Genomic DNA, 68,456 nt, shown 5'->3' on the forward strand with positions numbered 1-68,456 from the left:
GGCCAGCAGGAAAGGAGCTCAGTTATGCGCAGAGCGGTATAGTGGCCGTGTCATAACCGCTGAGGGGTGATTATAAATCACAGCTAAGAGCTCATTCCCAGCGGGGGCTCTACCCTGTGACGTGGCTTCTCAGTGAACCCCGAAGTTAGGAGATGCCCGGCCTCCCTCTGTGGTCTCCTCCTTCCACACCCAGTCCACTGTTCTGGGTCTTTTGCCTCTTCCTCTAACTTTAGAATTGGTTTGTCAATACCCACAAAATGACTTGCTGAGATGGCGATCGGGACTGCGTCGAATTTCTAAATGGAGTTGGCAAGAACTGGGGTCTTCCAGTCTTCCCATCCTCGAACATGGGCTAGCTCTCCGTCCATTTAGGTCTTTGATTTCATTCCTCAGAGCTGTGTAGCTTTTGTTAGAGCGGGTTTGTACTTATTTTGTTAGATTTATGCCTAAGTATTTTGTAGTTGAGGGTGCTAATGTAAATGGTATTGTGTTTAATATCAAACCTCACAGGTTCCTTGCTGGTAGAAGAAAAGGGGCTGAGTTTTGTCTATCGACTCTGTATTCTACAACTTTGCTCTATGTCCTGGCCTTTTAATCCCTCAACCCAGAAGTTTCACTCATCACTTCCACTCACAGCCCATTGGCTGGGACCAGTCCCACAGCCACACCTAGTTGCAAAGGAAGCTGGGAAATGCAGTCTTTAGCTGAGTAGGAAGTGCCAGTTAAAAAGTCTATTTCCATGGAAGGAAGAGAATGGATATCAGAGACACTGGGTGATAGCTGCCACCCAACCTCCTCCCCATGTGCCTCAGTTTATACAGTGCCCCTGCCAGGAGTCCCGGAGGGGGCACTCTTAGGTGTAGCCTCCTCCAGGTGACCTCACTTGCCCTGGTAGACAGCTCTAACCCCTGAAGCCAGCACGCTCCCATGTCTCCCAAAGCCCAGAGGAATTCTCAGCGCTAATGTCGCTGTCAAAGTCCAGACTGAGGGAAAGGCAGCCATCCCCTGCTTCTCACCAAGCCCCACCAGCCCCACAGGCCATGGAGGAGGGAGCAGCTCACACCTCAGGTTGCACCTGTCGGCTGCCCTGTGCCTGTCTTCCAGCCTCCCACCCACGCGCAGCACCTCGGGAGGCAGAGTCTGGGCTCCCTCTGCCCTGACTGGGCACCAGGTGATGTGAAGGCCTGGCTTTGCCTTTGTCAGCAGCACCCACCCTGGGACCGGCCACTCCCACCTCCACACCAGCCTCTTACCCCTGTGTCTGCTGGGAGGGAGGTCACGTGAGAATCCGGGGTCCTCCTGAACTGGCGACCGCGGTCGGGACTAGGCTGCTGCTCCGCACGATGGAGACCACCCCACGTGGCTGCTGCCTGAGGAACCGCCCGGGGTCCAGCTCGGGGTCCCAAGCAGAGCCGGCCGGCCTGGGGTTCTGGGAAATGCCTGGGTAGGTTTGGACTTACCTACCCAGGCATTTTTTGCTGGGAAGAGCAAAAAATTGAAAATGTATTTGATAAAATAATGAAAGAAAACTTCCCTGACCTGGTGAAGGAAATAGACATACACGTGCAGGAAGCACAGAGGGTCCCAAGCTAGATGGACCCAAAGAGGGCCACACCAAGGCACGTCATAATTAAAACGCCAAAGGTTAAAGATAAAGAGAGAATCTTAAAAGCAGCAAGAGGAAAGCAGAGAGTTACCTACAAAGGAGCTCCCATAAGACTGTCAGCTGATTTCTCAAAAGAGACCTTACAGGCAAGAAGGGGCTGGAAAGAAGTATTCGAAGTCATGAAAGGCAAGGACCTACAGCCAAGATGACTCTATCCAGCAAGGCTCTCATTTAGAATGGAAGGGCAGATAAAGTGCTTCCCACAGAAGGTCAAGTTAAAGGAGTTCATCATCACCAAGCCATTATTATGTGAAATGTTACAAGGACTTACATTTAAAAAAAGAAGCCCTGGCTGGTGTGGCTCAGTGGATTGAATACCGACCTGTGAATCAAAGGGTCGCTGGTTCGATTCCCAGTCAGGGCACATGCCTGGGTTGCAGGCCAGGTCCCCAGTAGGGGGCGTGTGAGAGGCAACCACATATTGATGTTTCTCTCCCTGTCTTTCTACTTCCCTACCTCTTTCTCTAAAAATAAATAAACAAAATCTTTTAAAAAAGAAGAAGACCAAAACTGTGGATATTAAAATAGCAATTAATTCACAGCTATCAACAACTGAATCTAAAAAACAAACTAAGCCAACAAGCAGAACAGGAACAGAATCCCAGAAACGGAGATCATTCAAGGGGTTACCAGCTGGGAAGGGGGAGGGGGAGAATGCAGGAAAAGGCGCAGGGATAAAGGAGCATACCTGGTGATACGAAATAGACAGGGGAGGTTCAGAACAGTATAGGAAGTGGAGTAGCCACAGAACTGATATGCACAACCCATGGACATGAATGAAGGGTGGGGGGTGGGGAACTGTGGGAGGGAAGGTGGGCACCAGGTGGAGCGGGGCAAACTGGGACGATTTGAGACAATTGAATAGCATGACCGATAAAATGCAATTTTAAAAAATTTGCTAGAAGAAGAACGAAGCCCTAGGTACCCTGTATCAATAGTCAGGTAAGCGCTGTAATCTTCAAGGCACTAACAGGGACAGGACTGAAACTTGGCCTTGGGACGGGACAGTGAGCATACGCACAGGCCCCACCGGCACAGCCGCCGAGCACCCGGCACCACTGCTGCCCTGGGGGTGAGGAGAAGCCTTCCCGCCCGCGGTGCTGGCTAGATGGGCTGTCCACGTGGGGAAGACGAGCCCCAGACCAGACACGACTCAAGCTCAGGGGGAAGGGGAACCTGGACGTGAAATGTAACGGTGGACCCTGCTCTGGGTCCAGGATGAGCCCCAGGGACCTGGCCTGTCCCGGTCGCCCTCGTCCTTGCACGCCCCCATGCCTCGGGCTGCGATGGGTCAATGTGACCAACAGCATGTGGCAGAGTGATGGCATGTCACACATCACGTTCACAACGAGGTTATGGGAGACCCCTTCGGAACCTGCCTTTGCCCCCTGGGCTCTAGAGTAAGCCGGAGCCAGAAGGCATCCCAGTCGGGGGGAGACCCCATGGGCCTCAACTTCCCCATCTGTGGAATGGGGACAGGTGGCTGCCCTGGGGGCAGCAGGGGGAATGAGGTAGGTGCAGCCTCTGAAGATGCCGTGCAGGCCCAGGGTCTCAGTCAGCTGGATCACGTGACCGCCCCCATCAGCACCTTGCTGCTCTCAGTCCTGGACCAGGCCTGGGGAACCAGAAGGGGCTGCCATCCAGGCTGGGCTCTTGGCTTCCCTTTCTCCTCCTGCCTTGCTCGCCTGCCCACCCTCCTGGCCGTGGGACTCCCCCCTTTGTCCCCCTCTGCCACTGCACCCACCCCTCCTTCACTTGCATCCTTATATTTCCTCTCCTCTTTCCAAACAGCCTCTGTTACCCTGAACTTGCCTGGGAATTCACGGGCGGGTGGATTCTGAACTTGGCCTCACCAGCGGGAACCAGGGCCTGTCCGGAGAGGGTCTCCCTCTGGGAAAACCCAGGTTCTTCTTCCCAAGTGCCACTCTGGGCCCCTCCCTGCTGTGACCCTCCACCCAACCCGGGAGGCAACGAAAGGGATTCCGAGACCTCGAATTGTTCTGGGAGCACAGAGGAGACAGTCCACCCTGCCAGGACGAGGTTCGAAAGGAAACCTCAGAGACTGTCTGCTCAGGTTGGACGTGAAGAACCGGCGCCACAGCCCTGCTGGGCCTCGCTGATCTCGTGGGCAGCGGTAGAAGCCCTTGACTTCTTTTCTTAAATTGGTTGGGACTTAATGAAGCCACAGTGACAGAGAGTAGGGCCAATGACGGGTCTCTGCGAACGAGGGCAGAACGGCTTCTGCGTCCAGACCTGCCTCCGCCAACCCGGCTACCCTCCCCGAAGACCGGTGTGGCCCACGCTGTCCTCGACCCCTTCTGACAGGCAAGGGGGCGGAGGCCCGAGAGGTGAAGTCACGCCGACAGGAGGTGGCAGAGCTGGGGGTCAAGTCTGCTAGTTCCAGAGTCCAGTCTCCGCCAGCACTGGAGAGAAACCTGGAAACGGTCCAGCATGTCCGCCACCCAGCCGCCTCCCTCGTGGCCTGGCCAGTTTCTGCCAGGGCTCGTCCCGGGGCGAAACCCTTCTCTTTCCGCCTCCCCAGAATTCTGCCTCGACTGGGCTGTTCAGGACTCCATTCTGCAAAGGGGTGGGCCACGCAGGGGGGACTGGCCCCCTGCAGAAAGCACCTGCCCATTTGGCCAGGGACTGTCATTTAAAAACACTTTTTTTTGCCACGCACAGTTCCTCGGGCCTCCAGTGGGAAGCCCATAGAAGACAGGCCCACCGCCGTCAGGTCCGGACCCTGCCCCACTGCCCCTGAACATCTCACAGACCACTCAAACCAAGTCCTGGAGGATCTGAGGTCTGATTGCCCATTAGCTGTCTTCCGCCGCCCCCGCCTCCAGGGCAGCGCCTTCCACCTGCGAGTTTCTGAAACACGCAGCACCTGACTATTTAGTCAGGGGCACTGACCTCTTTCCCCTCAGATCGTCAAATAAAACAGTGGCAACAGACAACAAAATGAGAGCCATCCAGTGGGAAGCATCGAAATTATACCTATTTTTTTTTTTTTGGTCAGATTAACAAAAAATATGTTCTGGGTGTGTGTGTGCTGCGGAATTTTAGTAATTGGTTGATGTGTGCCCAGCAATAACAAAGGCTGAAAATTGCTGCTCTAGAGGGCTGAATGGTCCCCTAAAAATACACGCCCCCCACAACCACTGGAGCCTGTGAGTATGATGGCATCTGGAAGCGGTGAAGTTGAGGACCCCGAGACCACTCAGGACTATCCAAGTGGTCCGAGTTCGAAGGGACAGAAGAGGAGCCGACCCACGGAGGAGAAGTCGGACGGAGGGAAGGTGGAGGCACAGGTTGGGCACTGTGGCCCCAGGCCAGGGCTGTCTAGAGCCCCAGAAGCTGGAGGAGGAGAGGAAGGGCCCCCTCCAGAGCCTCGGGGGGAGTCGGCCCTGCCGGCACCCTGATTTGGGGCCCCGGCCTCTAGACGTGGGGGAGTCAGTGTCTGTCCTTTTAAGCCCCCAGTTTGCTATGGCCCTTTGTCATAAGGGCCATAGGACTCCCCGGGGCCCACAGGGGACCCGTGCCCCTGCTGGCGGGACGACCACGGAGCCCAGCCACCCACCCTACTGAGCTAGACTGCTCCCAGGCGGCCCCGCTGGCCTGGCTGCTGCTTCCTGCTTTGCCTTTGGGTTAGAAGGTGACCAGACAGCTCGGTCCGAAGGGGCCCAGGACAATGGGGCCCAGAGGAAGCCCCCGGGCTGGCTGGTGCAGGGATCCTCTCTGCACCAGAGGCTCCCACGGGACCTAATGTTTAAACCGGGCTCTGTCCCCTCTCCACCCCTCGCTGGCACGGGCCCCCACAGGCAGGCTGTGTCCCAGCCATAGGCTCAAGGTGGCTCTTCTCGGCTCCCGGCCTTGCCACCGGCCTATACCTTCAGCCGATTTCACCTGCGGTGGCCTCCCTTCTTTCGCCTGAGCGGAGTGGCTGCTTTCACACGACCGGGCGGCCGGCACCGGGTCCGGTCCCCCAAGACCTGGGCAGGGCCTTGGGCTTCTGGAGCTCTGGGCTGTGGCACCACACCACACGGGCTGCGGCAGAAGTCCCACTGGGGGCTCCCAGTGTGGGGAAGCCCGCTGTTCTTTATCCGGAGCTGCCCTACAGGGTTTTCTTCATCATCACAGCCAGCCACCAAGCGTTCTCCTGTGCGCTAAGCACCTCCTGGAGTCTGCAGCTTGACTGATTCACAAAGAAGAGAGAAGAAAACTGTCCCATAGCTGCGGCCCCTCTTCTACGCTGTCACTGTTGGGAAGTCATAATGGTCACCGGTCTGGTTCCATCACGTCCCTCAGATGGACAGCCAGTCACCCTATTGGCGGACGGCAGTGGGGCCTGAGCACCCCTCCAGCCTTTTACGAAGAAATACGTCATTGCATCATCAGTGCTACCCTCCTTAGTACGTAAAAAAAGCCACCCCTATCTATACTTTGGGAAAGGGCCGGCAGGCCACAGTGGATGGACCCTGCGTGGGAGTTCCGCATCCTGGGAGGTTCCTACCCGCTCCAGAGCCGGAGCCGGAGTGCGCGCCTTCTCCAAGCCTTACGGTAAGCACCCGCGCGCAGAGCAACCACGTGGCGGCAGAGCCGAGGCCGGCGGGAATGCGCGGAATGCGCGGCGGCGGCTCTGCTCCTGAGCCAAGGCCTAGGTTCCCGCAGCGCGCCTCCCACCGAGCCTCCCTTCCCAGACCGGTTGCTACCCAGCCCCAGGCCCCGTGGCCGAGAACCTCAGAGGCAGGTCGAGCCCCTGCACGAGTACCCCCGCGAGGCTTGGGTAGTTTTCACCCCTCACCCCCCACGCACCAGGAACTCCCCAGGGGGTCCAAACTCGTGTCCTGCCAGCAGGCCCAGCTGAGTGAGGCCCAGAGGCCTATGGGGAAAAGTGCAGGGCGTTAGGCAGTGGCACCCCTCTCGAGTCACCTGAAAAAAAGTTCCTCCCCCACACCTCCCGGCAAGTGTCCAGAGCCCCAGAACACGGAGGGTCCCCATAACCGAGACATCACCACCCAGCCCCGAGTGTCCCTCCACCCATCCACCCCCAGGACCGTGGCAAAAGATGGAAACTTCCGCGTTTTGAGGGCAGAACAAAGCTGACTAGAGGGCAGGAGGATGCCGGGTCCTCCCCGCAGTCTCCGAGAAGGGGAGAGGATGGGCGCCGGGTGACAAGTCCTAGAGGCAAGGGTAGGGACCTCAAGTCCCCGGCCGGGGTAGCGACGCCACAGGAGGGTCTCCAACGGGTCCTCCTGCAGGCAGGCCCCATTCCCGCAAGTCGCTGCCCACCGCAGGTTTTGGAGGCCCCGAAAGTCTATGCAGCAGCACCCTGCGCCCTAGCCAGGGGCTGGAGTCTGCTTCTCTGCGGCGGCGGGTCTCGGCCCTGGTCGCTTTGTTGGCCACGGGAGACTGGAAGACATGGCCTCCTAGGTCATTCCCTCACCTCCCGAGGGGTTTACCTTAGTTGCAGTCGCTTATCAACTCAATCTGGGTGCCCACTTCGAGCCCCTTGGTCAGCGCCCTGTCCAGGGCCCGCCCGCGAGGTCAGGGAGTTCCTAGGAGACCGGGTTTCCCGCTGCTCAGAGCACCAGGCGATACATTTGGAGGGGCAACGTTCAGGGAAGGACACCTTCTCCGGAAGGGCACCTTCTCCCTCGGGATCCTAGAGGCAGGGGGAGCCAGCCCCCTCCCACACCTGTTGGAGTTTGCTTTTTAATTCTCACGCACACCTCGCCCGAGATGTTCAAAGGTGGGGAAGGCGTGAACCGACCCCGCATTCCACCATATTGAGGACTGGGGTTCCGAGCGGGGTCTGCGTGTGGCTGAAATGAACAGAGGAGAGGTAGAAACGCACGTCCCGGGCTTGGAAGGTGCGGCCGTCCCTGTGTCCAGCTTGTGACTGTCCCAGGTGCCTGGGCCAGAGGCCGCAGCTTTGGGACACCGGAGAACCGCATTGGCCTAGCCCGGGCGCAGCTACCGCCACGAGCACCCCCAAAGCGAGCGGTCTTGGGGGAAGGGGAGCCCGAGCGCTCCCGGAACCCTGCGGCCTACATTCGGAAGCGTTTTTTCAGGACAATTTAAGGGCTTAACAAAGGAAAACTCGTGGAGCTGGAGCCAAGTCCTTTCAAGTCGCCGCCAGGTATGCGGCTGCAGGTGACCCCACCTGGGTGCCCCCGCCCTCTCGGGAGAAGGCGGGTGCCCAGAGATCGACACCCGTGTAAGATCTGCATTGGGCCCCGTACCCCCTCTCCAGAGCGTCCGTCCGGCAGGGCGGCGCGCAGCCGCGTTGCGTTCCAGGGTCGGCGCCGCGGCCCGCGGGTTCCTGAATGAACGCGCGCCCTTCCCCCGCCTTGAATGAAGGTTCCCACAGCCAGGGATGGTGGCAAACGCGCTTGCCGCGGAATTCTCCCTCTCCGGGCCGACAATCCGCCGGAGCCACCGTCACCACGGTGGGGGGCCAGGGGCCGAGGAAAGAGGGAAGGTGTTTTAAGTTACTTTTGGATTTCCTTTCGAACCAACGTGGTTCCCCTACCGATTGGGCCGCCAGCCTTTTGTCTCCAAATGGTTACCAAGAACCTAGTGCAGAGTACTTTAAATGAGCCCAGAATTCGCAGTTCCTGCTTCGTGGTGGGTTTTTTTTTTTAACGCAGTGTAAAATTAAAACTGCAACAGAGAAGTTTTTTTAAGTTGCTTTTCTCTTAGAAAAAAAATTAAAATCAAAACGTACTCTCTGTCTCCTAGAAGGAGCAGCCCTCAAGGGCTAGGGGCTGTTGGCCCCCTTGGGGGCTCCGGGGAATGCAGATCTGGGCTCCCTGGTGGGGGCTGGGCGGCAGCAGTCCCCCCCCCCACCCGGGGCCCCAAATTCCAGCGCCTCCCCCGCGGGTTCCTGGACGGCTCTTCACGCTCACTGGCCGGGCTTGCACTTTTGCGCCCGTCCCTGAGCGGGGCAATCAACGAAGTTCCTCGTAGAGATCTGCCCGGTCCGCCTAGTAACAGCGCCTCTCCCCCATTGGCTCATGCTAATTCCAGTTTCCTCTGCCTTTCTCCCGGGTTGGGGGGACGGGGAGGTCCCTCTTGGACCCGGAGCCCGTTTTGCCCGAGCGTGCGATCCTCTGTCTGCCCCTCCACCCCTCGCTATCGCTGGCCTGCCTCTGGCCGGGCAGGGGCTCACGAGGGGCTCCGGCCCCCTAGACCCCCGAGACGGGAGCCGCCGGGTGATAGCACACAGCCCCATAAATCATCCGGGCGGCCGCCGGGTTGGGATTTTATGAATGAAAAAGCAGCCCGGCCGCCCTCGTGCGCGGGCTGATGCTGCAAGGCTTCAGCCAGCCCCGGGCCAACCGGAGCGTGGGTGCCAGGGGAGGGGGACACGCAGTGGGCGCTCTCTGCTTGGGCCACCCACGGCTTCTGAGGCGTGAGCCGAGGGTAATTACCCTCTGGACCCGGAATACCTGTAACCCTAACACCCGAAAGGGAGGGGGCACGGGAAGAATCAGCCCTGGAAGTGGGGGCGCCTTGCCGTGGTGCGGGCGACCTTGGGAAGAGGGTGGGCTTTTTATCCGCGTCCTTTGAGCCTTTACTGGCAGCGGGTACGGTGGTTCGACAACACTGAGATGTATTCGAAGGGAAGTAAATGAACAGTTTTCCTAATTTGGGGGAGGTATTGTAAAACTTATTAAAATGTTAAGATTGGGTAAAATACCTTTATTTTTTGTAAAGCACAGAAAAGACGGAATCTAATAAAACATTTTAAAAATTATTTTATACATCTCTTAAATTTGCTACAATATTGGGGGCCCTCATATAGTCAGGAACATATATAGATTTTTGTTTAAAAATCATCTGGTCAGTACACCCATTTCTTTAACTCACAATTGCTCTATTTTTTGCCAGCCCCTGCCATCCCTACCAGGCTCACGAGTGCAGCCCCACGGCAGATTATGACAATGAAAAGGTGTCCAAACCCCCAACAGAATCAATTAAGAAGCTTCCGGTGGTCTTGTCCCAGGCAGAGAGGTGACAAATATTGCCAGCGATTTATTTTAATTTTTAATTTAAAAATGAGCCAGGACAGAGACCACTGTTTGGCTGCCTACTAAACAGGGTGTTTTTCTAGCAGTTAAATTGCTGGGAGGGGTGGGTTGGGATTTAGGGACCCCCGCCAGGATGGACTCGGCTAAGGTAGGAAGACAGCCCGCAGATCCCCCAGGCAAGGGAGTTCAGATCTCAGGAAATGCTGGCCACCATCTTGGGCTGCTGCTGGGTTTTTCGGGCATTTATTTTGTTTTATTTTATTTTTCTGAGCTAGCGCATGCATGCTAGGCTGAAGTCTCTTAAAGGTTCGGGGTCACCCCCCAGGGCATTTGCAACGACCCCCCTGTGCACAGGAACGAAGCCTCCAGCAGGGCTGTGGGCTCCACTGGGTGTCCCTGAATACTAAATGGTTCCTGAAATTTACACGTGTTAATGAAAATGAAAGAAGACGTAGACGTTGAGATTCCTTGGCTGCCTCACCGCCCGTGGGTGCCCTCGTGGCGTTCTCGGAAATGCGCCCATTCTCCCGGCTCGGATATAGGGTGACGCCAAGCCCCACAGTCCCCCCTCCATGCGGTCTCCCACCCCCCACCCCCGATTGCGTGTGGCCTGCCCGCCCTCCTAGTTGCCCCCCTCTGCAAAGCCACCTCCACCCCACCCCCAAATCCCAAGGGACCCACTCCGGGAGAACAGTACCCCCCTGCACCCCTGTTCCCTGGCGGGGAGAAAGGCTGCCTCGGGGCAATTTGCATTTCTATGAAAACCGGGCTTCGGGGGCAACTCCGCCGCGGGACTCTGCCCCTCGACGCTCCCTTGCGCTGCGCTGCGCGCCCCCTCCCCCTGAGCCCGCCCCCGCCCCCTCCCATTCTCTGCCTGGCTTTGATCTCCGCTGAACAACAGTAACGTCACAGGGACTACAGGGAAGTTTTGTTGGAAGTTGCAAAGTCCTGGAGCCTCCAGAGGGCTGTCGGCGCAGTAGCAGCTAGCAGCAGCGTCCGCGCGCTCCGGCAAGGGGCAGAAGAGCTCGGGGGAGCGCGGAGCGCAGGAGGTAGAGACGAGCACTGACCGATCCCCCCGAGCCACCGCCCGCCCCAGGCTGACCAGCAGAGCCCCAGTCATGGCGCACCAGCTCCTGTGCTGCGAGGTGGAGACCATCCGCCGGGCGTACCCGGATGCCAACCTTCTCAACGACCGGGTGCTGCGGGCCATGCTCAAGGCAGAGGAGACCTGCACGCCCTCCGTGTCCTACTTCAAGTGTGTGCAAAAGGAGATCCTGCCGTCCATGCGCAAGATCGTGGCCACCTGGATGCTGGAGGTGCGGGGCTTCGGGCGGCTCTCTTAGGACTTTCCTGCAACTTGTTGCCCAAACTCACGTTCCTCTGCCTCACCTTCCCTTTTTCCCACCCTAACTGAAGTTTTCTGGGGTTGTTGCTAGGAATCGTATTTTCAAAAAATATAGATGTTGTGGGTATTTTTTGAACGAGGAGGGGGTGGGAGCATTAGAAATTCCCTTTTTTCTGGGGGGAGGGGAGAGGCCGGGGAGGGGTCCCCTTGGGAAAAACGAGTGCCAGACGCACCCCAACTGGCTCGAGGGTGTGGGCTGGAAATTCGGGTGCCCTCTGTGGCCCCCGCCTGTGCCCCAGCCCCGCCGCGCCGCCTCTGTCGGCCACCAAGCCACTAGTTCCAGGGGGAGGGGGCATATATTTGACTTTAAAATTAATATCCATGGACACGTATGCAAGGGCCGCTCGTGCCAGTATTATGCGCCATCTTTGTTCTTTTATTGCAAAGCAAAAGTGTTTATTAATAATTGGGGGCAGGGTGGGGGCGGGGAGCGGCTAGCGAGGCGTTGGGGCCGCAGCGAGGGGCCGCGCGGATGCCGGGAACTGGCGGGAGGGGCGCACGGACCGAGCTCTAGCATTTTGGGGGGACACTCCTCTCCGGAATGGGGGCCCTTTGTTCAAGCAGCGAGTCCCGGGGCGCCCTGCATGGCCAGTCAGGGCCGGAGAGCACGCCAGGCTGCAAGGTCGCGTGGCCCCCAAGACACTGGGGGTTGACCCTTATCGGCAGGGGTCTCAGCTTGGGGGACTTGTTTGGAGAGAGGTGGAGGCTCGGGTCACATTTAAGGTTTTCAGTGGGAGCCTAGGGTACCCGCAAATATTTTAAAATAATTTTTCAAAGTGCGGCGTGGTGCCCTTGCCAGAGGGAAACGGCGCCCGCGCCCAGAGGGCAGGGGGGGCCCTGAGTTTGAATTCCTGGGGATCTCCCTGGAGCCCGCAACGAGCTCTCGACCCCCGGGTCGGGTAAAGGGCCGCCCGACGGTCATTTTCAGGGGTTTTTTATGTACCTAATTATTTTTTAAATATTTTTAAATATTTTTTGAAAAGATGACGTCTGGGGAAATGTGGCGCGGCGGCCTGGGACGCCACCTTTGTGTCTCACAGGCTCTGTGAGCGCGGCGCCCAGCCCCGTGGCCTGCACCCCTTTCGGTGCGACCCTGATCCAGGCGGGCCTCCAGCACCCGCCCGGGCCGGGGTCCCCGGGCGGGCAGCCAGCTCAGAGCGCACCGCCCAATCGTGCCCGCTCCCGCCGGGCCAGCCGCCTGGGGACTTTCCCTTTCAGTTTCGGGGTGGGTGGGTATTGGGGACACTCGGGAGAGTGGGACCATCACTGGAAGCGTCTGCAGCCCCCTGCCCCACCCTCCGCGCGCTTGGAGACTCCGGCCAGGGCACGAGCGGGGGGCCCGGGAAGGGGTCCGGGCAGCGTCGGTCACGGCCCCGGTGCCCCAGCAGGTCTGCGAGGAGCAGAAGTGTGAGGAGGAGGTCTTCCCGCTGGCCATGAACTACCTGGACCGCTTCCTGTCGCTGGAGCCCATGAAGAAGAGCCGCCTGCAGCTGCTGGGGGCCACCTGCATGTTCGTGGCCTCCAAGATGAAGGAGACCATCCCCCTGACCGCCGAGAAGTTGTGCATCTACACCGACAACTCCATCCAGCCCGACGAGCTGCTGGTAACACTGCTGCCCATCGACATCCCTCTAGCCAAAGGCCGCCCCCCCCCCCCCCCCCGGTTGCGGGGAGCGGGGGGGGGGGGCCCAGTGGCCCGGGCCCCTCCCGGGGAGCCTGCGGGCCCCGGGTCGCCGCGATCGCGTCTGCGCCCCTAGCGCCCCTAGCGTGGCCCAAAAGTGGGCGGCGCGCGCCCTCTAGCGGCGTCGGCGCGCGTCGTGCCCCAGGCCTTGCGTGCGTGCGTTCCAGGCACTGGAGGGCTTTCTTCTCTGCTTGGGAAGATCGGGTCCGCTGTGGAACGCGCTGCACGTACGCTCTTTTGGTCTGGAATTGCACATCCCCCACTTCCTGGATCCTCAGCGTCGCCATCCCCTCTCTCCAGGCCCGGGTCCCACTCGGCCCCCAAGAGCTTTCTGTCCCCCCCTCTTCATGCTTCTTCACCCATTTGTTTCCACAGCAAATGGAGCTGCTGCTGGTGAACAAACTCAAGTGGAACCTGGCTGCCACGACCCCGCACGATTTCATTGAGCACTTCCTCTCCAAGATGCCTGTGACCGAGGAGAACAGACAGATCATCCGCAAACACGCGCAGACCTTCGTCGCCCTCTGTGCCACAGGTAGGGCCACTCAGCTGGCTGGCCTGGCGTCCCTGCTGGACGTGCCTGGGGAGCTTCCTGCACTCAGCCTCAGTTTCCCCATGCGAACAGCCCCTTCCTGTTCTCAGACGCGCTCCTCTGCCTCTGTTCTGTTGAGCATGGTGGAGGGGTGTCGCCCTCCTGGGGCTGCCTGGCATGTCTGCCTGTGTCCAGCCCCTGTGGCCTCTGCCCCCCACTCCAGGCAGGGGCCACTCCATGCTAGAAGGGGTTTACGCTGGCCGCCAGGCCGGCCTCTCCCTGCCCCTCCCTCTCTAGCCGTTCCCTGTGTCCTCCAGGAGCCTGGGCTTTGGGGCCCCCTTCTGGCCTCTCCCTGCTGGGCCACCTGCCAGAGGCACCTCCAGGGGTGGGGAGCCCTGGCCTGCAGTGTCTGCACCACGTGCTCTGGGCAGCCAGCTCGGCCCTACTGCGGGGGCTGGCTCCAGCGGCCACCAGAGGAGCCGCTGCCTGAGGCCCCGCTTGGGGCGCCTCAGCTGAGCCTTGGGAGGGGCTCCGGAGCAGTTTGCCGCTGTGGCTGGGGGCGGGGGGAGGGGCGGGGCTCGGGAGAGGCCTCTCCCTGGTGCCTGCCTCCCTCCCTCCAGCCCAGCCCCTGGCAGCAGCCAGCCTTTCAAAGCCCAGGGCAGAACCCCACCTCCCGCTCGCGCACACGCGCGCGCGCACACACACACACACACACACACACACACACAGCCGCACACGGTGGCCTCCAGCTTCCCCCTCCCTGTTCCTGACCTCTGTGACCCCTTTCTTGCCTCTCTCCAGGCCCATGCCCCCATCCTGCCCAACTCTGTGTGGTCCCGCCTGTGCCCTGGTCAGGCCTCAGTTGAGACATCTGTCTGGGGCTTACCCCAGCAACCTGAGGACCACATTTCATCAAACGGGAGACTGGCCTCTGGTGTCTATCACCTCTGGGGGGCAGAGCCAAAGCCTGGCATCACAGTGCACCCTCCTGATGTCTGTATTCTGGGGGCTGGTGTTTCTGGGCTAGGCCAGCATTGGGACGGTTCTTGCTGGCCTCTCCAGCTTCCTCCAAGTCCTTCCCAGTGAGGCGTGGTGGGGACAGATGGAGAAGCCAAGGACATTGTTGGCTTGGATGGATCTGAGGGGTGGGGGCGTTCCAGCTCTGGCCCTGGGGTGGGGGCGGGGAGCCTCACAGAGGCCGTCCCCTCTGGCTGGGGCGTCTCTGAAGGAGCCAGACCTCCAGAGACTTTTCCAGCCTTTTATGGGGCTGAAAGTCGCTCAGAGAAACAGCGGCTTCCTGGAGATCAGACAGTGAGTGGTTCTTGCACGCCCTCCCCACTGGATGGCGAGGGCAGCCTGGAGCCGCCCCTCGTCCAAGACCCCGGGGAAGCCGGCCACGGCCTGCGAGTGCAGGCAGTGAGGGAGGCAGGCCCGGCACACACACGCTGCGCCCTGGCTCCTGTCCAGCTCCCAAGCTGCTGCGGTCACTGCGTGAGCACAGGGCCCAGCAGGCGCTCTGACCGCGTGCTCAGATACCTCTGCCCACCCCGGGAGACTCAGCTTTTTGTACACATTAACGGGGCGTGGGGGGGAGACCTTTGGCCAGAGCGGGGAGTAGCAGCCCCCCACCAAACCCCTCAGAAGATGCTCAGGGCCCTGGTCCTGACCCTGCCTACACAGTTTGGAGATAAGGGGGTGCAACCATGCCCTTGACACCAAGGGACCTCTCGAGGTGAGAGAGACGTAACTGAAGTGCACACAGTCACATGATGCGGGGGTGGGAGCACCCCCATTGAAAGGCCCTAGGAGGCGGGCTCTGCTCGCCCTGCACTCGGAGTTCGGAATTCCTGCACCTGCGTCACCTGGCGCTGGGTGTTGCTTTTCCTTAAAGAACTGCATTGGTGGCCACCAGCGCCTTTCCTTGTGCTGTGGTGGCCGGTGGCAGGGCCACAATCAAGCCCAGCCCGTGGCTGAGGGCCCCCAACTCCCCCATGAATGTGCTGGGAATAGTGGCCTCTTCCGAGTAATTCCTCATCGGGTGCAGCAAACAGGCAGCCCCGGGCACCCCGGGTGCTACTTAAGTGTCCTCACTGCCTTCCCTCCTTCCATAGTGGGTCCCACAGCCCTCCATGAGCTGGGGAGGGGGTGCCACCCACCCTTATCAGATGAGGGGGGTTTCCCTACAGTTCAGGGAGGGAGTATGCTGACAGAAATGACCGTGTGCCCCAAAGCACCTGATTTAGGGTTCTGGCTGCCCAGGGCTGGACCCCCACTGGGAAGCCTGTGGGCTGTGTGGGGACGTGTATGCCGGCTCGGGGGCTTGCGGGGGGGGCAGGTCCCTAGAGGACTGCTTCCAGTCTCCAGTCCTCGGGCCACTGCAGGGACTTAGAGAAAACCCCTCTGCTCCCCCTGGGGTTGGCCGGCTCTCACTAAGACACGCTCCAACACACTCAAAAGACTCATGCTTGAGGGCTGAGGGTGGGGTGTCCCCTCTCTCAGGGCTGCCTGTTACTGTGCGAGCGAGGGCAGGGCACGAGCTCCAGAGCTGGGTGCATCTGGAGCCCAGGGCCTGCCCTTGTGCCTGGGTGGGAACCAGAGGTGGGTTCGGGGCCCCCACACGTGCTCGGTCAGGCCCCTTGAGCAGACACCCAGGCCACGGGGACCCTGCAGGGTGCCTCCACTCACAGGCCCCTCACCTCTCCCTCTGCCACAGACGTGAAGTTCATTTCCAACCCACCCTCCATGGTGGCTGCCGGGAGTGTGGTGGCCGCGGTGCAAGGCCTGCGCCTGGGAAGCTCCGGCAGCTTCCTGTCCTATCAGCGCCTCACTCGGTTCCTCTCCAAAGTGATCCGGTGTGACCCGGTAAGAGGCCCCGCCCCACTCCTATGCAGGCCGCAGGGGGGCTGCCTGGTCCCGGGCACCAGGCACCCACCCCAATGCCTGGGGTGTGGACGGGGGCATGCTTTGGCTTGTGTCGGGGCCCTCGGAGATGACAGGGTTGGGGTCACGTTGGGGGTGGGCAGGTGCCTGAGTTTCAGGGCACAGGACCCATCACAGGCCAACGGTGGGCCAGCTTCACCCACCTGTCCTGGGGGCCTCTGGGGAAGGAGGGGCCCCCGGGGTCCCCTCCAGGAAGAGGCCCCGAGGCAGGTCCTGCCAGTGACCCGCACCGATGGCCAGCAAGAGACGCTGCAGAAGGGCCTCTGTGAGGCCTGAGACCACCCTGTTTCTGACGGCCGTCTGCGACAGGCCACTGCCGTAGGAGCCAGAGTTGCCCGTGTCTCCTTAAAGCGGCTGTTTTGCCCCCGACTTGGTGCTCGTCTGAAGCATTGCTGTAACTACTAGGGCATTTTCCAAATGACACCAGTGTCAGCTGTCTACTCCTGGGGACCCATGACTCCCTTGCCCCAGCCCAGGTCTGGCTCGGGGTGCCCTCTCGGGGCCCACGCTGGAGCGTTTGGGAGGCGCTGCAGCCCCGTCAGACCGGGGGGGGGGGCAGACACAGGCCTGCACCACACGTTCTTGCCCACATGTGTGGGCGGCTCCCAGAGGGGCTGCTGCTGCCACTCGGACACCACCGGGGGAGGGGGGGCACACTCACTACAAATGCCACAGGCAGGACATTGCCCACCATGGTTGGGGGACGGCCAGTGGCCCCACTGGAACAGAGGCCATGGTAACTGGGTCTGAGACACAACACCTCCCAGCCGACAGACCAGGGCAGGGAGCGGCCGAGGGTGACATTTAGGGTGACCCCCCCCGAGGGTCTGTCTGGTTACCCAGTGTGACGGACGTTGCTCAGCTGGCACAGAAACACCTGGGCAGCTGCAGGCAGGGGTCCTGCCCCTCTCCAGGGGGCCACAGTCAGCTCTTCAGGAGATGGGGCTCCAGGTCCAAGTGGGCCCGGGAACCAGCGGCCAGGCAGCCCCTCCCTGCACCACTCTGCTCTCTGCCCACCACACAGCCCCCACTGCATCAAGCTACCAGGGGCAAGTCAACAGCCGCCCCTACTTGCCCGTCAAGAGCCACCCCCGTTGGCAGGTGGGAGCCATCAGGCCTGGAGTGGGGTTGGCGCTGGGCGCCTGGGCCTCAGCGTCCTCATCTGTCAGATGGGGCCCCTCTCACCTCCCCTGCCTGCCTGCCTGCCTGCAGCAGCGAATGGTAAAGGCAGTGGGGGAGTCCACCCGATTTAACCTTCCGGCCATGGGGAGACCCTGGGGACCTCCCGGCCCGCGTCTTCTGGGCAGCAAACCCGTGGCCAGGCCGTGGCTAAACCCCTTCCTGTGTGGAAGGTTTGATTCTAGAGTAGAAGTACAGCGTGGTATCCTGGGAGCTGGGGCAGGCAGCCCTGATCCCGGGGCCAGCCTCTTCTCCGACTCTGGGAGCCATGAGGTCGCCCAGCCGTGAGCAGCACCTCCTAGCCGCTGGGACACGTCACTGAGACCAGGAGCAGCCCCTGGGCCCCAAGATTCCCCTCCCCCCTCAAAAACGCGTGGTGGTCGCCAGCGGCAATCCGCTGTGGGCGGGCACCACCAAGGCCCGTGCACCGTCCAGGCTCCAGGCTGCAGACTGAGCGGGATAAAGGGTCCCGGTCCCCCGGGGCCACCCAGCATTCATTGTCAGTCATGCACGGCCTAACACTTTGGACGGCTATTCATCACGGAGGCCGGGTTCACCGTGGGGCTGACACGGCAGAGGTTCAATCCAAGGAAATGGGGTGCAGAGGGCCTCCCAGCCCTGGATCAAGTGGCTAGATTCGCCGACAACACGGTGGGGCCGAGATCAGAGCCTGGCAGAGGAAGTCCAGTGAGAGGATGGCCCCCGCTGCTGGGGACACGGGGACGAGCGGGGGAGGTGGAGGAGGCACAGGGTGACCAGAAGGTGCTCCCAGAAGGTGGCCAGCAGCCTTGTGGTCTCCAGTCCTGAGTGGGGCCACCCCTGCAAGCTCGGCCTGTGAGACGGCTGGGGGGGCCTCCTTCTGAGTACCGTCTCCCCGGCCTTCTCCCCCGCCTGCCATCTTCCAGGATTGCCTCCGGGCCTGCCAGGAGCAGATCGAAGCCCTGCTGGAAGCCAGCCTGCGCCAGGCCCAGCAGCAGAGCCTGGACCCCAAGGCCGCCGAGGAGGAGGAGGAGGAAGAGGAGGTGGACCTGGCCTGCACGCCCACCGACGTGCGGGACGTGAACATTTGAGGGTGCTCACAGCGAGGGGGGGGCAGCCCCAGGTGCTGCCCTGATGGGCCACGGCCGGAAGGGGAGGCTTCCTTCCCTCCTGTTGGTTTTTCCTTTGCTCTTTCTCCCTTCCATCTCTGACTTAAGTGAAAGAAAAAAAAAAGTACCCCAAAACTACCTTTAAAAAAAAACACAAAAAAATAGTATTTGCATAACCCTGCGTGGGGGGGGGTGGGGGGAGGGTTGTACTACCCAAGTAGCAGGTGACGCACGCAGTCAGCCGGCTTTCGCGTTGAGAGTGCGTGCGTCTGCGCTGCGTGAGGGTGGGCCTTGATGTGAGGAGGGTCCGCAGGGGGCTTAGATCTGATTCTCTGTGTTTGAAGCATAAAAATGTTCTTAGAAGAATTCGACAAAGCATTTTAAAGTAGAAGGGCATGTTTAGCTAGAAAAGTGTGTTCCTGTGCTTTTCCGAAGGAGCACAGCTTGGAGGCGGCTGTAGGCATCTTGTATCTTGCTTGCTCATGCATGTAGTCACTTTATAAGTCATTTGTGTGTTTATTTTATCCATAGGTAGGCGTGCGCCCTTCCCTGAGTCCATGCTGGGGGAACCCAGCGGGGAGCCTAGTGTAGCTGAGCGGCCCGGGGCGCCGGCCGGCGGGGCACACCTCGAGTGCGCTTTTAGAGAGAAGCCTGCAGTAGTGAAGTCATAGCATGTTATGTTTATAATCCTCCTGGTTGTTTAGCCGTCGGTCTAGGAGATGCTGGGTTTCCTGACACCACACCTGCAGCCCGCTTGCGCCCGGGCACACCCATGGCTTTTCCGTTTCCGCTCCGAGCCGTAGAAATGTTCCGTGTACAGCACTTTTGGGCCAGTGGTTCGAGGGAGGAGGGTCTCTTGTTCACGTCGTGTGTGGAGGGGGGCAATTTGTTCACGGAATGGTTGGGGGGCTGACGCGCTGGCAGGCAGGCAGGTGGGAGCGTGGGGCCAGCGCATGCCCACAGTGGGCGCAGGGGGTGTGTGGAAGGTGAGGGTCCTGGCCAGGAGAGAGTGTGCATCCCCACATTGCCAAGGTCACGGTCTTTTTCTCTGTTGAGAAGTTGAAGGTTAGGAGTCCTTTGGTGCCAACCGGTGTTTGAAAGTAGGGGCCTTAAAGGTTTACCTAGAGAAGGAGTAGCTTAAGGGTTAGGGAAGTTTTTAAACACTAAAATATATAATTTATAGTGAAGGCTAAAAAGAATATTTATTGCAGAGGGTGTTCGTAAGGCCAGTATGATTTGTAAGGAAATGCAACCTCCCCTTGATTTACACTCACGCCAGCTGCCTTTCACGGGGTGGGGTTAATCGTGCTTAGCAAAGGTAGGTCCTTTTGTAGGAGGCGGGGAAGCCCCAGGGAAAAAACACAAACGTAGTGATTTGGCCTGTTTGGTGTTGCCCAAAGTGATTCAGTCTGAGGCGTCGAGAGGAAAACTCGGGCACTCGAATCAAGCTCTGTTCCAGTGCCTTCTTATCCCCTGCTCCCTCCTTTAAAAAAAATGTTAGGGACCAGTAGACAGTTTGCACACTTGGCTGTGTCCCTCTGACCATCCTGAGTGGGTCGCGTTGGCGGGAGGTGGCGAGGCAGGTGCGGAGAGGGTGTGAGGGAGGGAAGGGACCCGAGGGCGGGCTGCGGCTCCATTTCCCACGTTTCTCCTGCTTTCGCTGCTACCGATGATGCCCCAGCCAGTTCGGGCACAGACTCACCACGCTTCTCTATCTCACGTTGTTTTGCTGCTATTGGAGGGTCAGTTTTTTTTCGTTTTACAATGTCTTGTGCCGCCATGTAGTTCTAATTTTCTCGTAGAAAAACTGTATTACGGATGCCTTTTCTTTTGGTAGATTTTTTTTTATGTGATCAATTTTGACTTGATGTGATTACTGCTCTATTCCAAAAAGGTTGCTGTCCCACAATACCTCATGCTCACTTAACCATGGGTGGGCCGGCGGCCAGGCTTGGTCTGGCCCACGGCCTCCTGCTTCGGCAGACAGACGCGGACGAGATCCCCGCTGGGCCTGGTGGGGGCGGCCCAGCCGCGGGCAGGCGAGCGGCCCCCCAGCGTCTCTGAGGACCAGCCCGTGTCCACGCCCTCTCCCTGTGCCTAGTAGGCTGGACTCTCCCTCCGACCTGGCATTGACCATCCCGGTAGTCTTTACAGCCGTATTGTTCTTTGCATATAGCTATGAAAGTTGCATTATTATTATTATTGTTATTGTTATTGTAACGAGTGTGTCTAAACGCGCCACTGTGGTGCTGTGCCCTGGGGCCTGGTCACCGGCTTCTGGAGCCGTTGGGTTCCAGGGCTGTGGGGTCTGTTGTGTGCTCCCGTTCTGTCTGTTCTGTTCACGGCCAGAGACGCTCCTTGAAAGAGGCTGCAGACCTCCCCGAAGCCCGCCCCCGGTGCCGTGTGCCCCCTCACCTAGCACGCTGCCGAACCAAAAGGTTGTGCACCCTCGGCGGCCCTGTCCAGCAGGGAGGCTGGTGTGCTCGGGGCCCCGCGCTGCTCGAGGGACCCCTGCGTCCGCTTACCTCAACCACTCTGGCTGCAGCCTCTGTGTCCAAACCAAACCCGACCAAACCGGTCTGTCCTGGCGGGGGGCGAACGCCGTGTGCTCAGAGGCCCGCGAATCTGGGAGGGTCTCTGGTGGGTGGTCTGTGTGTGTTCTGGATCGCACGCCGTGGCGCTTCCCAGCACGAACATGTAACCAGCACGTTTCCAGCGTAAAACAAGACAAACGTGGAAAGTCTAGAAATAAAATTGGTCAAACCCTGGTGTGGTCCCTGCCTGTCTCCCGGGTGGGCTGGGTCCTGTCGGGAGGGTGCCGTCCTCTGCACTGTGGGGGTCCTCCTGCAGCCTTCGCCTCTGCCCCCCAGAGGACAGGGCATCTCCAGTCTGGACATTGCCAGATGTCCCCAGTGGTCCTGGAACAGGATGTTCTCAGTGCAGGGCAGGTGCCCTCAGGCCCCAAGAAGACTGGGGAAGCGAACGCCTTGGCTGTGGCCACCGGAGAGCAGCTTCTGGCCCGGTGACTGGTGGTCAGAGCTGTCTTCAGGCCACATCGCACCAGTTCACCCTCCCGGGGTATTTGCAGAGGAGCATAAATACCGTCAGCCCCGGGGCTTCCTCCTGGCAGGGACAGCTGCTGTGGCTCTTGGTGAACTGGGGTCCTGAGGCCCCGAGCACTCGGACGGCACAGTGCCTACCCAGGCGGCACTCGGGTGGGCCTTTGATTGTGACCCAGGAGGCCTGGTGGACACCTGTGGGTCCCAACCAGGTGGGGAGCACACTGGGTGGGTGCCACCAGGCCTGGGTCCAGCATCCCAGAGCCAGGCATTCCCCCTTATCCTTGCCCCCGGCTGTCAGAATCCAGTGAGTGCTCTGGAGCCACTCAAGCTCAGGTTACCTGTCACAATGTCACTATATGTCAATTCTCAGCAGCCTCCCTGAGCACTGACTGTGGGCCCACCCTGCCCTGGGAGGCACCGCTCCCCTGGGGGCTCCCCATGGGAACCCACGAGGCTGCCACAGGCACTGGGGCTTCAGGGGGAGGTACGGTGTGAAGGGGCTGCCCCAGGAACCTGCACGTTGCTCCCCAAGGGTCCCATGTGGCAGGAGGCCGGGGGGGCAGCTGGATCCAGAGCAGGCACCCCGAAGGCCAAGCCCAGGTTCACACCATCATGGTGGCTCAGTCCCAGGAAGAGCAAGGCGTGTCGGTGTGGAGGACCCAGGCACGTCTGCAGTCTGTCTGTAGACCACGCGTGTACGGTGAGGGGACTGAGGGGGATCCGGCACCACCAGGCCTCTGGTGCTCCGGAGACAGCCCTGGGGGTGGGGCGGCACGCTGCTTGCCGGGCTCCGGCAGGAATCGAGGAAGGGAGAGCTCCAGGCACAGGGCGGGTGTGCAGAGGTCGGGGCTCCCAGCGCTTGGTGGCGCTTAATGTCTTCCAGATGGGAGATGTGTGTAGGCTGCCGGGCCGGACAGTGGAAGGGAGAGGCCTGCACGGGACACGCCCTTGTGCTGGGATGGGGTGAGGCGGGGCTGAGGCGGGAGCCAGCCCCCGTGAGCCAGAGGCCTGCTCACACACAGAGGTCTGGGCCCAGCAAGGAGGGCCCCCCTGTCCCCCAAAGCCCAACTCTTGGGCAGCCCCTGGGGGAGGCATCTAGAAGGCCCTTCTCCGAAGCGCCCCAGGCCCCGGGCTCAGGCCTCCGGCGGCCCCTCCAGCACCAGGACCCCAGACCCCCACAGAGGCAGTGCAGGCCTCCCACCCACAGCAGAGGTAGAAACCGGCCTGCCGGGGCGCCGGAGACGAAGCCACTCGGCCCTCACCTGCGCCTCACCTCCCAACCCAGCTCCCTGCCTCAGGGGGCCCCACCGCCCTCTGCCAAGCCCTCCTGGGGCTTGGGGCGCCATCCAAGGTCCTGGGGCCTGGCCTTATTACCCCCTTACCTCCCACCTCAGCCCTCCTTTCTCCCCACCCCCATCTGCCCTAGTCCCCTAGCCGGAAGGACCCGCCTGCAGGACACATCAGACAGCCTCCTGCCTCTGCTGCTCTCCCTCCAGGCTCACGCCAGGCCCCCTGCAGGCCTCCCCGACACCAGTGCTGAGGCACCGCCACCCAGGCCGTGAGCCCCGGGCATGGGCGCCTTGCTGGTGCTCTTAGCCCCACCTGCAGCCGGCAAAGCAGTGGGCACTGGGCAGTGGGAGCTGCTCTGTTGAGTTACAGAGATGGGGTGGCCCTGCCTGGCCCAGCAGGTGGGGGACAGACTGGGTCTGGTGAGGAGGTCTGCAGAGGGCTTCCCAGCGGCCCAGGCAGACCCAGAAAGGCCCAGGACCCAGCTAAGACCCGCTAAGGACAGACAGATCCATGCCGGGACCACTGAGGGCAGCTGCAGTGCCAGCCTCCCCGTAAACCCACACCCCTCAGAGCCTCCTGGAAGCCTGGGAGCCTGCTGCTGGGCTCTGCGTTTGGCGGGGGCAGTGGTCGCACCACAAGGCCATCCCAGCAGCGCCCAGGCCCTGCTTGCTGGGCGGCCCCGAGCATACAGAGCTCTGTCATCCCAGGAATGTCTTTGATCAGAGTTTATGGAGGGGAGGCGGGAGCAGGGCCTCTAATCCGTTCCCACAGCCCCAGTGCGGCGCCCCCCGGCCTGGAGCCACACCAGAGCCCAGCAGACAATAGCCGGCCACATCCGGGGGAGCGGTCCCCGCCACTCACAAGGAGGATGGGGAAGAGAACCCGGAGGCCCTCGGCTGTGGCTTCAGGAGGCCTCAAGCCTCTCAAAGACGATGGTGTCCACGAATCCTGACTCTCAGCTCAGGGAGCTGGGACGGGCCTCCCCACTGCAGGCTCCCAGAGCAGTGGTTGGCCCCAAAGGTCCCCCCCCCGCCGGATCCCAGGGTGGCCTGCCCCATCTGGGCAGTCCCCCTGCCCTGGCTCCATTGAGGGAGGGAGGGAAACAGCTGGCATTTCCTGAGCACAGAGTGGGTCTGCCCATGTCCGAGGCTCTAAGTCAACAGCCTCTGTGCAGAGGCAGCAGAGACCCAGGCAGGCCATGGGGCTGCTGGGCCTGCGGGTGACAGCGTCTTCCTGAGGCCCACCTGCCACCCAGAGGGGCTGGGACGGGGCATGGAGACAGACCCCCGGAGGAAGCGCCAGCCTTGCGGGTGCATGTGGCTGTCTCTCCTCTGTGTGTCTGTCCTCACAGTGCGCGCTCTCCCCGCATCTCCTCCCCACAGGCAGCCTCACTGGGTGAAGCACCAGCCTGGTCTCGTACGGCGTCCACAGCCTGGACCCTTCTGCAAAGGCCGTTTCCAAATGAGGCCCTGCTGATGGGTCCCAGGGGATAGGGCTTCAGCGTTTTCAGCCCACAGTGGGTGGATCTGGGCACCCACCCCAGGGGGCAGGTTTAAGAAGCACCTATTTCGGGGTGCTCACCCACCAGAAACAGATGTTTCAAAACCCAAGATGAAAGGGTGCCAGCAGTTCACACAAAGTCCGCAGCTCAGTGAATGCAGACGGCGGGGCGGGGGGGGGGGGCTCAGGTTCCCCAGCGAGCGCATCGCATTCCCGCGAGGAAGGACAGAGAGCCCCCTTCAGGTACCACCCCAGATGGAGCCACAGCCCTGGCACCCAGGGCGCAGGCGACCTGCTAACGGGCACCAGGGAGACGAGGCCACCTCGAAGGGGCCGTGGGCGCCCCAGGGACAGACGGGCAGGGGCCTCCATGTCTGCTGAGGAGTTTAATCTGACACAGAGGAAGAGCTCCAGAGAAATTCAGGAAGGAGCCACGCCCCTTCTTCGGGAAGGTGTCTGCGAAGCTCCAGCTGAGCTGCCCCTGGGCTCAGACCCTGCACTGCAGGACTCTCAGGCCTGGTGACAGTTAAACACCGTCACCAGGTGTTAAACACAGTCCCCCCTTTTCTGTGGTCCACCTCGCCAGCAGAGCTGGATGCCCCCAGGCTGGCTCCAGACTCCCCGAGGGGCCCTGTGCGCCCCTCGGTGAGTGGCTGATGTTGTGTCGGGGCCTCTCTGGCGTGGACAGCCAGCACGGCCCTTTTCTGTGAGCCCACCCACTGTCCTGGCCTCAGGCCCCCCGGACGAGACCCTGGTTGCACACCACTCGACTGGAGGCTCCGTGCCTCCATCTGGGAGCAGGGACACAGCCGCCTCACAGGGCACTGCACAATTCGGGGGCGGGGATGCTCAGGTGGCCACCCAGGGAGACTCCGACCCCTCCCTCAAACCTCCTCGTTCTTTCTCACCACCGGGTGGAGGGGAAGGATGGGGAGGGTAGGAGACAGGGACACATAGGAAGGAACTCACGCTGCTCCCTGGGGGCAGGCGCCTCCCTTCACCGCCAGGGCGCCCCAGCGAGCAGCTCTACCAGGCGCTCTACCAGGCGCCCTGCCCGGCTCCCGCCCCATCGCCTCCATTGCAGAAGAACCAGAAGGAGCGGCTTCAGCCTCCAAGGGAAACAGCTTTCTCCTCGCCCAGTCCCAAGTTTCTCTCTTCCTCAGTCCCAGTCCCAAGTGCAGGCAGCAAGATGGGGGGGGGTGGGGGGGCGGGTGCCTGCGATCAGCAGAACTGTCCCCAGGCTCCCCACCCCGACCCAGCCCCTCAGAACTGCACGTGGAGACGGAGCTTTAAAGAGAGAGACAAGGTAAAGGCAAACCCACCCGTACGGGGGGGCTCCAACCCCACAGGACTGGTCCTTAAAGAGATCACACCTGGGTGCACACGGACGAGCGACCGTGTGGGGACAGGGAGGGGCCGGCCGGCCGTCTGCACGCCCAGGAGAGAGGCCTCGGGGAGAACCGGCCTGCGGACGCCTGGGCCTCGGCCTGCAGCCTCCGGGATGGGGACAGTGTGGAGCTGGCGATGGCTGCTGGTGTAGACCAACCAAACACGCTGGGAGTTCGCAGCAGGAAGGAGGAAGCCGGCCAGAGCCCTGCGACAGCTATGAACCCGCCAGAAAGGGATGACACCTACTCCAGGGGCCCCGAACTCCAGGCACTCTGGACAGCATGCGGGAGGGCTGGCGGGCAGGACAGGGGCTGACGGGCTGGGGGCGGCAAGCAGGACGTCACACCTGCTGACACAGATGCCTGCTCAGACGGCCTCGGAGACCTGGTCCGCCATCGCTGGCCATGGCTCTGCTGCACCCTGGGTGGCCACACCTGGAGCTGGGCTTTAAGTTGCCTTAGTCAGTCCCGGTGTCACGTCCCCAAGGGACAACTTCCAAAAGAGATGCCCTCTCTCTACCACTTCACTCGCCAGAGGGGCAGGCGGCGTGCCCTTGGCCTGGGACAGTGCTCGAGGGGACGGGAAGATGGCTCTGCCCGTGCGGGAATCAGAGTGCGTCTGGGGCGGCCAGGGACTCCTGGAAACTGGGTCCAGTCCTCCAAGAGGGAGCTAGGCAGGCACAGGTCAAGTCCAGTGTCCAGAGACCCTGAAGATCTGCAGGGCAGCCCAGCGCCTAGTGGTGGGGAATGGAAGCGGGTGCGGCTGCCCGCACTCCCCATGGGAACGGGACCTGCCTGGACACGGCAGGCCGTTCTCTCCAACGGCGGCGCCTGCGCGTGTTGGCAACACTCGCGGATGGGAAGCTGCCCACCCTCCTGTCCTCTGAGCCCAGGGAGGATGGCGGTGGCTGGATGTCGAGTTATGAACAGTCCCAGACTGAGTTTGGCTTTCAAATATGCTGTTTATTGTTTCTCCAGTCATAAAAGTGATAAAACATCAGATCAGGTAACAGAAGACACACATGCCCACCGAGGAAAGTGCAGACCCCCGATTCCCTGCCCCAGACAGCCCTGGTGGTCTGCACTCCAGGGCCAGCGGGGTGGGCAGTGCCCGGTGGGGCGCCCGGGCCCGCGGGCTGTGGGTGAGTCCCTGTCAGCCACAGGGACTGAGCCTTGTCCTCTGTCTCAGCGCCCGGCAGGCGCGGAGTGAGGGATGAAAATGCCATGGGTCCCTGTGACTGCGGGGCCACGCCTGCCAAGACGGTGTGGGCGACTGTGGCAAGGAGCTGACTCGTGGTCCCCTCTTTATTCACTTCACTCCCTGCCAGGGGCACCTCGCAGTGCGGCAGACACGGGGACCCTGCAGGGAGAGGGTGGCACCCCCACGGCCACTTTCAATGCAGCGCAGTCCCGGCCCCCTGTGGGGCGAGGAGCACAGCTGGGCTCTCGGGACTGCTGGCCGCTCCTCTCAGCCAGTGCCCACGGGCCTCAGTCCCCTGGCCAGTGAACTGCGCGTGTCCCACCCTGTGGGCTGCGGGAGGCAGCAAATAAAGCAGGGGAGACGTGCCAGAGAGCACTGGCCCACCTCGAGGGTCAGAAGACGTCAACACCCTCACCACTACTCCTTATCCCCTTACTACGCGGCAACCCCTCACTCTGGTGTTCACACAACTGCCCCTCTGAGTGCGGGGTCCAGGCTCAGGGGGTCCGACCTGGGCAGACCCCAGGCTAGAGGCAGCCAGGCCTGCCCCACTAGGCAGGCCCAGCAAGGCCGGCAGACTCTGGGCCAAATGCACACGCCGGCCGGGACTCTGCCAGGGCTGTACCCACACCTTGGAGCGGAGGGCGCGACAGAGCCCAGGCCCGCACTGCACGTGGGCGAGGCCACAGGCGCGACAGGGAGCCCTTTCCCTGGCCACACTAGGACCCTCCACCCAGAACAAAGGACACCGGTCACGGTTCTCCTTTAATCGTAGTTTTAAACACTCCACACACGGACATCCGTTCCTTCGTGTTTCGTCTGTGTTCACCTGTCATCCTCAGAATGAAAGTCCAGAATGCTCCGCACTAATTTTAAAGTCTGGCTGGACATTGAGTAATGAACAAAGCTGAGAACACAAAAGAAAGAAATTGGTTTTAAACCTTGTGGATTCTGACCCACAAACCAGAGCGCCAGCATCTCTAGCTGCGGCATCTCCCACGCTGCCCCCATTGCATAAGCCCTGACGAGAGGGTCATTACCGGCCGCCACAGGCACCACGACCACGCGCCAGGCGGCCCCCAGGGCCTGCGCCCCTCCAACCAAAGGAAACGCGCAGGGGACAAACCTGCTTAAACTTCCCTCTAATTCTGTCTAAGTCTTCGTGAAGTCTGGCGTGAGTCGGGTCATCGTAAGGGAACTTCTCAATCATTCCGATCAGTGACTCTAGGACCTTCATCTTTCTGCTGCAAGGCACAGAGATGCAGTGTTTAGTCCTCTGCACACGGCAGGCTCCCTCTACGCAAGGAGAACAGAGATCTCTCACCCAAAAGCACGGGGCACGCTCCGGGCTGAGTTCAGGAGCTGAGTGACTCATTGTCTCAGTATGCCCCATCGTCCTTTACCCAGCAACACTCTCACCCACAGCCGCACCTCGAGTGCGAACCGAGAGGGCAGATGTGCCCCGCCCCGGCCTGGGAGCTGGGAGACTGAGGCCCCCCACCAAGCACACCGGCCGCTGCTCCCCTGGGTCACAGGTTTGGGCACAGAGAACACAGGACAGGACAGTGCGCTGGGCACGACCCAGCCTGCTCTGGACCTGGGGACTTCCCAGGTCCTGGACACTTGTCTCCCTGTGCAGGGCAGCACCGGCGTCTGCAGCAGCCCGGCCCACCTTCCCAGGAAAACAGAGCTCTGCTGGGCGGCTGGTCCTACAGCGCCGGGTATGACCGCCCTGGGTATGACCACTAGCCAGCGCCCTCATGGGTAAAGTGGGGTCAACAGGGACCTCCCCAAGTGTTCAGACCACAGGTAACCCACGGCAAGTGCAGTGCCCAGACCAAGTGGGCGCTTGGGCAGTGCAGGCCCCGGTCCCGCTGCACTCTGCAGGCCAAGCCTCTCCCCAGGGCGCAGAGAGGGACACAAAACAGTCACGTGTGTGCACATCTGGGGATGTGCCACCAGGGGTCCTGAGGGGCCCCTCCCCTGGGCCGCACCGGTCAGCTGAGCGCAGGACTACGCTAGCATTTGATTCGTGGGAATTTCAAAGACGCATCCTTAACACGAGTCCACAGCCACTCAAAGCGGCCAGGCCTCCCTGTGCACCAGCTCCATGTGCAGGCGTTAGACACAGGAGTGAGGGAGTTTGTCAGCGTGAACTGCTCGGGTGGGACAGGAGGGCCACCTCTGAGAACACGCAGGACGCCGAAAGGTCAGAGCTAATTAAGGCAACAGCCCCGGGTTCCCAGGGAGATGGCAGCGGGGGGGCCGACACATGGGGACCGGCTGTGTCACAACCCGACAAGCAGAGCACCACCCATTTCCAACTCTGCAAGTAGCAACGTACCCTCCCCACCAGTGCAGTCCCTCCAGACACACCCAGCAGAGGCGACGCTGTGGGGAGGGCGCGGGCCACTCACGGCTGGTAGACCAGAACTGGGGCGCCTGAGCCCTGGTTCGGAGCCCCAGCGCTCAGCCCGGGCGCAGCGAGCTCCATGTAAGGCTTCTCCAGGCCGCTCACAGGCCAAGAAGCACCTCCAAGTCTATGACGAGGCTGCGACTGCGGATGCAGGGCACCAGCCTTCCATCTGAGATGCTGCCGCCCGTGGCACCACTGCTGTGACAGCCCCATTTTCTGGAGTGATGATGTGACGGCAGGAGTTTCCCAGCGCCCTGACTCAGGTATAGAGCGGCAGCAGACCCTCAGCGCCCCTCCGCTTTTCCAAAGCCACACTGGCCCGTCAGCACCACCGCCGCCCAGCTCTCACTCCAAGACAAGGCTCCCAGCTGTGCCTCCAAGGCTCCCGGGCACTGCCTGTGGGTGGGGGCAGCCCCCTGCCCACGCTGACACACAGGCCAGGTGGGGGAGCCCCTGCTCTGGGCCACGGCTGGAGCCGCTGGGGGGGACTCAGGGCCGCACGCCTCCAGGTCCACAGGCCTGGGGCAGGGGAGACACGTGGAGGACTCCACAAGTGTGCCTGCCCTCATCCCTACACGGGTCGGAGCGGAGGGCCAAGCTGGGCTTTGACTGCCACCCAGTAGTGCCGCAGGCTGCCAGTCCCGACTCTAACCAGACCACAGGCCACCTGCTGAGTCCACAGAGGAAAATGCCCCCAAGGACACAGGAAGCAGGTCAATTTCCAGCTGCTCACGCAGACGGAGGGCCCAGGGACGCGGACAAGCCTGAGAGCGAAACTCAAGCCAGTTCACACAAGATGACGGGTCACATGGACGGGCCTGCCACCTTTCTGCTCCCGCACCCACTGTCCTCGCTCCCTTCCCAGGCCAGGCAAGGCCACCACGCAGCAGGAGGGGGCAGAGCACCCTGGGCCTCGGGGCCACAAGCAGCCGGGCAGGGTGGCCAGACCCCGGGGCCTTCCACTGCGGGCCTCATTTCCAGCCTCAGAACGAAGACAGAGGCGGCAGCGTCACGGGACTTTTGTGGGTACACCCAGTTAAGAACAGCCTAAAATAGCCAATGGGCACTCGGTGCTTCCGAGTACCAAGTGCGTGTTAAATCTGATGATCTCACAGCCAGGCCGAGGCAACCACATCCAGCAGCTGGTGGGATGAGGTATGCCCTCCCCAGCCCCGGTCATGCCGAGACTCCCGCACCCGCTTATCAGGCACTTCGGGCACAGACACCACCCCTTTTGGCATTACTGTGTTGAAAGGGGACCCAAAGGCCCCCTCCACTCTGGTGACACCAGAAAGGCTGGGCACACGGGACCTCCTGAGGAAAACACCCGTGCTTGCCAGCCACCATGCACGTGTCCAGGCCTGTGTACTTATGGTGGTCCCCCTTCACCCACGGGGGTACAGTCAAAGACCCCCAGCGGGGACCTGAAATCGCAGCTGGTACTGAATCTCAAGTACACTATTTTCTGCTATCTACAGTCACACACCTTTCCCCTTAAAGGGAGCACTTCACAGCTCCCTTCGGCGTGTCCAAATTGCCAACATCACTAGTCTTGTGCCGTGAGGCCGTTACTGAGTAAAATAAGGGTGAGTGAACGCAAGCCTGAGACAGACAGCAGGACAGTCGCTCTCAGGCGGCTACTCAGCAGTGAAGGGCAGGGAGCGTCCATAACGTGGACCCGCTGGATACAGACACAACCCGTGTCCCGGGCAGAACAGGGCAGAACGAGGCAAGAAAGCCTGAGATTTCATCACGGGGCTCCACTCCCAGCATGCACAACTTAAACACATGAATTCTTTATTTAGGGAATTTTACCACTTATTTTCAGACTACTATTGCCTAAAACTGTAGCTAAGGGGGAACTACCTTGCTATTTCCTGTTAATCTCATAAAACGTTCACTGCTCGTGTCCTCCAGGTTCCACAGGAGGAGACCGAGACAGTGACTGCCCGGGGCCGGCGCCCGCACGGAGGAAGGAAGAAGACTCCGACGTTACCTGTCTTTCTCGGCTGCGCAGCTGTGCAGGAGGCCTCTCCAGGCGAGAGCAAAGCCCTGGTAGCATCCGATCTGTGAAGCCACAAGCACACAAAAGAGCGAAATTAAGCAGCAGCCACCTACACCTGACCCACTCATCACGTCTCTACATGGGGACAGCGCAGGCCAGTGGGACAGGTGGCCCGCCCCAGGCCGCTTGCTCCGCCCAGGGCCCTGAGGCAACCAGCGTGCCTGCGGGGCACGGAGGGAGAGGCAGAGAACGAGTCTGGGGCTGGATGTGACAGACAGCGTCACCCCTGCCTCGCGGTCTTGGACCAGTCACTGGTTCACGGGGACACTGCAGCAGCCCCTCGGGCGGGTGGTTCACCTCACGAGCGGCTCCTCCGGCCCCAGTCGGGCCCGGCTGACGCACGCCATCAGAGCCATGACCGCCCAGCTCAGCGGCACGGGACCCCACTCCCTGACCCTCAGAATCAGGTGAGGGTCCACGTCCACTCACTCAAGTCCACACGTAGTGTGGTGACTCATTCTGCAGCGACAGATACCAAATAGTCCAGGCTGCCTAGCAGTGCACGCAGGGCCAGCTGTCCACGAGCGGTGCCCAGTGCAGGACGAAGGACGGGAGGGAGAAGTCACGGAACTTCACCCTCCATAAGAACGGAATATTTCTACATGACACAGAGCACCCATTCTCTGGGTGCGGACCCAGCTGGCTAAAGACAGGCAGCACCACGGCGCACAGATGGACAGGGATGACTGAGCGCTGCTCTTCTCGTCCCCTGGCCACATGCGCAGGCACGAGGTCTGCCAGCAACACGCGCCGTCGGCTCTGCACCGAGACTCCTTCTCCAGCAGAACTCTGCCTGGTCTGCACTCCATGCCGGGCCTGAAGTGCCGGCTCAAGCACAGTCTTCCTCCGATCGGGGAAGGAAGTTATACACTGTGGCAGGAAAGGACTCCCTTCCAAACGGGGCTGCCACTCACCTCAGATCCGATTTTAGCTCCATACAACGTGCCCTGCTGTCTTCCTTCGATGATACCCAAACTACCGCCTTCTTCGTAGCCTTCCCGATATCCTTCCCCGCGAAACCTGTTGGAGAAGAAGCGAGCTTGATCAAGTAAGCAGGACCTTAAAGAGTATTCTCCCCAGAAGAACTTTCTCTCCCCTGCTACCCAGACCCAGCAAAACAAGGCCCAGAACAGTAGAAAAATTACAGAATTTTAATTTTTTATTTTCCTTTATTATTATTGATTGATTTTAGAAAGAGAAGGGTGGGGAGAGATGAGGGACAGAGATTTGTTGTCCCACTCAGCCACACAGTCAGTGCTTGCTTCCTATACGTGCCCTGACCAGGGATGGAACCCACAACCTTGGTATGGCCAGATGATGCTCTAGCCAACGGTGCTCCCTGGCCAGGGCAAAAAGGACAGAATTTAAGTAAGAAAGTGTAGCTTCCGATCCCTGCTGCAGCCCCAAGTCTGTCCTCCGGCCAGTCTCTCTGCCTCTCGACGCCCAGCGCGCCTCTTGTGCAGAGGAGCATGGGCTCGCTGGCGATTCCCCAGCCTCGTGGGACACGAGACACATGCACGGAAGTGCCAAGGGTACACAGTCGAGAGCCTTACCCTGATACTCAGCAGGTCTGCAGCACCACCCAGGGATCTCCTTTTTGAAACCTCCCAGGTGACTGTTGCCTGCAACCCAAGTCCTGTGAGTCTGAGACACTACTCAGCCCACTGCCCCAAAGAACTCTGCGACAGACACAGCTTTCCATCATATCTGAATAGACTAGCAGAGAAAAATGCTGTCGGATCACTGCAAAGGGTACAGTGACGGTGGTGTGTGCAGTACAGTAAATGCTCTGACTTTGAGGGCTCGGGAGTAGAAACGGCACCAGCTCAACCCGCAGTCAACAAAGGGGAAAGGACTTGGCTGGAGTCCCGAGTAAGGCAGACTCTAGGTCCTGCCTATTGGTTGTGTGACCCTGGACAGTGGCCCTGCCTCATCTGCAAGGCGGGGTGATTAACAGGAGCTACAATAATAGATAAAGGGAAGGCAACACTCAAGTCCGTGTCACAATAAGCTCTAAATGTCAGCGACTGGCTGACATCTCTTGCCGTCTTAGAGAGGCACAAAGCAATTCTCAACCTCGCTGGTGACCGCCCCAGGCGCTCCCCAGAGGCTCAGAAGGGAAAGGGGTGACGTTTGACACATTTATCAGCACGTCAATGAATGCTGCCGTATGTCCCACCACCAAGTAACAAGAAAAAGGGGCAGTGCACAGATGGCAAAGGTCTGTCCCAGCCGGCGTCCCTGGAGGAAGGCAGTCATCAGCCCGAGCAGCTGCTGGGGGCAGCCGCGGACGGGGGAGGAGGATCTACGGAAGCAGCTGGGACCGTGGCGCCCGCCCCAGCGACCGAGGGGTGGAAAAGGATCAATAGCGTCTGGGCCCCACACGTGTCCGCTGCCCTCAGGGCCACAGAGCGCTCCTGCAGGGCCCACGCCCGCGGGACCCCAGGCCCGAGCGGCCACCGCAGCCCAACAGCTAAGAGAGGACCTGACAGGGCGAGGACCCACCTGTCATCCGCCATCACGATGGCATCAAACAGGTCCTCACTCCCGGCCATGGCGGCAGCACGACCCGAACCTGCCCGCGAGCTGCGCCAGCGGGCGCTGCGGCCGCGGCGGCCACAGCGGCCACAGCGGCTACCACTGCGCGCGGCCCAGACACAGACCCACCGCTTCCGAGGAAGTGAAGCCCACTTCCGGGGACGGCTGCGCGGAGCAGGCTGGGTAACGACGGCATGCGGCAAGGTCCAGCAAGCCTGGCGCGAAGCCAGGACGTGTGCACTGGGACAGCGCTGGGCGGGGCTGGGAGGGCACGGAGCCCCGCCCCCGGCCCCTGCAGCCCCTCCCCCCGGCCCGCAGCCTTCTCCCCCCACCCCCGCCCCCGCAGCCTTCTCCCCCCGCCCCCGCAGTGGGCCTGGCCGGCTCAGCTGAGAGCGTCCACGTGGCTGTAAAGATGGGCGTGTGGCCCGTGTTTTCGGGTTACAAAGCACAGCGAGTGGAACCCAAGTGCCTTAAGTGGCTGGGGAAGAAACTGGGGTCGGGACCAGCTGGCTCTGCCCCAGGGATTTTGAGATGAAAACTTCCAGCAAGGGCAATTCTCGGGTGGCCATGGGACCCCGTCCCACGTGCTCTCTGACCCCGACCCGCAGCTGGAGGACGCTTTCCAGTGCGACATTGCACTGCAAACCCCAGACTAAAATGCCACCAAGTCCACGTTGCCAGTAACCCAGGGTCCGCGGGCCTTGGCTCAGGAGATGCAAGGCCGCCGAGGAGTCCGGGTAGCAGCCCGGCCGTCCTAACACTGGCTGGACTGGCACTAAGAAATGTTGCATCGCTCTTGAAATGTTAAGTGATTCGAAAACTGGAAATAGAAGTTTTTGTGTTCTTTTTCCTCCCCTGGCTGTTGTTTTCCAAGCAAAAGCAGAGTAACTCATTATTCATGCAAAGTCCAGAATCCAACCGTCCTGGAGGGTTTGTGAGGAAGCGCAGCCGGCACCCCCACTCCCGCCGGAGGCATCCTCATCCATTCCCACTTTTTAAAACATCGTTAACGAGTTTCGCTTCAACCAATCGTCCTTCCCGTGAGGAAGACTTTCCGAACACGATTTTTGAAAGAGTGCTTCAAACTGTCAGTGGCAGTGGAACGCAGGCATGAGTGCTAGAGTCCTTCTNCCAACCGTCCTGGAGGGTTTGTGAGGAAGCGCAGCCGGCGCCCCACTCCCGCCGGAGGCATCCTCATCCATTCCCACTTTTTAAAACATCGTTAACGAGTTTCGCTTCAACCAATCGTCCTTCCCGTGAGGAAGACTTTCCGAACACGATTTTTGAAAGAGTGCTTCAAACTGTCAGTGGCAGTGGAACGCAGGCATGAGTGCTAGAGTCCTTCTCTTTCTCCCTAGAATAAGACAGAAACTGGTGTCCACCGAACGCTCCCTAGGCGGCCCAACCCTTGCAATGAGACAGGAAACAGAGGCAAGAAGCCCAAGAGTCAGAAAGACACCAAGGCATCGTTGTTTGTAGGTGTGCGATGGCCCATTTAGAAATGCCGAAGTGAGCATCTCAGACATTCTCAGAATTGGTCGTAGAGTTCAGCAAAGAAAGCACTCGTTTTCTGTTATTCTAACACTAACGTGATCGAAACGTGATCAAAACCTGCGGGTTCCTGGCGGGTTTCTTCTCCAACCACCAGGGAAGCAAATACCACCCTTTGTCTTTAAACTGCCTTTTTGTTTCTCCCAAATAAAAACGGACGTGTTTCCAGGTTGACGACGATAGATTTCCACGTCAGTCTGATTTGGTTACTTTTGGAGGCTGCCTGGAATTTTGCTGCAGATGCGTTTCTTTCTTACATTTTTATTCGTTGAAGAAATATTTTCCCCCGTCGATTTGAGGGAGAGGGAGACATGGATTTGCTGTCGCGGCCGGGGAGGAAGGGCAGAGAGTCCACTTGACAATGGTCACAACAAATTGCTTAGAAATAAGCTTTGAGCCGGATCTGGGTGAGGGAAACAACCAAAGTTCCCTGACGCTGGGTAGGAACAAATGCAGCCACAATTCCACGTGATCTGGGGGCAGTGCGTCCTAATTCTAAGTTTCCTCTGGGCGAATAAACTGATGAGAATAACTAAGGTGTTTCTGAAAACGAATGACATGGAAAACTTGTCATACCGGATATGAATCGATCGAAGTATTGCAGTGTGTTCGTTCAAGAAGAGGCAGATAAATGAGATGGGGTAGAATGGCCCAGAAGGAGACACTAGAAGACGTAAAACCCGATTGCACGATATAAAGAAGCAGCACAAATTAATAGAGAAAGGAATATACATCGGCCGCTCTAATGGGGAAATTAGCCGGGAAAAGCCAAGCTCGTTTTATGTCTCATAGCATTCGTTAAAGTTCCAGACAGTTAAGGACCACTTGGTACTGGGCATTTGATAATCTAGGTGGAACATCCAGGGGATACGGAGACGCGTTGTTGATACGGGAAAAGCCAGGGAGAAAACCACACAGGGAAACCCATCCTTTCTCACACGAAGATGAAAACCTCCACACTCCAAATGTGCTCATCAAATTAGAAACCAAAGAACAATCTGGGGGTGGGGAGTGTTTGTTGTGAAGATTGTAACTAAAGAAATCATGTATTTCTTATACAGAACTTGCTCGAATGGATGTGAAATAAATGCTCCAGGGCAGGAAGGAAAACGAAAAAGAACGGGGGCAGCCGGCAATCCACCGCAAGGCAAGGCCGCCTTACGGATAACCTCAAGGGGTACAGGACGCGGGTGTTACCTTTGAACACCGTTTAAAAGACCTTCTTTTTTTGTTGGGATGGAAAGACACCAGCACTGCCCGCAGATGCGTAAGTTAAAGCCATCTTTCTGTTGGGCAGCACGGAAATATAGGAAGGACGTTTTCAATGTTTTTTACATTTGATCTAGTGCTTTCCCTTCTAGGAGTTCATCTCTAGGATATAATCAGGGGGGAAAGTGACATTTTTTTTTTTTTTGCAGAGTGATGTTTGTTGCAGCGTAATCTGTAAAAGCCAGGGAAAGAAAGCAGCTTACAGTAAAACGATGTCTCCTTTGGGGTCGTAGGACAGACACACAGAAGGTTCGTAGGCAACAGCCGAAAACAGTATGCGAAACAAAAGGAACGTCACGGAAAATGAAAACGCTCCTGATGCTTAAGGGGAAACGAACGAACTGCATCTGCTCTAGTTCTAATTACATCAAACAATTACGTTGCTAAAAATAACGGAAGCACGCCAACTTGTTAACACCGAGTTGATCTAGATTTTAGGATTTCGGTACCAGACTTTCATCTTCATGTTTCCTCCGTGTTTGTGCAGTGAACGTGAGTTTCTCTTTTCAGCATAAAGAAGCTCAGTACAATATATTTGGGGGGAGGTGAAATTAAATAGACTGCATTAGTTTGTTCTTACAGTGTCTTTTCATTTTTTAGTTGATTTTTTTCATAATTGAACAAAATCACAAAACATTTCGAATGTTGAAAAACGGGCAAACAGGCAAGCAAACAAATTTGCTCTCCCCAAACCAAGGCGGCCAATAAGTTTTTCCTATTTTTTAAAGTCCTCACTGCAGGATGTTTGTATTGAGTTTAGAGAGAGAGGAAGGGAGGGAGAGAGAGAAACATTGATGTGAGAGAGAAACATGGATCAGTTGCCTCCCAAACCAGGCCAGAACCAGGGTACGCTCCTGGACTGGGGTACGTGTCCGAGCTGGGGTACAATCCCAGACCGGGGGTACACAGCTGACCCAGGATAAGCTCCTGGACCAGGGTATGCGCGCTAACTCGGGCACACACCCGATCTGAGTGCAGTCTTGGGCCAGGTACGCACCAACCTGTGGTGCAATCCCAGACTGCTGCTTGCGGCTGAGCCGGGGTGTGCCCCGACCAGACACGCGCCCAGACCAGGTTATGCTCCAGTTTGGGGTATGCTCCCGAGCTGGGATATGGTGCTCCCAGACCAGGGTACGCGCCCCGAACAGGGTGCACTCCCAAGCCAGGACGTGCTCCGGGGTCAGGATATGCCTGATCTGGGTAAGACCCCGGACCTGGTACACGTCCGGAACAGGTTGTGCGCTTGGTTTGGGATACACTCCCAGGCCTGGATACCACACTCCCGGACCAGGACAAGCTCCTGAGTAGGGACACTCTTCGGAGTCTGGATACGGCGCTCCCAAGACAGGATATGGCGCTCCCGAGACAGGATACGCTCCCGAGTCGGGATACGGCACTCCCAAGACAGGATATGCTCGCGAATCAGGATACCGCGCTCCCGGACCCGGACACGCTCCCGAGACGGGAAACACTCCCGTAACGGGATACGCGACCGAAACGGGATACGCTACCGAAACGGGATACGCTCCCGAAACGGGATACGGTGCTCCTGGACCCGGACATGCTCCTAAGACGAGATACGCTCCCGAGACGGGATACGGCGCTCCCAAGACAGGATACGCTCATGAATTGGGATACCGCGCTCCCGGACCTGGACACGCTCCCGAGATGGGATACGCTCCCGAAACGGGATAGGTGCTCCCGGACCTGGACACGCTCCCGAAACGGGATATGCTCCCGAAACAGGATATGCTACCGAAACGGGATATGGCGCTCCTGAGATGGGATACGCTCCCGAAACGGGATATGGTGCTCCTGGACCCGGACATGCTCCTAAGACGAGATACGCTCCCGAGACGGGATACGGCGCTCCCAAGACAGGATATGCTCACGAATCAGGATACCGCGCTCCCGGACCCGGACACACTCCCGAGACGGGATACACTCCCGAGACGGGATACGCTCCCGAGACGGGATATNAGGCCAGAACCAGGGTACGCTCCTGGACTGGGGTACGTGTCCGAGCTGGGGTACAATCCCAGACCGGGGGTACACAGCTGACCCAGGATAAGCTCCTGGACCAGGGTATGCGCGCTAACTCGGGCACACACCCGATCTGAGTGCAGTCTTGGGCCAGGTACGCACCAACCTGTGGTGCAATCCCAGACTGCTGCTTGCGGCTGAGCCGGGGTGTGCCCCGACCAGACACGCGCCCAGACCAGGTTATGCTCCAGTTTGGGGTATGCTCCCGAGCTGGGATATGGTGCTCCCAGACCAGCGTACGCGCCCCGAACAGGGTGCACTCCCAAGCCAGGACGTGCTCCGGGGTCAGGATATGCCTGATCTGGGTAAGACCCCGGACCTGGTACACGTCCGGAACAGGTTGTGTGCTTGGTTTGGGATACACTCCCAGGCCTGGATACCACACTCCCGGACCAGGACAAGCTCCTGAGTAGGGACACTCTTCAGAGTCTGGATACGGCGCTCCCAAGACAGGATATGGCGCTCCCGAGACAGGATACGCTCCCGAGACCGGATACGGCGCTCTGGGACCCGGACACGCTCCCGAGACGAGATACGCTCCCGAGTCGGGATACGGCACTCCCAAGACAGGATATGCTCGCAAATCAGGATACCGCGCTCCCGGACCCGGACACGCTCCTGAGACGGGAAACACTCCCGTAACGGGATACGCGACCGAAACGGGATACGCTACCGAAACGGGATACGCGACCGAAACGGGATATGGCGCTCCCGAGATGGGATACGTTCCCGAAACGGGATACGGTGCTCCCGGACCCGGACATGCTCCTAAGACGAGATACGCTCCCGAGACGGGATACGGCGCTCCCAAAACAGGATACGCTCACGAATCGGGATACCGCGCTCCCGGACCTGGACACGCTCCCGAGATGGGATACGCTCCCGAAACGGGATAGGTGCTCCCGGACCTGGACACGCTCCCGAAACGGGATATGCTCCCGAAACAGGATATGCTACCGAAACGGGATATGGCGCTCCTGAGATGGGATACGCTCCCGAAACGGGATATGGTGCTCCTGGACCCGGACATGCTCCTAAGACGAGATACGCTCCCGAGACGGGATACGGCGCTCCCAAGACAGGATATGCTCAGGAATCAGGATACCGCGCTCCCGGACCCGGACACACTCCCGAGACGGGATACGCTCCCGAGACGGGATACGCTCCCAAGACGGGATATGCTACCTAAACGGGATATGGCGCTCCCGAGATGGGATACGCTCCTGAAAAGGGATACGGTGCTCCCGGGCCCGGACACGCTCCCAAGACGAGATACGCTCCTGAGAGGGGATACGGTGCTCTCAGACCAGGACATACTCCCGGGTTTGAATACGCCCGATCTGCATACGATCCTGGACTGAGTACGCACCGAGCCAGTGTATGCCCCGATTGGGTTCGCGCCCAGACCAGGTCACGCTCCTGGTTTGGGATACACCCCCAGGATGGGATACGGGGCTCCTGGACCAAGGTATGTGCCCCGACTGGGTATGATCCTGGACCGGGTACGCGCCCGATCCAGAGTACAATCCCAGACCAGCGCATGTGCCGCGGCCAGGTTACACCCCAACCCGGGCAATCCCGGACCCGGTTATGAACCCTGGCCAGGCTGCCCGTCCTCGCCAAGGTGCATATCTGACCGGGGATCAATCTGTAACCTAGGTATGTGCCCTGACGGGGTTTAACCCACAGCCTTTGGGTGCACAGAACGACACTCCAACCAACCAAGCCACCCAGAAACGATGTCCTAACCAAATGAGCCACCCAACCAGAGCCATTTTTACTAATTCTGTTACATTGTTTCCTTCATGTTTTCACATAAAAATAACCTCAGAGCCCTAGCCAGTGGGGCATGGCTGACTGGAGCATCGTCTGGTCATCAGAGTTTGTGGGTACAATTCCCAGTTGGGGCACGTACCTACCTTGCAGTTCGATTCTGGTCTTGACGTGGTCAGGCAGGGTGCCTATAGGAGACAGCCGACCAACTGCCTGTTCTATTTCGAATGGAGATGATTCTCTGTTCCATCGATGCTTCTCTCCCTTTCTCTCTCTCTCATAGCAATGAAAAAGTATCCTCGGGTGAGTATAATGAATAATTTTAAAATAATGATAATAATAATAATATTAACTGGTGGAAGTTCTGTTACAAGTGTCAGGGTGGGGCAAAAGTAGGTTTACAGTTCACATGGAAAACGATACAATAATTAATAAATAATAATACATGTCTCGGCCACACGGCTCACTTGATTGGAGCATCGTCCCATACGCCAAACGTTTGCAGGTGTGTCCCTGGTCCGGGCACAAACCTAGGCTGTGAGTTTGATTCCCGGTCGGGTGAGTACAGGAGGCAACGAGATTCGATGTTTCTCTTTTGCATCGATGTTCTCTTTCTCTCTCTGCCTCTCTAAAAAAAAAACAATAAGCATATTCGCAGGTGAGGATAAAAATGATATTAATTAATAATACAAGAATACGCTGTTTCACATTCTCACAACTGAAAGTGTGCTTTTGCTCCGTCCTGTGTGTATCATTTCGTGTCCTTCTCCTGCCCGCTTAACGTCCTATTACAAACATATTTCGAATAAGAGAATTCTTCTCTTATTATTACATATATAAGATACATCCTTTGACCGTAAACTTTGTCAGCTGAAAGAAAAGAAAGTAAGTTATTTCTTTGGGCATCTGATAACGGGTACATGGTGAGGGGGAAAGAACAATTACGAAATAAAACCCATGGACATAAAAACTCGTCTGGAAATGCACAAGTCTTTAATTTCAAAAAATTTTTAAAGGTTGTGGGAGTGATTCTGGATCAGGGCACGTACCTAGGTTGTGGGTTCCATTGGAGGGCGGGCCGCATATAGGAGGACACTGGTCGTTGTCTCTCTCACACATCGGCGTTTCTCTCTCCGTCCACCTCTCTTTCTCTCTCTCTCAAAAATCAGTAAACAGCCCTGGCTGGTGCGGCTCGGCGGGAACTGAAGGGCCTGGGTTTCGGACCAGGTCGCCTGTCGGGGGCTCGCGAGAGGCCCGGGATCTCTCCCGCATCGATGTTTCTCTCCCGCACTTTCTCCCTTCCTTCTCCTCTCTCCAAAAAATAAGTCTTTCAAAAAATTTTTAAAAATCAATAGGCAGTTCCTTGGGTGAGGATTAAAAAATTGTGCAAAGCTTTAAAAGAGTATGCGTGCTACATAAATCAACACTACTTATTCGAACCGTAAATTTGAAAATAGAGCTTTGGAGAGATGCCTCCCCAACCCCTTGATTGGGCTCCTTAAAGACTATTTTGAACTACATTGTCTTGATGTTAAAGGGGGAAAATCTAGCTGTGTTCTCTTGGATTTTTTGGTATTGCATTCGCAAGTTGCTTTATTTTCAAATAAGAACCATCCTTTAAAAACAGGGCCTCGAAGGTAGAAAACTCAGAGCTTTGAAGTGCAAATATTATTTCAAACTCCTTTTGTGTTTCAAATTTGGTGCCTGTTTCCGGCAACTCGTTTTTAACATACAAAGTAGGTGGGAAAACCCTGAAGTAATTCTCCTTGTGTCAGTTTTCGAAAAAGCAGTTGTGACACTCGCTTGTGTAGATCCTGAAATTTCTCCCCCTAACCGGATGGAATAAGAAACGATACATTTGTCCGGGCGCAACAGAAACGACCCAGAAAGATTTTCCTAAGGTGCTCCAGAACTTTCCAAGCTTCAGTCTTTGGTTCCCGTGAAAGCTGCCTTGGCCATATTTATCCCAGTGTTTTCGAAACGCTGTTATGAAATGTTTAATTGGTAACAAAAGTTATAAAGCGGGCGACATAATCACCTTCCAAGGACTCACTATATTAAGAAATAAAGCACTTTTAAAAACGTGTTTTTGTTCAGGTTCGAAGAAAACCAGGTGGACCAACTGCGGTGAAGTCCCAAGTGCACCCAAGTTTATTGAAAAGTGTTCACTTACTGGAACTGATTTAAAACTTTCCCCCAAAGTGCGCCTGCCGCCCTACCGGGCCGGGTCAGCTGGTTGGAGCGTCGCCCGATGCACCCAGGTTGCGGGTCCCACGCCGGTCAGGGCGCAGGCAAGAACCAACCAGAGGATGCACAAATGGTGCAACAGCAAATCCATGTCTCCCTGTTCCTCACATCGACGGGGGGAAATATTTCTTCAACGAATAAAAATGTAAGAAAGAAACACATCTGCAGCAAAATTTCGGGCAGCCTCCAAAAGTAACCAAATCAGACTGACGTGGAAATCTATCCTCGTTAACCTGGAAACACGTCCGTTTTTATTTGGGAGAAACAAAAAGGCAGTTTAAAGACAAAAGGTGGCATTTGTTTCCCTGGTGGTTGGAGAAGAAACCCGCCAGGAACCCACAGGTTTTGATCACGTTTCGAAGGGGTCGCCGAGGACCGGGGGCCCCATTCCGTGACAGCTCAGGAGTCCCGTCCTCCTAGGTGACCGGTGCATGAAATCAGGGGCATCCTTAATCTCTCTTTGGTTTGTTTGTTTCTTTGTTTGTTTGTTTGTTTGTATCATGAAGCCAAGATGCCTCCCATAATGAGGGGGGGCGATTTCAACGGTCTTAAGCCATCACAGGACAACTCACTTCCAGGAAATAACCCTCCGTCTCCTTCTGTGTTTTTCCCGAGTAAATGAAGACACCACTGGGTAAAGAGGCATTTTTCAGGCCTTAAATCCCAGTCTGACCCCCTGGTCAGAGACTCCAGTGGAGTCCCTGGCTGATCTTGGTGGGCTCTCCTCAGCCCCTTCCCCAAAGGAGGTGCTCCGGGGGCCGCGGGGCAGGGCCGGCTGTCGCCGGTCTCCTCGGACACCGGCGCAGCCTAGAGTGTGGGGTTCTCTTGAGATTCGGGGGGCTCTGGGACACCGTGGCCCCAGCACCCCAGCAGCTAATCACCCATCTTCCGGACTCTCCTTTGGGATCCACGGGGGCAGAGCCTTGCCTGCCCTGCAGGGAAAAGAAAAGCTGGCCACGTGGAGGGCCCTGTGCTCCAGAAAACAGTTTCTCCCTGAGACTCTCCAGTTCAACAAAGGCTGAAATGAAAAGGGGGCATCTGAGTTTCCGCAGATACCAAAAATGCAGCGTCCAGCGCGGAGGAGACGCCCCACGAGCGGGTGTTGAATGAAGGCACCCAGGTGGCGGGGGGGTGGTGGTGCTGCTGCGTGGACACCCCCACCTTGGGGAGAGCGGAGGGGCCGGAAGGCAGCTCGGCTATTTGCCGCGAGTTCGCCCACAGCCCGCCCTCGCCTTCGTAGAGAAGGGGACTGGTAATGGCTTTTCTCGCCAGAGCTCAAAGTCCTTTCACGAAAACGGGACGGGAGCTGGGGGCACATTGAGGAGGCGGGACCGCAGAGCAGGCAGGGGCGGCCGGGGCCCGGCTGGCCTTCCTGCCCTGAGACCCCAGCTCGGCTCCGGCCCCCACGCGGGGCTCGCGCAGGGGGCTCTAAAGGGCCCCCACGTGGGGGACGCCCCTTCCTTTCTTTGGAAACCTCGGCTGGGGCCTCCAGCGCCTGCCTTCCCAGGGCGGCGGCCTCCTCCAGCCTGGGCCCCTCTCCGGGCCTCCCCTCCGCGCTAGTGCACCCCCACTCCGCCCCAGCCCGGGGAGCTCCACCCCCTCCTTCGCTGGGCTCCTTCCCCGAGCCTGGAGACCCGCGCAGCCGGCTCAGCCATTTCCTCCTCCTGCCCGGCACAGCCCCTCCCCAGCTGGGGGGCCGCATCCGGGAGGCGGGCTGCGGCCGGGCTCGCGCACCGCGGAACCCCACGTGCAGTGTGCCGCTGCGGGGGCCCAGCAGCGCACGCCGCCACCATGCCCGTCCTTCCAGCCCCGCTCGGGGGGTGGGGTGGGGAGGTGCTGGCGCAGCGGACGGCTCTGCGCCCCCGGGATGCGGGCTCCTCGCGCCATTCGGGCCCAAGTGGGTGGGGGGCGGGGCGTCCCCTCGTGCCTCGGTTTGCCCATCTGTAAAATGGGAGGACCAGTATCCTGGCCCGAGGGGAAGAAAGATACGAACGAATATTGTAAATATAGTAAATGCCTACTACATTTTCATGTCGGGGCGCAGACAGATGGAGGGAGCCTTGCTCCCCTCCTTGGCACTCCCCCAGGTCCAGGATCTGAGGTTCTTTCTCCTCCCTGCACGGGGTGAGGTCTACCAAGGCGAACGGGCGGCGGAGGGCAGCTGATCAACCCGCCGATGAGCACCCGAGCCAGGCGGGTGCGGACCTGTCGCCTCGTTGGGGCTGGGCCCGCGCCCACAGTCGCTTTCATTCCGCGGGGGCCACGCGTGCTCCCGCTGTCGGGGAGCGCCGGGGAGCTTGGGCGGGCCCTGCCCTGTTGCGGTAGGGGCCACCCTCCAGAACCTTCGTTTCTCGCTGGGGAACGCCACAATAATGATAAAAACTCGCTGTGCGTCAGACCTTCTCTTGGGTTATTGTCACTTGTGTTCCTTTTCTTTAAAAAAAATCACTGATTTGAGAGAGAAGCATCGATTTGTTGTTTCACTGATTGGTGGGTTGGTTGGTTGGTTTTCCTACTGTGCTCGCCGGGCAGGCGCCCACTGTGGCCTGTCTGTCAGGAGGACGCTCTGGCCCGTCCGCCTGGCCCACTGGGACGCGGCTACCCTTCTAATTTTTTAAAAAATTCTCACTCAAGGGCATTTTCATTTGTTTTCTTTGTTCGTTTCGTTTCGTTTCATTTCGTTTCGTTTTGTTTCATTTCGTTTCGTTTTAGAGAAAGAAACGGTGAGAATACATTGGTTGCCTTGGTAGCACCCAGACCAGGGATCCATGCAGGGACTGGGGTCACGGGCATCAGAACTAAGAGTCACATACGTGGGCGCCTGGGCCGGGGATGACCCCAAACCCTTTGGTTACAGGGCAGCGCTCCAACCACTGAGCACGATGGCCAGGGCTACGTGTAATTCTTAAAAACACGCCTTGCAGGTGGCTTTCACCCCGCGTCACCCACTGAAGCCCTGGGCAGGTTTCCACTCCAAGGGGGCAGCTGCTGAAGCCCCAGGACTGAGCACCCCCAGCCGCTGGGCCAGCCACGGCCCGTCGGCCTCCGCCCACCCGGCCCTCACTGGAGGCAGGGCAGGAGGCCCTGGGCCACTGCCCAGTCCGTTCGGAGCCCTCAGATACCACAAGTAGGGAGAAGGAAACGTGGGCCGGACAGGTCACCAGTTCTGACGGGAGAAGTGAGACTGCGAAGCCTGCCCTCCCACTGTCCCCAGGTCCCCGGGGAGGGAGCATGGGCATTGAAGCTCTGCCCGTCAGTCAGTCTGCTCCGGTCTGGGCCTCGCCACCCCCGGCTCTCACACTCCATCGGGGCTGGTGTTGGGGTCCAGGCTTTAGCCGAGCCTGGGGTCCCCCGTGCTACTTGGGGTCCCCCATGCTATTCGGGGCCCAGGACATGGTTGCTCCACCAAGCCCCAGCCTGCCTCGGGTCTCAGCCATGGCCTGTGAGGAACCCATCAGCCCTCACGAAGGAGGAAGGCAGAGCTCTCAGGGGCAGGGGCTCCCAGCCTGAGCTGGTGTCCCAGCGTCCGTGGACAGCCTGCGGATGGCGACACTCTTGGCCTGTCACCAGCACCCTCCCTTGGCCCCCCTGAAGAAGCTGAGCTGTGGTGGTCACGGAGCCTGACTCTGTGCCCACGCGTGCGGCCCCCTGGCGCTTCCTGGGCCAGTGGAGGGTGCGGTCGGCAGCCTCTGGGGAGGTTTTCAACATGCACACGCTTCCACCCAGCAGTTCCGCTCACGTCAGCGTCTCCGTGGTGGGGGTCAACAATGGCCCCCGAGAGAGCTGTCCACACCCTAATGCCTGAGACTGCAGCTGTGGCCTCGGAAAGAGCGTCCTTGCAGATGTTCCCCACGCGGGCCCTAAATCCAGTGACAAGCGTTACAGCAGGGGAAGAGGAGAGACACGGGGCGGGGGTGGGGGGGAAGCCCTGTGGCCACAGAGGCAGAGGCTGGAGGGACATGGCCACCGGCCTAGGGACGAGTGGAGCCCCAGGAAGCCTCCAGAGGCAGGCAGGACCCTCCCGCAGAGCCTCCGGAGGCAGGGCGGCCCTGCGAGACCTTGACCTCGGACTGCTGGCCTCCACAGCCTAGAGAGAATCCTCTTCTTCCTTCCGAGCCCCTGGTTTCTGGGGTTTCTCAAAGGCAGCTCTAGGGTGCCAATGCAGCACCAGACAAACTCCGGCTGGCGTGCACCGGGGTGTGTGCAAGGATGGTTCTAGGGTGTTGCGGGGGGCACACCCCAGCCCCCCGCACGCCTCGGACAGGCCGCGGTCCTTCTGGGAGCTGGAGCCCTGTGTGGGACGAGGTCAGGAAGGACTGGGCACTGGCCAGGTAGGAGGGCCTGAGAGGCCAGCGGGGCTGGGGTGGAAGGGGGAAGGCAGGTGGACGGGGAGAGAGGTGAGGGCAGGGTATCACGTGTGCTGGGGCCGGTGCCACCCGAGCCCCCTGGGCCGACTCCCCCCAGGAAGAGAGGAGAAGGCCTGGGGGTGGTGCGGGCGGCGTTTGTGCTTTTTATGCCAGTTGGGGTTTTTTTGCTACTTTTTAGCTTGAAGTAATTACAGAATCGCAGGAAATTGCAGACCGTAGCCCCATGTCCCCTCCGCCCAGCTTCCCCACGGGTTACGACTTCAGTAACTACAGAACCACATCCAAACCGGAGAACTGCTGTCCCCCGCCCCGTGTGCGTACCGTTGTCATTTTGTTACAGGTGCGTTAGGCGCAGACACCACAGACTGAGCAGCCCCCACAGGACCTGCCGCCAGCCGCCCTTTTTGAGGGCACGAATGACTTGTATTTGCATTTAGGATATATAGGTCCTCACTGTCTGCCACCCCCCACGTCACCCGCTGCCCCCTTCTTCGTTGCTAACAGACCCCCCCAGGTGAGAGTGGCACGTGCCCCACCCAAGACTGCTTTCCCAGCCTGTCCTGAGCTGGTTGGTCCTGCGACCCATCTTGGCTGATACAATGTAACCAGAAAGTGCCCGCAGGTTGCCCCTCTCCTGCCCTGGAACACAGATCTGAGGGCTCAGCAGCCATGCTGGGCCCATGAGGCCACACGAGTGGAGACACCATGAGAATCAGAGAACGCAGCCCGGGCATCGCGACCACGTGCACCGCCTCTGGGTTTGCTATTGGACTCCGCGACGACAGTGGTTCTCCATCGGGGGGACTTTACCCCCCAAGGACATGCAGTGACTGCTGGAGACAGTTTTAGTTGTCACAATGACATCTAGGGGGAGAGGCTGGGGACCCTGCTCATCCTAGGAGCACCTGCCCCCAACGAAGATGTCGGTTCCACAGAGTGAGATGTCCTAGTCAGGCCACTGTCCGTCAGGGTTTGTTACCTGCAGCTGACAACTTCCCTGACCCAGATGGCGCCCTGGCCGCTCAGCCTCCGGCAGAGGTGGTAAGAGGAAACCTGCGACCAGCCAGGAAGGGTCACCAGGCCCACCCCAGCCTCCAGCACTAAGTAGCTGGTTGACCAAGACCTCTTTGACCCACCCTCCTGTCAGCCTGGAGCATGGGACAGCCATCAGTGACCCAAGCCGCTTTCACTGGTCAGTAGACGAGTTGGTAAAGAAGAGGTGGTCCTACCCACGACGGAACACCCCCCAGCCGTAAGAAAGAATGCAATCTCGCCACCTGCAGCAGCACCCCCCAGAGGTAAGGTCCCGAGTGAAGTCAGTCAAGTATCGCGTGGTTTCACTTACACATGGAATCTGAAGAACAAAATAAACGAAGGAAGCAGAAACAGACACAAAGAACGAACTGCTGGCTGCCAGATGGGAGGAGGGCTGGGGCTGGGCCAGAGTGGGACAGGGCTCAGAAATGCCGGCAGTGCGCCTGCGACTTCCCCAGGCATGAGGCACAGCATAGCGAACACAGTATCATCGTTTCAACTGTAGCATGTTCTAGAACTATCGTGTTCATAAACGAGTGGCCCAACCACTGCATTGCACCCCTGAAACCCGTATGAAATACTGAACACGGCGCAGTGTCTGTCTCCCTCCGCCCCTCGTACCGCCTCAATGACCAAACGCACAGCTGGATACAAACACCACTTTAATGTAAAAAAGGAGCAACCCAAACCCGTGTGTACACATAAACACCATTTGGAGGTATGCAGTCAGAAAAACCAGAGAGCTGTGCCTAACGAACAAAATTAATTTGTCATACGTATCACATCACATTGGTAACTAAGTGTTGGGCAAACTCAATGTCCTTGCTGCAGTCACAAGCTACGGACACCACCTGGGCTCTCGGATACTCCCTTTGGGGATTTTGAATGGACGGTGTGGGTTTGCCTAAGGTTGGAAGCTGCAGTCCTCATGGAGTGGCTTCGGCATCTGCTTTTAGGGCCGACATCCCCACTGCTGAGTGGGAGCAAGAGCCCAACGTGATGGGAGAACTGGGGGACCGGGGTGCGGGCTGGGGCTGAGCCTCCCTGACCTGTCCCTCCGAGCAGGTGGCAGAAAGGCTGTCTGCCGGCAGAGGAGGGCCAGGGGAAGGAGGTGGACAGCCCCACCTGTCCTGGCACGCTGCCCTGTGGTCCAGCAGGTTACCCTTCCCAGAACTGGTCCCCATGGTGGGGGCCCTCCAGACTCACCCAGGCTGGAGGGGAGCTCTGGGCTCCCCCAGACCCAGCCAGTTCCATCCCAGAGGGGCTTGCATTTGAGGCCTGGACCGACTGTCCATGTGGTGGAGTCAAATTTGCCTGCCATTCTGAGCTGATCACCCACCATGAGTTTAAACTGAGTATTCTTCTGGCTGCCCCTGCTGGAAGTGGTGGTAGAAATCTGCAGAGAATTTCAACCCGGCTCAAGAACTTTCCCAAAGACAATGAGCTCCCTGTCAGTGGAGATATTCAAGCAGGGCTGGGGCAGTGCATGGACAGCACTTGTCCAGCAACGACCAAATTCCGGGTTAAGGAGTTGGGGTAGCCCCTGGGGGGGTTGGAGGGGGTAAAGGGCTTACAATTTTACGATCACACAAATCTAGAAAATGGCACAGTCAAGGTCAGTCAGTCTACATACGGGTTCTAAATGTTTCTTCCTAGAGCTAAATAGGGTATGTGGTGTGAGCACTGGAGGTAGGGGTGGGGGGGTGGGGGGTAGGGGTTGGGGGCCTCCAGATAAAGGCGGGCGAGGCCGGAGCCTCACTTCTGGAAGCTGGGACTTTCCACCAGCCGGAGCTTGTTGGCGATCCCGAAGGGATCCATGCTGTCGGTCTCCAGCGGGGGAGACAGCGCGTCAGACTCCCGGTGGTCCTCGGCGGGCTCGGGCTGCGGCGGGGTCCTGGGTAGCATGGGCAGGAAGTGGGACAGCGGCAGAAAGCCCCTGTCCTTGTACAGCTGCCTCTGCCTGGCGCTGCTCAGGGACACGGGCAGCCGGTGCTTCTGGGACCAATACACGTTGTAGCCGTCGGGGCGGATCTCCTCCTCGAAGGCGCAGTCCTCTGGGGAGAACTGAAGCTGCGGAGAGGACCCAGCTGTGAGCACCCGCGGGTGTCCCCGCCCGGGAGCAGGGGGCGTCCTGTGGCGCCCCACCGCTCAGCCTGAGCCAAGTTCTGCGTGTGGGGCTACAAAGTATGGCGTAGAATCCAAAGGTACTTAAAGTGCACGGGTTCCCACTTAGACCCGAGTCACTGAGACTCTCAGCCAGGCCTTTCTGTCTGGTGCCCCGTGAGAGCCAGCAGCCGGTCCGCTGGGGCCAGGCTGCCTGTCAGGGGCCTCCAGATAAAGACCGCCCCTCCCCCCGGCCCCAGGCCCCAGGCCCCAGGCCCCAGGCCGCGCCTGGGCCCAGCGAGGGGTGGCCGGAAATGTGCGGGGGGAGGGGGAGAGTCAGGCCCAGGTCGCAGACCACTCATAGTTGATTCAGAGGTGGCAGCGGGCAAGTTCTATCTTCCAGTAGTGTCATTACCCCTTGGGGACAGAGGACAGCCCACGGCAGGGAGCCAGCAGGGCCGAGCGGTAAACAACCCCAGGAGGCGCCCAGTCTCGTTTCTGCCTAAGCCTCCAAAGGTCGCTGAACTGCAGGTGGGTGAGTGCGCATTGATAAGGCCCTGATAAGGCTGGCGGCCCTGGCGGCCCAGGCGGCCCTGGCAGCCCTGGCAGCCCAGGAGCAAGAATAAAGCCACCAGACCGCGGGAGGGTTCACTGCAAATTGACAAATAGACGGGGGAAGTAAAACCAAATGGACTATTTCCCTGCGGCTGGTTATTTGGGAGAAATTAGCATCTCCTCTTTTCCATACAGAAGTGAAAAGATTCCAAGTTTCTAGAATGTGGACTATCTTTTTCTGGGTCCTCAATGGTCGCTAACCCTTGCCCACGGGACTAAGAGGCAGAACTGGATTTGAGGTGGGCACCCCCACCCCGAGTGGACAGAGCCGTGGGTCAGCCTCATCAGTCCTACAAGAGCCTCTCTCCGTTCTTGCCCCCCGCGTCCCGCCCCCCAAGTAAAGGGCACCGTCGCCAAAGTTGCAGCTAAAGGGTTTGAGTGGCTTTAGGGGTCGGCTTTCAGCAAGCGCCCCACCTCCTTTCCTGTTCTTTCACGCGGGACCCCGCCATAAAGCCTGAAACAGGGACTCTGGAGAAATGGGATAAACAGCTGTCCGAGCTACAGCATGATTTTAAGAAACTGGAACGATCAGTGCTGTGGGGCAAGCGGGTATTTGCATCTGTTCTGGAGAGTGGGGGCGTATCTCCCCCCCCTCAGGCACAGTCTCCGCCCCCACCCCGTTCCTCCAGCAGAGTCCTGGCCCAGCGTGGCTGCGTCGAGGCCCTGCCCACCCCCACCCCCACCCCCCAGTCTTCTCAGCGCGGGGGCTCCCTTTGAAATCTTAGCCTTTGTTCCTGGCCACCAGAAACCCAGCATCCCAGTATCCCGCCCGGAGATTCTCGAGGGCACCTGGGCCGTCCCACCCCAGCCCCCCTCCCAGAGGTATTTGCAGTACAGGTGAGCCGCCGAGGAGGACGAGAATGCAAGGAAATAATTCCGATGTGTCTGAAAAGTTTTCTAGTAAACTAAAAGTCGCATTAAAAAATCTCCAACCCTAAAGGTCACTTTTTTTCCAGGCTCGTGTGAAGGGGTACCTTTGGAAAAGGATCCAACTTGTGGGTACACCCTTTTTCTTTTTTAAAACCCTGCAGGGAGGGGGACGGAGGCGGGGACCACCCACCACCAGGCCAAGGCTGCAAAGGCCCGAGTGGGTTTTCCGACTTAGCATCAAGAAGAGCACAGCAGTGGGTTTCTCCGTCCGACCCGGGCCGCCCTCCGGCCCTGCTGAAAATACAGACGCGGTTTTGACCCAGGCTTCAAACTTCAGACCCCGGGACCCTACACTTCCGTAGAAAAAGTCGGGGTTTAATTTAATCCAGCCCAGGCAGTCTTCGCCTCGGACTCCAGCGGGGCCAGGGGGAGGGAGCCAGGAAAGTCCGGACTTGATCCAGCGCGCCCCCCTCCCCCGCAGCCCCCCGCTACAGCGCCTCCCGCCCCGTGGCGACACCTACCAGCCCTAGCATCCTGCCGTCGCCTCCCATGCAGAGGTACCGGAGGCTCTGCACGCCCTTGATCGCCACGTTCCGCAGGGCCACTGCCCTGATTTCCACCAAACCTGGCGTGAGAGAAGCAACAACTGCAGCCGGGACCCACAGGCCCCCACGACACGTGGATGTGGTCGGATGGAGGGCCCGCCCGTACCCCCCTCCCACGCACCGTTTCCCGTCTCCTCACGCGGTCCGGAGGCTTGGAGAGGGAGTGGGTGCCCAGACTTGGGGTCCCCACAAGCGAGGGGTCCCCGAGAGCAGAAGGGGGCGGGGGAGGGAACACATGGGTGTGGTAGGTTCATGCACTCCTGCTCCCTCCCCCAGGTTCTCGCGCTATCCGGGGCTCCAGGGAGGGAACAATACGCGAAACCTGGAGCATCTCGGAAGTGGGGTGCCCGCGGGAGTCGAAGGAGGTGAAGGGAGGAAGGGATGCAGAGCAGGAGAGGGGCCCGGTAGGCACTCACTGAGCGCGCTCTGGCCCCGCGCGCAGTCCACCGCGCCGTCGGCACGGATGCGCAGGAAGCAGCTGGAGGGGCCGTGAGGGCCGGAGGTGTACAGGTGGCGCAGGCGGATGGACTCCCCCCAGCCGTAGTGCACGTGTGGCCCAGCGTCCGAGAGAGCTAGCGGGCCCCCGGCTGAGGCTAGCCAGAGGCCCGCCAGGACCAGGGTGCGGGCCACAACGCTTCGATTCTGCGCGCTCCACATGGCACCTCCTTCGGGCTCCGGGCGCGGTAGTGGGATGCGGAAGGCTAGGCGACAACTGGGATGCCCTGCAGGACTGTGCGTGAGGAGATGGGGGTGGCCACAGCGTTCTCCAGCAAGGAGTGCGCTCTGGGTGCGCTGCGCTGTTGGTCCGACGACGGCTGCAAACTGGCGGCCTTATATAGCGTGTTTTACCCTCCCAGCCGGTGGGTGCCCAAGACACGGGAGCATTCCTTATCAGGATTGCATCAGGCCCCCGCCCCCCGCACACACCCACTCACACCCTGCCTCCAGCCCCAGCCCCCTCCCCGAGCCCCGGGTGACCCCGCCCAGGTCGCCCTGATCGGGGGAGGAGGCCCCGCTTTGCGGGAGGGTTCTGAGGAGCTCCTCCCCACGCCTCGGTGGCGGGGCTGGCGGCCAGGTCGCTCTTGACTGGATGAATTTGATTTTATAAAGCAATAAAGGAGTGGCGGAGCCCCGCCTCCAGGCCGCGGCTCCCCAGGGAATGCACTCGTTTCGGGGGCGCTAGCAGGGGCGGGGGCAGGAACTCCAGGGCCAAAGATTGGGGGGCACTGGACTTTGAATCCCTCATCCCCTGTCCGGGAAAACGTTGCCTCGGCTTCACGACCCTCCCCACTTAGCAGTCCCATTCGCTCCCTCCCGCGACGGTCCCAACCCCCCCGCCCCCCCTCCCACGGATGTAAAGCCTTGCGTTACAATTTCCCCTGCAGCTCAGACCCTCTCTCGTTCTCTCAGCTCATGTTCTCGCGATCCTTGCCCCTCCCCCACGCCCAGCCCCTTTTATCCCGGAAAATTGTACCCCGACGGGGGGCCGGGCGCGATCTCCGCCCTCGGAGAAACAATGGGGGCGTCGCGCGGGTGCCGCTAGATGGCGCTTCAACCCGGTTTCGGCTTCGGTTGTGCCCCGCCCGCAGTCGCGGTGAAGGGGCCCTTGGGGCGAGGGGGGCTCGCCAGCGCGTACTGAGAAGCTGACTTTCTACCATCTCAGGCCCTGGCGCTCGGAGCAAATGGGCCCCTCTGTTTTTGTCGCCGGTCCGGTCCTTGGGTCCCTGCGCGCAGCGCGGTTGCAGAGGTCCGGGAGCTCCTTAAGTGGTGGGGAGGGGCAGAGGAGCCGCCAGGCCCGCGGCTGGGGTGGTGGCCGGCCCCGGGTGGGGAAACTGAGGCCACCCGGGTGAAGTGGCTCCTGTAAACCAGAGACCTACTCTAACGACGCTCTGAAAATGGAAACCGCCTCCAGAGAATGCCCGGGCGGGAAAGGGAGGGGTCCTCCCAGGGGCCTTTGGCTCAACCTCGATTCTTTCTCATTATTCCTCCAGCCCTTCCCCCACCCCAACTCCTGGGTGTGGGGCCCCAGGAGGCTGGTTTTGGGGAAAAGCCACACTGGCTCAGCGTAAAGGCGACAGGAGGGCAAACTGCGGAGCCGCAGGAAAGGAGAGCAGCGCCAGGCCTAATGAATTTCAATGAGCGAAGGCCACGTTCATACCCCAATCAACGCCTGGCGTTAATGACGGAGCACGCAGAAAATGTCACCAGGAAAGTCTTTACAAAAAGACATCCTCTCAAAGGCTTTGTAGGCCAGGGACCCCCATGCTGTGTGTCTTGGTTCAGAAAGCCGTGGCTTCTGTTAAATCTAATTACTTCCCCCCTGTGGCTTTAAATCGACGGCGGTTCCTATTAAAGTTAATTACCCTCCCCCTGCAGCTTTCGTCTTTAGAGATCTTAGAGATCTTGGATAAATGCGGGGCCTGAGGAGGATGTCTGGGACTGCAAGGGGATGCACCCCAAATCCGGCTGGGAGAGGAGGGGGGATGCCAGCCTTGGGCCGCACCCCCCCACCCCTTTGCTCCCCCTCCTAGTGGCCACTGTGACCTGGGAGTTGAGGAGGGTGGCCGAGGAGGCGGCTTCCTATTCTCTTACAAGCACTTCGTGGGTGTTTTTGGCTTCCCACAAGGACCACGTGACAGCCTGCCCCTCCATTGAGCAATGGGGGGGCTTCTAGAAATGTGGCAGAATGACCCAAGGCTCCACCACCTGTGAATGGTGGACCTGGTATTGGGACCCAGGCAGACAGGCTTGTAAACCCAGGCCATGCTGCGTCTGGAGGAAGTGGTGTGGTCCCCCAGGGTGGGCTCAGCTCTGGGGTCAGGCCTTGTGCGGCACCGACCCACACCCAGCCACTCCCTGGGCAGGTCATGAACCTTCTGGGCCTGTTGCCTCCTAGTGCCTTGGGACAGGATCACATGGGACAGTGGACATAAAGCGCCGGGGGGTGGGGGTGGGGTAGTTCATGAACTGTGAGGGCCAGGCATTTTGTAGGCACAGCAGAGCTCTCAGTTTAGGGGCTTCATCCATGTGAGGAAACTGAGGCTTATAGAGTTAGCCAGGTGCCAGCAAGGGTCTGCACCCAGGGAGATGGGGAGGGGGAGCCAAACGCAGGTTGGGGGGTGCCCTTGACCTGTGTGGCCAGAGGAAGTTAAGAAAGGGAGAGGGAAGGTGGCACTGGCCAGCAGGGGGCGCTGCGGCTACGGCTGTCCAGGTAAGACCTGCCTGTCCAGGTAAGAGCTGCCTGTCCAGGTAAGGTGAAGGTGAGGTCCTCTTCCCAAGCTTCTCAAGGCTGTCTGACCCCTGCAGCCCCAGGGTGCAAGTTTGGACCGGTTTTTACTTTTCAGGCTTCGCTTGGTTTGGTTCTGGTGGCTAAGCCAGCTGACTCACCCTGGTGGAATTTCGTTCACTGAGTGGCCACATTAGCTCGGTCCCACTTATCCCAGCGGCCCCACTCAGCCCCGACACCACCCTGATGGCCAGAAGCTCGTGGCCTGAGGACGAGGACTTGTTCTGGGTCTGAGCCCAGCTGGGATTTTTTTAAACCACCCTGAACCCTCCTCTGGAGTCACCCTCCTCTGATCCGAGCCTGCTCTCGATGGTGACAGACGAGAGACTCATCATTCCCAACCCATGTCCCAGATGTGTAGAAAATCCTGTTCAGCTTCACTTCCAGTCTTGAAAGTTATGAAAATCATCGTTTTTCTTTTCATCTTACGGTTAGGAATCCACATTACAGTGTCCAAGGTGCCTTCCCTGCACCCCTCCCAAACCCCCTGCCCCACCCCCTTGGTTGAGACGGCCCTGTCCTAGCAGAGGCTTCTGCATGTTGGTAAAAATCATTGTCGGGAAAACGAGAACTGCAGTTTGGAGCTTGGCAACGACAGGACTTGAAGGCGTGGAGGAGGGGACAAGCCACACAGCTGGCCGGTGGCTGAGCTGAGATGGGAATGCAGGGCCCCTGAGCCTTAACCCTGTATTTTCCCTGGGTTTGTAGGACCCCCCAAGGCCTTGTGCTTCACCCACATACAGCTTTTCCCCATTCGGGTCACTATTCCAAAGCGAGGCCACCACGCCAGCCCAGACACTGACAGAGCCGAAAAGGGACAATTTCTCTGCCCTCCATCCCTTCGTTCGTAAAAGAGCGAAAAGGCACCCAGTTCTCAGGGTCACCGTGAAAATCAGAGGAGCTGCAGTGAGGAGACTGGGACCTGCAGAGGAGGCCTGGGTGCGGGGGGCGCAGCGGGGGGGTCGCCGGCGCTGCTTATTTCCAGGGCACACCCTGGCCACCTTCGCCACACGCGCGATTTATTTCTAAGGAGCGACGGCAGCTCTGGAGAAAGACAGGTGTGATGTGCGGCGACAAAGCTGATGGGTGGCTGCCTGAGGCTGGACGTGGGGTGGGGACCATCCCCAGGCCGAGAGGGCACTCTCCTGGGATGGGGACGCGCGCGCATGATGACTGGGGTGGTGAATAAACAGACCCCGACGTTTGTCCAAACTCCTCGAGGGGCGGCCGTTCCACCCCCATGAAGCTGATTGGGACGTTGTCATGGCAAAGTGGCACTTGTTCGTGGTTGAAGATTGGGAAAATCCAGGAAAGCAGAACAAAAACAGCACTAAAAACCTGCGCTGTCACGGCTGCATCATCGGCCCGTGTCTGTGTGGGTCTGGCTTGCTTTCCCAGACTTCTGGGAAGTACATACGTATCTTTTTTTGAAGTGTTTAAATGGCATCACCCTCCAGCCCCCACCCCACGCAGCTGTGAAATTTCCCCCTGGTACTAAAGGCCCTTCTAAGGCACCTTTGACACCGCAGACCCGAGTGGGGCTCCTCCCATAGGGGGTCTGCCCCCTAGTGCTGGAGGCTGACATTGTTTCCAATGCCCCCTCCCATGTCACACCCAGAAGACCCCCTTGGGGTGGCCTCTCACGCTGGCCTCAGGCTCTCTTTCCCAGGTAGGCCTGGTGGACGCATGGGATCAGGGCAGGAGGCAGCAGCTTCTTCCCGAGTTCGAGAAACAACCTGCTTCTCCTCACACCGAGGGCTGCTTGGCTGCCTCTGGACAAGGTGTGGCCACCAGCAGTGCTCGGTGTGGTCCAGAGGCTGGGACCGGAGGCCTTCGGCTGCCAGTCTGCCCCCCAACCCCCAGGGCCTGAGACCTTTGGGTTGCCTCTTATGTGTCCTGAACAGGAGACCTGGCCGCAACGCAACCCAGGCATGTGCCCTGACTGGGAATCAGACCGGTGACTCTTTGGTTCAAGGCTTGCACTCAATCCACTGAGCCACAGCAGTCACCACAGCGCCCATTTTAAAGATGGGGAGAGGGAGGCTCAGCAACTGTGCCTTGCCCAGAGTCACAAAGCTAATAAACATCGGGGTATGGATTGGAAGCCAGTTTTGTGTGAATTCAAGTCAGAACTTATTAATCATTACACTGTTTTAAAAAACAAAAAGGAAACCAAAGCAGCTTTCCTTTCAGAAAATTAACAGGCCAGTCCGCAATCAGGGCCTCGGTGGGGCAGGGACCCTGACCTCCAATTTCTCGGCCCACCCCCATCCGCTGCCCCGATGTTTTCCTAGAGGGGTCATTTAAGTCCCCTGGAGACTCCGGCAGGACAGCAAGCGGGGTCCCCAATCTGAGCGCGGCCGTCCCGTAGGCCTCACTCCCCCCAGCCCCGCCGGCCGGCCCCTCCCAGACGCAGCCCTGCGGAGGTGGGCACCGTGCCCTGGGTGCCGGTCTCTGAGTCTGACGCATGCGCGGTGGCCCCCAGATAGTGCACAGGCGGTGGAGAGGGGCCGCGCGATGTCCATCTTTCCTTCCACCCGCTCCATCGCTATACCGATTGTTCCTTGGCTCGCCAACCCTCTCCGAGGACTTCCAGCGGGTCAGACCTCGGACCCCAGAGCCAGGGTGCCCAGCGCGGCCCCACGCAGGCTGAGGTTGGCATTCCCGGTGCAGGCCGCTGTGGGCGGTGCAAACAGACGCTACTCTATAAGTCCCCAGCAGAGCGCTCCCCAGGCACTGCCCCCATTGGGGGTGTGTCATATCATAGTTACACTTCGGGGAGCAGTTTGGGCCCTGAGACACCCACTCTCCTTTTCCCCCGTGACCCGGGGAGTCTGCAGTGCCTCTTGGGGGGAAGTCAGGAGGAGGCACAGAGGCCCACCATGTTGGAGAGTAAGAACAGGGACCTCCACCCGAACCGCACTGGGCCTGTTCTCCTCCGATCACAGGTCCACTGCTCGGAGCCACGGGTCACGAGGCCATTGTCTCCCGGGATCCCTGTCCCCCCCCCCCGGCTCCCAAGAGGGTCGGCTGTTCACCATTTTACAGATGAGAGACCTGAGGCGCAGAGTCGTAAATACCGGGCATAGGGCAGGGGAATGGGGAAGGAGCTGAGTGGGCTTGGTCACCCAGGAGCCAGGGCTGGGGGGCAGTGCCCCTCCCACTGTGCCCAGCTGCCCCACCCTGCCCGGGCCTGGGGGAGACCATCAGGCAGCAGAGGGCTACTCCAGGCCCTTGGAGACGGGTGGACTGCCAATTCCAGCGTCTGACAGGGCCGTTGGGGCAATTTTCTCAAAGCCCCTTGTCCTGAAACGCACAAAATAGGAACCAGGAAGGGGAGGGTTTGCCTGAAGCTGCCCTGCCGACCTTCCTTTCCAAACACACTGGCGGAATGGGACGCTGATGTGCAATAAAGGATTGTTTAAAAAGAACAAACCCCAAACACCCTCCCCCCGCATCCTGAGGTTCCTTGTTAGAAAGCACCTGGCCACTGGCTGGGGGCGGGGGTGGGGGGGGGACAGGGGCCTGGGGACCCACTGCTTAGCGGGTCAGGGGTTTTCTTGGGGGAAGTAAAAGTGTTGTGAAACTTGATAAAAGTGGTTGTGAGTGCACTAAACGCCACACTGAATTTTGCACTGCCTGCCTGGGATGGGCTTGTGGCTTACAGCTGACACGCGCAGTGGGCTGAAGCCCCCAAGCTGGGACCCCAGACGTGCTCGCACTGAAGGCCAACAGGGCACCCCGAATGCGCTGTGGTCCCTGTCATAACCCCATTTTTCAGAGCAGACGACCGAGGCTCAGTGTGGCGGACCCAGAGAGGCACAGTGGGGCACCAAGTCGGGCACAAAGAACTCAGGCTGTTTGGGGTGCACTTGGGGCATATCTCCTCGACGCAGGGAGCCACACTGCACCCCTGATGTCGCAGGCAGGAGACATTTCTCTGAGGCCCCCATTCCCTGAGGGTCGACCCCAAGGTCTCGTCATTCCCTCAGGTGCATTACTTCCTCCCCGCCCTACTTCGCACCAGTAGAGAGTCTCTCAGTCTTTTCTCCCTGGGCCGTTTCCGGCTGGCCTTTTGTGATGCCCCCTTTTCAACAGAAAGTAATCTTACAAACTCGGTGGTTGGGTCTGGTTCCGCACGGGGTGTCACTGCCCTATTTGTAGCAATCCCTCTCACCTGTGACCTAAACAGCACAGCTGTGCCCAGGCCACAGGGAGCGACCCTTTGAGGACACAGAGACCTTGGGAAGTCCTCCTGTCCAGCGTTCCAGAGCATTCTACCTGGGTTGCTCACAAGAGCCCCCTTTGGCCGAATGTGCTCCCGGGGCCAGACACTGTATGTGCACACCCATCAATGTATTTGTGTGTGCACAGAAATGCATGCATGGTGTGAAAATGTGTGTGTGAGCACCCATGAAAGTATATGTGTATGAATGTGAATGCATGTGCACTCATGAATGCGCGTGCAAATATGTGTGCATGTTATGGAAATGTGTGTGGGGTGCATGTGCATGTCCATGATGCATGTGCACATTCAAGTGCCTGTACATGGCCACAGGCGTGCATGCACACAAACACGTGTGCTCATGGATGTGCACACGGGTGTTCATGTGTGAGAGAGTCCACATGTGTGTGCCAGCATGCTTGGGTGGTGTGCTCGTGTGCTTGTTCTCTGGCCATCACAGTGGCTCTGTGGCGCGGTCGCCTGTCCACAGCGAGTCTGTGGAAGACCAGAGGGGACGTGGCCTCCTTTGCAGCCCTCGCTCTGGCCGCCAGGAAGTGACCATCTGTGGCGTTTGTGCGAATTTCCCTGGTCTGCTGCCTGCAGGCCCCATGGCTGGGCATGGAGGTGCCGCCAGCACAGCCCTGCAGCTGGGGGGTGAATGTCTGGTGACGAGCAGGGGGTGGGGGGAGGAGGGGTGGGGCCGGAGGAAACAGGACCAGGGGCTGCAGAGGGTGGCATAAGCCCGGAGGGGCTCCGGCAGTGGCTGGGGGCTCCTGGGGGCCTGGGTGGGCCATGCCAGAAAGAGCTGGGCACCTCTGGAGGACCCGTCAGCCCCAACCCAGACCTCTCACTGTGGTCAGGCTGTGACAAGGAGGGGCTTCTCCCCAGGCGCCTGTCTGGGCCTCTCCTGACTGTCCATTTGTAGGAGCCAGACTGTGTTGGGTCTGTGCGCGCGCAGTTCTGTCTGCAGATGGGGAGGACAAGGCACCGGTCAGTCAGGTGGTCCTCACAGCAGAAGTGGGGGCTCCCGGCCTGAGTGCCTCCTCTCACTCCCCCTCCTGCCCCTCGCCTCCCCTTCTCTTCATCCCCCCACCCCCGTCTACTCTTTTGTCCGTCGAGTAGCACCTGCCCCCTTCTCACCTGTCCCACAACATCCAGCCCTGGGCCCATGTTCAAGTCCGCCGCCAGGATAGCGACGGGTTCTTTCTGGTCCCCGAACCAGGCCCTCTGGACCTCCCGAGATCCCAGGTTGTCCAGGGAGAGGTCGACAGCTTTCAAGCCACATTCCAGGAGGCCCGGCACCTGCCCCTTGGACAGGCCACTCCTCGCCCAAGGCCTGGGCCTGGAACGCCGTGCTCCTCGGTGCACCGGCCACTCTCCCTGCGTGCGACAGAGCGTTGGTCTGACTGGTGCTCAGCCGTCTTGGTTTTTTAAGATTCTACGTATTTATTTCTAGAGAGAGGGGAAGGGAGGGAGAAAGAGAGGGAGAGAAACACTGGTAGCCTCTTGCACAGCCCCAACCGGGGACCGGGCTGGCAACCCAGACGTGTGCCCCGACCAGGAACCGAATTGGGGACCTTTCCGTCCGCAGGCCAGCGCCCAGGCCACAAGGCCACAAGGCCACAGCAGCCAGGGCTCAGTAGCCTTTTGACAGGAACCGAAGCCCAACCCTGGCGGCAGCAGCAGGGAGGTCTCCGCATCTCCATCCATGAGCGGATCCACGAGCTTCCTCTCCAAGGTCAATGGCAAGGGCGGAAACGGACATGGCTTCTGTCTGGCCCTCAGTTAATAGCGACTCTCGTAATAACCGGCCGATTCCCTGAGATTGTCCAGGAGGGGGTGGGGGTGCGGAGACACTGGCGGGCGAGGGTGGGCACACCACGCTGGGGTAGACAACCTGGCCTCCTGTGAGCCGAGCTTCCTTCCCTATCTTCAGCATCTGGTTCCCATGATTTTTGTTTGTTTAAGGGTTCCTTCTGGAAGCTTCCTCACAAGACAGTTGGAGTCACAGTCTCATTTCCTCTTGAACTAGGGACCAGTGACCCCTAATGTGTTTACATGACCTCCCCGGTGAAACTGGGCCAAGGGGCATCCCTGCCCCTTCCTGGCTCGGGTCTGTTGTGGGTGTGGCCCAGAGCCCGCTGCCCACGAGGCTGCTCCACCACCTGCCTCCTGCTGGGTACAGGACCTTCTCAGAGAGGCAGCGATGGACGTGCATGTGTCCTTCTCCGGCTCTCCCAACAGGGCCGGCACCTGTGAGCTCAGCAACGCTGTTTGCCGGACCCCTGCAATGCACCAGGCTTTGCCAAGGGTCTCGGGTCCTCACACCCCCTGACAGGGTGGGGCTGTCCTGCCCAGGGCCGCCAGGCTTGCACTCAGACATCTCTCATCCCCAGTCCGGACGCCGGGAGCCCCGGCTCCAGGTGTCAGCAGGTTGGTTCCTGGCACAGACTCGAAGCAGGTCCCCGTGTCCCTCGGCTTGGAGACTCAGCCCTCCAGTCTCTACTTCCACCTTCACTTGCCTTCATTCCGGCTCCCTTCTCTGTCCCCAAACACCCTGTGCCTTCTCTTGAAAGGTCACTGGTCATCTGATTTAGGGCCACCTGGGGAATGGCACAAGATGATGTTATCCAAGGTCCTCCCCTCGATTCATGTGCCAAAGACCCTTTGTCCAAACAAGGGCACATCCCAGGTTCCAAATGGACAAATCTCTGGGGGGCCCGTTCAGCCCCCCACAAGCTCCACTGGGCCGTGCTTGTCCCACTGCAGCACCCTGACCCCCGGCTGAGGGAACCCCTTCTTTGCACCCGGGGGGGGTGGTAGGTGCTGCTCTGAGACTCTCCTCCAGCAGCCCAGGCAGCAGAGCACATGTGCGTGTGTGTGCACATGGGTGCATGCGTGTGTGTGAGTGTGCGGAGGGCAGGGTAACAGGAGTCCTCGGGGCAGTTGTGGCTGGGAGAGAGCGAGCAGGCCCTCATGCCCTCGAGGCTGGGCTCCGAGGACAGAGGCTCCCAGAGGCTCGGCTTTGCCACATCGGTTCAGTAAAGGGTTCCCTGCCGGGCACCCTGGGGGCTGAGGGGGCCCACAGCCTAGTTGTCCAAGGGCCCCGCCCCCTCTGACCTCCGCCCGGGCCCAGTGCTGGCCCGTCCTCATCAGGGGAAGCTGGCACTGTAGCCCGGGCCTCGACTTCTGCAGCGGGCCAGGCCCCGGGCGAGAACTGAGCAGACTGGAAGGGGCCGAGTGTCCGGTAGGAAGGCGCGGGGGCGTGAGCCAGGCGAAGCCAGGCACTGGGCCCCCCACCTGGCCATCAGCGGGACGCCCCGTTAAGTGTAGGGCGAAATTTGGATTTCCTGAAAACAAAGAAAAAATAAAAACAAAAGCATGCCTAGAGATGCCCTTTTAAAAGTGAATCTTCTTTTATTTTTACTTCATTTTATTTTAAATAAACTTTTCGTTTATTTCTTGTTTTTCTACATTTTTCTGCTTCTGCCTGCACTTCGACCCTGGAAACGGATGACGTTCACGGTCATGATATTGGCCACAGTGGTTTTAGGACGTTCACTCAGGGCCAGCAGACAGAGGGCTCTGGTGGCATGACTGAGTGACCCCATGCCACGTCCACGGCAAATGACCACATGTAGGGATGGCCGAGCAGCTTCAGTGGTCACAGGTGTGCAGCCAGCACCGTCTTACACATCCCCGAGTGTCACCTCCCTCCCAGACAAAGCCCCCAGACAAGGGCCTGCTCAGGCTCCTGCCGCCGGAACCCCCCGCCGCTTCCTCAGCGGGTCAGAGGAGCTGCCCTCTCGGGAAGCTGGGAGCCCGCCTCCCGCCTGGCCGCCAGGCTCTCCCGCAGCTTTGCGCTGGGGAAGGAGCCTTTTAACTTCGGAGATGCTTTGGCAGCTCCGACGGTGCCTTCTGGAAGGGGCTCCCTGAAATTCTCAGAGCCCCGCCAAAGCTGGCCTTTGATTTACGTACAGGACAGATGTTTGCCAGCTCACACTTGGAAGGACCGAGGGGGCGGGGCGGAATTAAATAAGAATAAGGGTGTCAGCTCCCAAAAGGTGGCATATCTCTGCCCTAATTCCTTGACACCCAGTATGGTTCAGAGGTCGGGGCTGTTAATGGGCAGGGGACAAATTGGGGGCTGCCACCTGTGGTTCTTCCAAGGGAAGGGAGGGGGAGCCCCCTTTACACTTCAGGGCCCGGCGTCAAAGCCCGTGTGCGTCTGGGTATGACATTGACCTGCTTGTGGTACCCCCCCCCCACAGCCTCAGAACCTCAGTTTCCTTCTCTGTAAAAGAAGGCTGCTCTGAGCAGCAAATGAGATGGTGCGTGGACACACCCTGCCCCTACAGGGCTTGGCACACAGTAGGTGCTTGGCACATAGTAGGTGCTGCTCTTTTCTAGGGGTGCCTCCTAGCCACTGAACCAGGCCATCGGAGGGGGCCCAGCATGAGGCCACACTGCACATGTCAGACTGCACACAGTGGAACCAGCGACCCTGGAGCGATGGGATGTGACATCCCTGTCTAGGGACAGGGGGTCTTGACCAAGGGGTGGGGTGTGGAGGGGACAGACTCCAGAACACCTGTCTAGTCTAATACAGTGCCAAGCGGCGCCTTTATTTGTGTGTTTATTTACTCAGTGCGTTTCCCCTGCACTCGACTCACAGGGGTGGGACCTTGGCCGCCCTGAGAACCCCCGTGTCTCCAGCACTTAGCAACACGCTTGGTGGGCACACTGTAGCCATTCAGTAAGTGCCTGTGGCAGAGCCCTGGTCGGGTGACGCGGTTGGAATATCGCCCCCATATGCCAAGGTTGCATGTACAGTCCCCGTTCGGGGCACAGACAAGAATCAAACAGCGAGTGCATAAGTGAGCAGAACAGCAGGTCGGTGTTTCTCTCTCTTTAAAAGTCAATTGGTCCTGGCTCGTGTGGCTCAGTGGACTGAGTGCTGGCCTGCGAACCAAAGGGTCGCTGGTTCGTTTCCCAGTCAGGATACATGCCTGGGTTTGGGCCACATCCCTGGAGGGGGCATGTGAGAGGCAACCACACATTGACATTTCTCTCCCTCTTTTTCTCTCCCTTTGCCTGTCAAGTAAATAAAATCTTTAAAAAAAAATTGTAAACCCTTTAACAAAATAAAAGTCAGTTCAAAATTAAAAAAATATTTGTGGCAGGAGCGAAGTCACGGGTGGGTGGGGATTGGAGAAGGAGACTGGGATACTTTGCTGAGGTCCGGGCCAGCCCAGTGTCCCCAAGGACCCGGTGGCAAACTGCCTTGACTCTGGGCGTCCCCACTCTGGTTCTCCTACCAGCCGGGGAGAAGCAGTCGAGGAAGCGGCAGGTGAGGCGCAGGCCGCCAATTTCACTGCCGGCAAATGCTCCCTCTTGACGGATGGATTCTGAGTGCGGCGTTCTGTAGCCCCCAAATCAAAACAGTGCAGTGCCTTCCCACAAGGGTTTGGATAAAGGAATTGGGGCCCATTCACACCATGGAATATTACACAGCAAAGAAAAACGATGGCCAAGCAGGTCACGCATCGACACGAACAAGTCTCACGACCGCGTTGAAGAGGGAAAGGCAAGACACAGATTGAACACCGTCCGCAGGCGCAGGCCGTTCAAAGCAAGGGCGTTGTTATGGAAACGCTGGGGCAGTGGCTTTGTCTGGGCGACGAGGGCAGGGTCCGGGTCAGGCAGGCCGGGCAGCTGGGCTCGCGGGTCTCACTGAAACTCACGGGCAGACTGCACCTCACCGTCTCGCTCTTCGCAGCTTGTGCGCTGTTTTCTGCAGTGGCGGGGAGCGGGGAGCGGGCTGATGGAGGCCCCCCAGGAGTGCTCTTATCTTTGCAAGGTGAGATTCTGCGTAATTTCCAGTTCATGTTCATCAAATCATAGCCATTCCCTGAGCACCTGACATCTGTCACCTAATGGAGTCCTCACAGCAGTTTTGAGAAGCAGTTTTTATGATCCCCTTCTCGCACCTGAAGAGCCTGGAGAAGAACATGCAGAAAGCTGGGAACCCCTTCGGTCACTGTGCTGGCGGGGCTGGGGCCCCAGGGGGCGGGACCTGGCCATCCCTGCCTGGCCCCGACATGGTGCCAAATGGCGGGGGCTGCAGGGCCTTCGGGCTGTCCCTCGGGGGCCTGCTCCCTTTCTTGGGGCTATCAGCGGGTTGTAAAGCACTTTGGGGCCAATTGGACCAGGGCCGGGAATTGCGCCCTCGAGATGAGCTGGTTCGTGACCCCATAAATTGCCCCAGGTGGGAGGCAGCTGGGAGGCCCTGGAACAATGGTGGCCAGTTCGCTGGAGGCTGTGACTCTTCAGAGGTGCGGCCTCCCTCAGGGACCCCTGGAGGGCCTGGAGCAAAGGTGGGTGTGGCCTAGGCTGTCCCAGAGCAGTGGCCTGTGGGGGCACCTGGAGGCGCTGCAGGTCACCGAGCAGCACAGACCGCCAACCTTGAGGGTGGGGCCTTTCCTGGGGGGCTAGCCGGGCTCCTCGGGCTGTGAAAAAGGGGTGTAGATTCTGAGCGCCCACATCAGAGGGGCTGAGGCAGGCACCTGCCCCTTCCAGGTGCAGCGGGCCGATAGGAATACTCTGCGTTAGAACCTGAGGTAACGGAGCGGGCGCTGGCTCGCACCTGCCCTGCCCGCCTGTTGAGCGGACAGCAGCATCCAGGGCCTCCCGACACCTGCATGTTCTGGCCATCCTGCCGGTCCAGGCAGAGAGGGAGCCCCACCAGCCTGCGTCTCTGAGGCCCCGAGGGCCCGCCTGGCCCGCCCAGGCCGGGATGCGTGCTGGGGCCCGGCGGAGCTTGTGACCCACAGCCATTCATCTCACCACGGGCAGCGGCAAAGAGGCCGAGGTGGCCCTGACCCCGGGCATGCCCATGGGGGGCAGCTTCTGGGGGAGCCCTTGGTCAGCGCTCAGCCTGCACAGGTGTGCGAGGCGGACCTGCTGGGACTGGTGCACGAGGCTGCTCACCCACGTGTGCGCGCATGCAGGTGTGTCTCTCTGGGCATCTCGCCCGTCACTTTCATCAGATCCTCAAAGGGGTCCCAGATCTTGCAAAAGGAGGGTGGCCGGACGATGGTGGCCTGGCGGCTCCCTGAGGGACGAGGCCTGTCCAGGCAGGAGTGTCGGCCAGCCTGGGGGGTGGGGAGAGGCGGCAGCAACCCCCGCCCCCACGGGAGCAGGGACTCTCCCATCTGTGGAGAGAACTCACTTTCATTCAGAGCAACATGACAACGTCGCGGGGGCTGGGGCCCCCCTCATTCTGGAGACAGAAGACTGCTGCGTGGAGGGGTTGGCACACTTACCCCCCGTTCACGCAGCCTCACGCCGTGTAGCACAGGGCGCCATGGTGGTGGCGGGCGTGTGCCCACTCTGGCTTCTGTGCGCAGGAGCTGGTGCCAGCAGAGTTGAAGGCCCTGACACACGTCATCTGCACACCCTCCCGCTCCACCAGCTCCCCAGGGCGAGTCTCACCGCCAGGGGCAGGTTTAAGAGCCAAAGGTCAGAGGTTGCCCAGGCACCCCTACCAGGCCAGAGGGCTGACCTTTGTGTGACCAACTCGAAGGATCCTGGGGTCTGAGGAGGGGCTTCAGACCCCCAGCTGCCATCTGAAATGCTGCTTGGGGGTTGATCCTAATCGTCCCTAATTTAGGGGCCAAATGGCCAATTAAGGGACCATTTGAGAGTCAGAGAAGCAGAAGATGAGCGAAGAGACAGACGAAGCCCTGCCAAAGTCCCACCGTCAGAGCTGGTCATGGGGCTCAGCCCGCAAGGCGGGAGGTGCCTCCCCTCCTGGCATCGGGGAGCCCGTGCCTCCCACCCGCAGCTGAAGAGGGCCGACTGAGGGCCCCGGGGGCCGCCAGAGCCCCCCACGGCAACACCCCCTGGGGCTCACGGAGCACAGGTGCGCTGCCAGGAGCCCCCTCACACCGTCTCCGCACGCTGACCCTCCCCAGTCAGCGCACCGTCCCCGGGATTGGGGACACATGGGGGGCAGGGCAGAGTCCTGCCCTCCATTCAGTTCTAGGTGTGTGAGTGTGAGTGTGTATGTGTGATGGTGAGTGTGAGTGTGCGAGTGTGTGTGTCCGTGTCTGGATGTGTGTGAGTATGCGAGTGTGTGCGTGTATGTCTGTGGGTGTGTGTAAGTGTGCGAGTGTGTGCATGCATGGGTGTGTGGTGGTGGGTCCAGAAGAGACAAACGACAAACACAAGTGAATCCACCCCACAGGCCCCCTCCCCACCCCCACTTAGCTGCTTCAAACAACTGTGCTCTTGCTGGAAATTCTGGGTCCAGGAACTGGGCGTTCGGCTGGTGTTTCTGCTCCCCAAGGCGACGTCCGTGTGGGGGCCACATAACCGTCCTGCGGGTGGGGGCCCGAGGGACTGGGAGCCCCGGCAGCTCCTCCAGCAGGCCCCTCCCCTCCAGGGCCTCGGGCTCCCCGAGGTGACCTCTCCCCACA

The 68,456-nt window shown here is 59.5% G+C and overlaps 3 protein-coding genes across 3 annotated transcripts; 1 reads left to right on the forward strand and 2 right to left on the reverse strand.

Moving 5' to 3' along the window:
- Positions 1-10,599: 10,599 nt before the first annotated feature.
- On the forward strand, positions 10,600-18,645 carry CCND1 (cyclin D1). The gene is made up of 5 exons (XM_037062571.1): positions 10,600-11,018; positions 12,496-12,711; positions 13,164-13,323; positions 16,034-16,182; positions 18,345-18,645. Exons 1-5 carry the CDS (start codon positions 10,821-10,823, stop codon positions 18,507-18,509), a joined length of 888 nt encoding a protein of 295 aa, XP_036918466.1. The 5' UTR covers positions 10,600-10,820; the 3' UTR covers positions 18,510-18,645.
- Positions 18,646-26,713: 8,068 nt separating this feature from the next.
- Positions 26,714-34,139, reverse strand: LTO1 (LTO1 maturation factor of ABCE1). The gene is made up of 5 exons (XM_037062572.1): positions 33,955-34,139; positions 32,364-32,469; positions 31,381-31,451; positions 28,095-28,212; positions 26,714-27,875 (listed from the first exon to the last, which is right to left on the reverse strand). Exons 1-5 carry the CDS (start codon positions 34,002-34,004, stop codon positions 27,807-27,809), a joined length of 414 nt encoding a protein of 137 aa, XP_036918467.1. The 5' UTR covers positions 34,005-34,139; the 3' UTR covers positions 26,714-27,806.
- A 15,831-nt stretch (positions 34,140-49,970) lies between these two features.
- On the reverse strand, positions 49,971-53,261 carry FGF19 (fibroblast growth factor 19). The gene is made up of 3 exons (XM_037062499.1): positions 52,882-53,261; positions 52,382-52,485; positions 49,971-50,342 (listed from the first exon to the last, which is right to left on the reverse strand). The coding sequence occupies exons 1-3, from the start codon at positions 53,120-53,122 to the stop codon at positions 50,028-50,030; spliced, it is 660 nt and encodes a 219-aa protein (XP_036918394.1). The 5' UTR covers positions 53,123-53,261; the 3' UTR covers positions 49,971-50,027.
- Between the last annotated feature and the right edge of the window lie 15,195 nt (positions 53,262-68,456).

This window comes from Sturnira hondurensis, unplaced genomic scaffold (genome assembly GCF_014824575.4).
Source record: "Sturnira hondurensis isolate 20B ecotype Veracruz unplaced genomic scaffold, ASM1482457v3 Scaffold0014099, whole genome shotgun sequence".
In the NCBI taxonomy this organism is placed as follows: domain Eukaryota; kingdom Metazoa; phylum Chordata; class Mammalia; order Chiroptera; family Phyllostomidae; genus Sturnira; species Sturnira hondurensis.

Bases quoted from the DNA above. Each gene is read 5' to 3' on its own strand.
- CCND1 (XM_037062571.1), top strand. From the start codon at position 10,821: ATGGCGCACCAGCTCCTGTGCTGCGAGGTGGAGACCATCCGCCGGGCG. The intron at 12,712-13,163 runs GTAACACTGCTG...TTGTTTCCACAG, and splicing joins TCCAGCCCGACGAGCTGCTG to CAAATGGAGCTGCTGCTGGT. The intron at 13,324-16,033 runs GTAGGGCCACTC...CCTCTGCCACAG, and splicing joins CGTCGCCCTCTGTGCCACAG to ACGTGAAGTTCATTTCCAAC.
- FGF19 (XM_037062499.1), bottom strand. From the start codon at position 53,122: ATGTGGAGCGCGCAGAATCGAAGCGTTGTGGCCCGCACCCTGGTCCTG. The intron at 52,486-52,881 runs GTGAGTGCCTAC...CTCTCACGCCAG, and splicing joins GCGGGGCCAGAGCGCGCTCA to GTTTGGTGGAAATCAGGGCA. The intron at 50,343-52,381 runs GTAGGTGTCGCC...TCCTCTCCGCAG, and splicing joins ACGGCAGGATGCTAGGGCTG to CTTCAGTTCTCCCCAGAGGA.
- LTO1 (XM_037062572.1), bottom strand. From the start codon at position 34,004: ATGGCCGGGAGTGAGGACCTGTTTGATGCCATCGTGATGGCGGATGAC. The intron at 32,470-33,954 runs GTGGGTCCTCGC...CTTCTCCAACAG, and splicing joins ATCGTGATGGCGGATGACAG to GTTTCGCGGGGAAGGATATC. The intron at 31,452-32,363 runs GTGAGTGGCAGC...GTGGCTTCACAG, and splicing joins GAGCTAAAATCGGATCTGAG to ATCGGATGCTACCAGGGCTT.